The following is a 72089-nucleotide window of genomic DNA, read 5'->3' as shown; positions in this document are numbered from 1 at the left end:
ATCCAGTAACTCCATAATAAGGGTTTTTTCTAGCAACCAAGGGTGCATTGACCAAGCGATTGTTAGGACTAAACCACAGACAAAAATAACAATCACATGCAAAAATAACCAATAATAGAAAAATAATAAATGACATAGAAAAGAACACAAGGCACCAAGATTTAACATGGTTCACCCAATTCCTAGGCTACGTCCACCAAATAGCATGTCTGATATTATTACAATCTAGTGATTACAACCTAATTACAATCTGTAATCCCTTATAGCTCAATATCACTACAAGAACCAATTTCACATCACAACATAACATAAATGAAAAATACCTAACCCTAAGCCCTTTTATACAAGTATTTTATGTTGTTTTAGGGTTACAACATGTCGGCCATATGTCAACCACACGTCGGCCATGGCCCAAACCCCAAAGAATTTATGAAGTATGTACAATACTTTCCTGATCAGTCACCACAAACTAATACAAATTTGCTATAGCTTAACCTTTAATGAATTTTTTGTTGACATATTGGATGTTGAATTTGCTAACAAGAATGACCCATTTGGCTAGGCATCCTATGAGTACTGTATGTGGTAACATATATTTCAAAGGATCAATCTTGTATATAAGTTGCATAGTATGACTCAGCATGTAGTGATGGAACTTCTGAGTGGAAAGACCATAGCTAAGAAAGATTCTTCCATGGGTGTATAATTAAGCTCATACCCAACTAGAGTGTGAATGATTTAGTAAATAACCCTCTCTTTTCCATTGTTGTCAAGTTGTGCTAGAAGTACACCTAGTGCTATTGGGGTAGTTGTAATGTATAATATTAATGGTTGTCTGGCAAGTGGTGGAATTAGGATAGGTGGATTATCCAAGTATTTCTTGATTAGTTCAAAGATGCATTGGAAAATAGGATCCCATGTAAAATTATGATCATTTTGTAGCAAGTGTGTAAATGGTTGACACTTTTCTACTAGCTATGAGATGAATCTTTTGAGTGATTGCAACTTCCCTTGGAGAGAGAAAATTTGTCTAAGTTTCTTGGGAGGAGACATATCCATAATAGCCTTAACATTTTTAGGGTTGATCTCAATACCATGCCTTGATAAAATGAATCCTAGGAGCTTTCTAGATGTGATGCCAAAGACACATTTATTGGGGTTGAGCATGAGACGGTACTTAGATAGCTGATCAAACACTTCCTTGAGGTGAGATAAGTGATCAAGGGCATTAATAGATTTGACTAAAATATTATCCACATAATCCTAAAGAGTTTTGTGGAATGATGGTCATGGAAGATGACCATCATTTCTCATTGATAAGTTGCCCCAATATTTTTCAAACCAATCAACATCATGTTATAACAAAATGTTCCCCAAGGAGTAGTAAATGTTGTCTTATGTTGATCTACTTCTTCTATTTGAATTTGATTGTATCCTAAGAAACCATCCATGAGTGATAAGAGATCATGGCCTACAATGAGATTGATAATCATGTCTATATTTGGTAATGGGAAATCATTGTAACAACCACTTTTTCCTAGGTCTTGACTAGCAACTAAAATATCAAAGAAATATAGTTATTACTTCATTTTCATCGGAAGATAGTTATATTAGTTATGTTCATGGGAATGAGATTAATAGTTATAATCAGTTAAATGAAATTTCATTACTAACAATTGAAAACACCATCAATTAATTTACTATGGAAATTGAAATATACATACCATAGAATTTCAAAACTAAAATCAATCTAGGGATGCTTCTGCAAACACCTAGGTTAGTCCATAAATAACACTATATCAAAATCAAATGATGATTACCATTAAATAACACTTATATCAAATAGGGAATCGATTACCAATGGATCATTTAGGGCATCACATGCTATGATATCAATTAGGGTATCAAATACTATTGGATCATTTAGGGCATCAGATACAACTGTATCATTTAAGGCATTGGATACCATTGTATCACTTAGGGCATCAAACACCACTGTATCATTTTGGACATTAGATACCACTATATCATTTGGGGCATCATATATGTCTATTTCATTCCCTTTCTTCCTATTGCTAACTGTGGTAATGACATAAGATTAGAAGATATTCTCATAATCATTATTCTTATAAATGGAAGACTAAAATAAAAATCTTATAGATATATTCCATATTCAGTTGGAAGGTCAAATAATCTAAATGGTTACCAATTAAATTGACAAGAAAGGTTTCATTTATTAAAGGAAATAATTGAATTCAATGATATAAATTACTCCATCATATCTTCTACTTGTATAAATATCATAAAAGTAAAAAATACCTGTTACCAATAAATTTTTGAATGCTCAACTTATCTTTATGTGATGCATGACCTGACATCTTGCAGTGAGGGGAAACATTTTCAGGGGCTTAACCTCTCAACCATAGACCTCATACTTATCCCCGCACTTTCTCTAACTAGAATGGCCCTTCCTACCTAGAATAGACATGAAACACCTTGTTAGCCACTGAACATCCCAATACTTAATCACACCACTTGACTTGACAACAAAGAATGTATTGGACATACATGAAATATCAAATGAAAAATAATAAATAATTGTTATGTCACATCTAAATTCTATTTTCATGCTAATGTAGATTATTTTATCTCACCTCTTCACCCTTTTACTTGGCCATACAACTAGGTGAGTCCCAGGTGATTGAATCTTAGAGCAACCAACTCTTTCTATTGATCCTCAACTGATATAAGAATATTATATGTTTCCAGCTCATCAGAATCTATGATTCTAAGAAATGTAATCTTTAAGACTTACAAAATAAATATCATTTGATTCTAACTTTCAATGGTATAAATAAAATATGATATCGTGTTATGGGTACTTGGATTTTATTCATCATAAACAACTCTATCCTAAAGAGGGTTTAATCGATGATATTTAAGAAAAGATGATTTGCAACATAATCTGAAACTATATCTTATTGCTATAATACTAAGAATGTAGTAATATCTGATAACAAAACACATTTTAATACTTGCAATATAACCTAGTAAAATTTGGAATAAAATGGAGTCTTGTTGGATGCTATGAATCAACCCACTCTTCATGGAAAAATTCTTTAAGCTTAATCCCAATGTGATTATCAATCACATCTTCAAAAAATTATCAATATAAATGGAAAATTTTGGAAGTAATATGCAATGGTTAACAAGTGGTAAAATGCAGAGATATCATGTGATATCTATTGGAAATATTCAAGAATATGCTAAGTTACTAAGAGGGAAGGGGTGAATCAGTAACTTCTAAAATTTATACACCAATTTCAATCCAAGAAACCATTTAACATTTAATTTTTCACATCTGATCTAATTGCATGCATGTGAAAGAAAAATATAAAAGCATCCACAACACTTGAACACAATGATTTGGTGACCCAAAAACCTTCCAAATAGAAAGAAAACCTGAAACCCACAAAACTTCAATACTATAGCATAAAGTTGGCCTATTAAGGCTTACATGGATCACTTATAATGATTTTCTCTATTAGAAATAATTAGGACTACTAGATCCACCTTGTTAGAGGTTTTACAAACACACAATGAAGTATGCACTTTATTACAAGATTTAAGAAAGACAGTTAAGTCTACCTTGTGAAAGGATTTTGACTGGTTCACCTTTTAGGATGAAACAATAGATCTTTGACTTACAACTAGATCGTTGGTAGAGATTCCTTGATTGTACTGATCACCTTTTTGCAATGAATATGTCTCTACTATTCCTCTTTTGATATGGCCTTCACAATTCACTCTTTATCTATTGGTTACCTTCAATTATTCACATTTGCATTTTTACATGCTCATTATCTTACATACAGATGTGCTACAGTGCATTACATATATATACCAGTCCAAATTACAAAATCATAAAGTCAACCCAAATGAAGACACTCAAGTTCTAAAGACTAACTTGGTGAAGTTTTGATACTTGGTGCCCATTGTCATTACTCATCATTTCCATGCACTCGGTAGATGTAGAGGCTTGGTCCATATTGATCACTTCAAAGTAGTGAACTCGGTCTACACTGGTGACTTGATAGATATTGTGTAACTTGGCATAAACTAAATCACTCGATAAACACATAAGCTTAGTTTACACTAGCTTTGCATTACATAAACTACAAACTCAGTAGAAACTGCAATGCTCGGTAACCACTGAAATGCTCAGGTTGAATTGCTAGACTGTATCTACTCAATTTAAACTATAGGGCTTCACACTAACTAAATACACTTGGTAACCACTAAAAACTATTTAATGAGCTTGGTAGCCATACAAAATCTAAATAAGTATGTGTCACTAATAACAAACTTGACTGATATGTCAACAATCTCCCCCTTTGGCATTAGTGACAAAAACACTCCTCAACCAAAATCTTATATACATCGTCATGTGATACTAGCTTAGTAGAATATACTATTTTGAGATTTTTCAAAATTTATCTTTGTAAGGTATACTATACATTATTTATTATATATAATCTCCTCATAGCATGTTTCTCCCCCATACTATGTGTCTCTATATATAGCATGCCATGTGTCTCAACAATAATCTCCCCCTTTTTGACAATAATGCCAAAGATTTATTCAGAACTTATCTACATGGGGACACCAAAATGAGATTAAAAAATTAGAATGTATCTTAAGAATAAGTGCCAAGGTTTTATCCCAATTTTCTTTCAAAATCTTGCATGTATGTAGAGCAATTTGTACTTTTTCATAGAGTTCTATCATGTGATCTACAATAGAGAAGTTGTTGTCATGGATCAAGGTTTTTGAGTAAACAATATGTTTCTACATTGTATCCATGATAGGAAGGATCATATTCTGAATATCAATCAGTGTTGACCGGATCCTTGCTTCTTCTCTTAACAAATCTGCTTGTATGTCTAACAAAAATCTAATCTTCAAGTGATGTGCAAAGCTTGAACTATGGTCAAGTTGCAAATGTTGAGCACTAGCTTTTAGATCCTCATTGATTTTTGATAATTTTCTCTTTATTTCCTTTGTGAACTTGGAAACATCACCCAACTTACCAAAAAGTGATCTCACATTGGTATAGGAGGTCTCAAGATTGATCAAATTGATGAAAGCTTAACTTGTTGAATAGCAATTTTTTGAGCAATGTGCTCCAACACTTTACTATCAAATTTCTTTTCAGCTTTGTCAATTAGCTTGTCTTGTCCACTAGTGTCCTCATTGAACTTTTGGACTACTTCTACTAATTGAAACAAAATAGGTTGAGAAGTATCAACCTCAATTCCTATAGCTTCAGAAAAATATTTTTAGCATCATCTATAATCTTATGCTCTCTATCTATTTCTTCTCTTAATTTTTGCTGCTTTTCCTTTTTCTGAAGAATCTCACCAATCTCGTGCATTTTATCTGCAAAGAGATTATGAATATCCCATTTAGGGATTTCTATTTCCTCATCTAAGTCTATGTCATCCTCTATGTCCTTTCCTTTACTCAAAAATTTTGTACTCGGTTGAGCCTTAGGTTCAACTATCCTTGTACTTATTGTTTTTGTGTCCGGAATGGAAACAATAGTTAATATACTAGGACTTATAGTGAAAATTGATATAGTACTAACTGATGGAATACTAACAAGAATACTTGTTGAATCCAAAACTGAAGAAGTCATAACTGAAGTATCCAAAACTAAAGTAGACAAAATTGTAGAATCCAAAATTGAAGTACTTACTACTGAAGAACTCAAAATTGTAGAAGAAATTGTATTCATGACTGATGACATCAACTCAATAGCTAAAGAAGAGAGAGTTTTTAGCTCAATAGATGAAGTGGAAGTCAATTCTATTAATGATACATTGAGCTGAGTTGGGGCGAAGTGTGATTGGACATTTGAACTATCTGTGGTTGTCACAATCAAACTTGATGAAGTTATCTTTGAGCTTGATATAGCTATTGGTTTTCTTAGAGAGTGAGGAAGTGAGGTAATTACTATAGCTACTATCTTCATTGGGTCAATCTCCTCATCATCTTCTTTATCTTCTTTGGTAGCTTCCTTCTCTTTATCTTCGTCATCTTCCTCATTTTCAAAATGTGTAGGCTCAGTATAAATTTATTCTTCATCATTATCACTATCATCATCATCATCATCTTTTATTTCTATTTGTTGCTCACTTGGCTTGAGAAGATGATAGACATTTCTCCAAGTTTTTGTGGCATTCTTCACAACATATTCATTGTCTTTCATCAAAACCAAACAAGTATTGAATTTGAGAGTCATTTTTCTTTCATTATCCTTCAATGACTTGTACACCTTAGAATCCATCATGCTCGAGACCAATGGTCTCAATGTTTGTGTATATATATCCTTGATAGTTTTCTTGGTATTTTCCCATCTTATCTCAATTTTATCTAATAAAACACTAGGAATCTGTGATGCCAGCTAATCAGGTGAGTACTTCCATTGGCCCATTTTATCCATTACTAGGTCTTCAATCTATTTCTACTTAGCCTCTAATTTGAGAGCTTTGAAGTTGGTTACACCAGCTTCTTCTCTGAATGCCTTCAATATGTCCTTGAATGTGGGTGGAGGTTGCCTAAATATGATATCACCACCTTCTTTATCTACCTTCTTCCTTGTCCTTCTAGTGAAAACTATAGTGGATGGCTTAGGTGGCTTGGTGATGATCACCTTGCCTTTCTTCTTCATAGGTTCTTCTTCCTTTTCAAATTCCTCTTCATCCTTTGCTTCTTCTAAATCTTCTCCTTTGCCTTCGGTTAACATGAGAGATGTTCTAGATTTCAATTTATCTATCCTCCTCTTTCCTTTGTTAACTACCTGAGGGAGCTTTATTTCTAGTTCTATCCTTTCCTTAGCCTCATCATTGGTTCCAAAGTATGGTGCCTTTGGATCAATAGGTTCATTAACTAGAGATTCAATAATATCCTTTACTTCATCAATATTTAGCTCATAAGGAAGAGGTTTTACCCATACAATTTTGGGCTTCACTGCCTAGATGTAAACTATGTCACTATCTACCATAAAACACACACCATCTTTGTAATCCTCAACTAACTTCCTAGGTATCCTGAACCTATTGTTCATTTTTTCATTGAACAGTTCAAAGTAGTTGTCCATAATGCTAACATAGTTCACTCCCATTTCTGCAATGTATTCATTTATTTGGTATAATATAGGCACATCTTTTCTCCATACTATCATGCCTTTGGAAGGGAAGAACTTTTGAAGATAAAAGAACAAACAAGTCAAAAGTGAACCAAATTTATAAATTTTATTCTTGAAGGTTCTAATGCTCTCAATATTTTTGTTGAATTACCTCAACAACAACTCAAATAGGTCATAATACAAGTTACTTTTCACTACTTTGTAAGCCAAGTCCGCAGCTTCACAAGATACACTATTGAAACAGCTTGAACTATATATCTTATGTGCTATAACATGAATCCCAAATTTTACCTCTACATCTATCACACTACTAATTTTCATGCCTTTTCCATCCCATTCTACTAGGGTTTTCTTTTCCAATTCAGCTCAACCTAGTGTTTTAGTCATTTTGGCTTTGATTAGCATGGGGAGGTCGATGATGTGATGAATCATTTTCTTTGTAATCACAACTAGTTGCTTAAGCCATAGTTAACCATTATGAACTTGACTTAGAATGTATCTAATCCATTTAATTTGAAAACCTTGAGGCACATGGGGAATATGTGTTAAACCTTTGTCTTCCAAATACTTATGCTTAGGTTTAAGAATTCCATTAACACACAATTCACCTAGGACATCATCCATTTCTAGGGTTCCAATTTCTTGAATAGAACATTTGAAATGAGTATGAATATTGTTAATAAGGAGTACCTTGGGAGGAATATGCAATTGAGCTCTATTAGGTTCTAGGGTTTTTTTAATCATAGACACAAGTTTGAAATTTGGCGCTTTCCACTTGACTCCTTGAACCAACATCTCAGACCCTCTCTTCACGTTGTTTTTGCTTGATGCCATTTTACTTGGTAAACTATGAGAACCTTGATAACTTGCCACAAATTTTCTTAAAGTTTCTTGATCACACTATAAATTGCTTCTTCACAATAGCACTTAGATTTCATGGTGAGAAATGAATTTGATTTCATGCCTTTTGTTAAAGCTTCACCATTAATGCTCAGTATGAAGGTAGCTGAGTTGATATCATGCTTGACATCATACTTGACAACCTATCATCCACTATTCTACTAATTACTCGATGAAGGCTTCATGACTCAGTAGCCATGTGTGTCTTGTTACTCTTGACCTTGCACGGTAGAGTTTATGACCCAATCTTACTTAGTAGAGAAGGTAACTCAGTGATAACTGATACCATTCTTCCTTAGTGATCCTTTTGTATCTTGAATACTAATTTGAATCTTTGTCACCTTTCAATTGGAACTATTTGAATGTGATCTTGATAACACAGTTCTAGTTTTCCTTTGGAAACCTAGTTAAAAATGGTGGAGTCACCCACTTCTTGAGGGACATGACCATCATTACTTGAACTAGCATTCTTAGTAGATTTAGGAATTCATTGCTGCCCAATCTACTTTTGGATGTTATCTGCTTTCGCCTTCTTTTCATCTTCAATTTTACCTATGTTCATGCAATTTTTCACTAGATGACCAAGTTCAGTACAAGTGAAACATCTTATGGTGGTATCTCTTCTCCTCATGTGATGTTTAACACAATTCATGCCAATGTGTCCAAATTCTCCACAGTAATGACATCTATACCAAGTGTTGCAGTCCCAACCAAATATTTCTTTTATAATTTTCTTTGCTAGATTGAATGACTTAGTTCTACAATCTGATGCCTTGTGACCTTGTTTCTTGCACTTGTAACACTTGCCCTCAAATTTTGGTTTCTCTTTACATTCATTAGCCTTGTGACCATTCTGATTGCAATTGTAGCATTTTCCATTAAATTTTTCTTTACCATTACTCCAAAATTTGTTTGAATTATGACATAACTTACCATAGTGATTGCAAGTGGGTCTTTGATTCCTTTGAACACCTTGTTCGGAGGATTCACCTTCTTCTTTGTATCCAATTCCTGCTTTTCCTTTTTCTCTATAGAGGTTTTTCTCATTTAGTTGAATCATGTCTGCTTGAGATTTCATCATTCTTTCATTAGTTTCCTTCTCAATGTTTAAGTCATTTTTCAATCTTTCACTAGTTTTATATTCAAATCTCAACTCATTTCTTATTCTTTTATTGATTTGCCTTTCTAAATTTAGATCATTTCTTAATCATTCATTGATCTATCTTTGGCTCATGATTTCTTCATTTGCATTGGAGATTTGATCCATAAGATCTGTATGCTAAAGGGATTGGTTTTGGATCTCATTGTTTCTTCCATCCATTTCTTCTTTTATCTTGTTCCTCTATTCCAAGATTTCACATAGCCTCACGAATTGAATTTCTTGCTCTCTTTTCAACTTTCTTATTTCTTCTTGTAGGGAACCATTCTTCCCTAGGAGTTCTTTGATTGCATCATTTGCTTCATCTGAACTGCTTGAAGGAAAAAAGTCCTCAATGTACTGATGATCATTCATCTAATTTACAAGTTCCTTCCTTCTTTTCATAGATGGGGAAATTTGCTCCTTAGCTTTCTTGAGTTGTGAAATGGACATTTCCAGATCCAACTTTTCATTGTCAATTGTCTTATCAAGTTTTAATATCTCCATATCCTTGATCTTTTCTCAAGTTGTTAAAATTTCTCCTAAGAACCACAAAACTTTGATACCAATTGTTGGAAATATTCAAGAATATGTTAAGTTGCTAAGAGGGAAGGGGTGAATCAGTAACTTCTAAAATTTTTACACCAATTTCAATCCAAGAAACCATTTAACATTTAATTTATCACATCTGATCTAATTGCATGCATGTGAAACTGAAAATATAAAAGCATCCACAACACTTGAACATAATGATTTGGTGACCTAGAAACCTTCCAAATAGAAAGTAAAATTGGGGTGGGGATGAAACCCACAAAACTTCAATACTGCAGCATAAAGTTGTCTATAAAGGCTTACATCGAACACTTCTGATGATATGCCCTATTAGTAGCAATTAGGACTGCTAGGTCCACCTTGCTAGAGGTTTTACAAACACACAATGAAGTATGCACTCTATTAAGAGATTTAAGAAAGATTTTTAAGTCTACCTTGTGAAAGGATTTTGACTAGTTCACTTGTTATGATGAAACAATAGATCTCTGACTTACAACTAGATTGCTGATAGAGATTCCTTGATTGTACTAATCACCTTTTTGTGATGAATATGTCTCTACTACTCCTCCTTTGATATGACCGTCACAATTCACTCTTTTTCTGGTACTTAGCTTCAATTATTTACAATCACATTTTTACATGCTCATTATCTTACATACAGATGTGATACAATACATTACATATATATACCAGTCCAAACTACAAAATTACAATGTCGGCCATCATATAGGTTAACACATATATCACAAAGTTGGCCAAAATGAAGACACTCAAGTTCTGAAGATTGACTTGGTGAAGTTCTAATACTTAGTGCCCACTATCATTACTTGGCATCATCATGCACTAGGTAGATATAGAGGCTCCATCCATACTGATCACTTTAAAGTATTCTTGAACTCAGTCTGCACTGGTGACTTGGTAGATACTATGTAACTTGGCATAAATTGAATCACTTGATAAACATATAAGCTTGGTTTACACTAGCTTTGCATTACATGAACTACGAACTTAGTACTACAATGCTTGGTAACCACTGAAATGCTTGAGTTGAACTACTAGACTGAATTTGCTCAATTTGAACTGTTGGGCTTCACACTAACTGAATACACTTGGTAACCACTAAAAAATGTTCAATGAGCTTGGTAGCCATACAAAACCTAAATAAGTGTGTGTCACTAATAAAAAACTTGACTAATATGTCAACAATATCTACAGAGGTATCCATGATATAGAAAGAAGTTTGGTGCTATAAAGAAGTTGGGTGGTATGAAAAGGAAGTTAGGTGATATATTATGCCCTCCATCTCTCTTGGCTTCATAATATAAGAAGGTAGCAAAATCTCTTTGGCTTCTAAGAAGCTATAAATCATAAAGAAGACACTTGGCTCTTGATCGCCAATTAAATATGCCAAATGTTCATTTCAAGTTTAGCAAGAAAATTGAATAAATATGGAAAAAATATTTGAAGGTTATAAGCCAAGATTAATTATAATATATATCTATCTACTTTCACATAGATGTACTTATGAGGTGGCATCATATTATTTATTAAAATAATATTGCGGTGTCACTTTTATTCCTATATTTATGTGCATATACATAGGTATACAATATAATGATGTGATGGAAAAATCAATCAAAATCCATTTGAGGTATGTATTATTTTTAGTCAAAATAATTAATGTTTTAAATGTTTATTTAATAGATTATGTGTGTCTAATGTGTGTATCCTATTATGCAATCACTAGGTCCTCAACCATGGTGATTCATGACTCATACCCATTTGCCCAGTGATGGTGATGCTGCTATGCCCAATTATTTTCTAACAATTCTTCTACCCCTTTAATGTGCTCCCTACAAGGAAATTCTTTGTTGTTAAATCATATTACCATGATAAGTTATTAATCATAAATAATCATAATGGCTAACCACCTTTTGAGTTCCATGAATTGATGTAAATAATTAACTAGCATGTTATCATCATGTGAAATTATAATGATTAACCATCTTGCCATTTCACAAGATTATAAAAAATTTAACTATTAATTGACTTCATATGAACCTCAATGGCTATATGAACATTTTAAATTGGGTCAAAATTTGGAATGTAAAAATCATCCTTTAGACAAGCCTTTTTGAGGTCTCTAAAGTTTGTGAAAATCTTGATATCACTAGAAGGATTTGTGATAGGTACCATGTTGGAGATCCAATCTAAGTAGTCAATTGAGCGAATGATCTTCACATCTAATAGTTTTTCTAACTCCACTTTGACTAGTAGGATAACTATGGGATGTATCTTATAGAGTTTTTTCTTGACTGGTTTAGCCTTTGGATCTATGACCAAGTGGTGTATTATTAACTTAGGGTCCAACCCCAACATGTCTTGATATGACCATGAAAACTATCCTATATTTTCCTAGAGCACCTCAATGAGAAGATCCACTTGTTTGGGTGGTAAAGATGTTGAAATGTATGTGATTTTTGGTGTCTCTATTAGACTAATATTGACTAGTTTGGTTTTCTCTATTAGGATTGATGACACTATTGGCCTATGATCTTGCAAGGGAAGGATGAAATCCCCATCCTAAGGTACCTCAAAAAGGTTTCCATAGTTGGATTCATCCTTTATTTTTATTTCATTTTTTGATTGATCTAATGGTGCTCTAGAAGATTTTTCATCAGGGATACTTTTTCTTTTCTTTTTTCCTTTATGTTGTCTTTCTTTTGATCATTTTTGCAACTAGATATTTCCTCCTCCCCAAAGTAACCTTTTTAATCCAACTTGTAGACATAAGTTGACTATGGAGGTTTTTTCTTGTGTGATGTTTAGCTCCCATGAATCTTAGGAGTGCATGCTCCATGGAGAATTCATCGACATAGATAACACTTGATTGGTCCAAATCAATGAGTTTTAGATGAGTGAGTGGTATGTTTATGAGATTAATAGAAAGTTCATAGAGCACAGAGGCTCCTAAGATAAGTTTTTCAAGGGAAATATTGTCATAGGATTTCTTTTTTACTTCCTCTGGGATGTCTTTAACATTGACGAGATTTTTCTAAATGATTAAAAAGGAATGACTATCTTTTGTGGTGCCCCTAGTTGCGGGGAATCTATAGCTAAGAAATACCTTTTTCTCTTTCTTGTATGCCTCTATAGGATGTTTAATACCTAACTCTTCATGACCTAGGCCACCTCCTTGATAATCCCACTATTCAGTAGCAAGGCAATGTGAGTGTGGATATTTTTGTTTGAAGTATTCAAGGAGCTATCTATCTTTTGGAGGTGGTTCTTTGTATAGCCATGTACTAATATCAGGAGTTGTTTCCTCTCCATTAATGATCCCATTTGAAAAGTCATGTCTAGCTTTGGCCCTTGATAAGTCAAGCACCCCTGAGTATGCGGATCAAGTGGTAGAGAACCAATAGCAAAGGCATCTAAAATAATATATTCTTCACAACCTTAGTAGTTAATCTTAACAATGGAAAGAGTGGAGGCTATTATGGTATCTGGATTGTGACAAGTACCAGAAGAGCTAGCCATGGTATTGCCAATGTTGATTTTGGGGCAATGGATATTACATGAGGCATCTACTGCATTGCAATAAGCAAAGGGTTTAGGATCAACATGGATGGTTATCTCAGTGCCATTATGTAAACATTCAACACACTAATGATATGTGGAGGGAATGGCCTTCATGGTATGAATCCATGATCAACCAAGGAGGATGTTATATGGTAGGTTAAGATCAAACACATGACAATTTTTTCCTTCAGTGACAGGGCCAACTCTGATAGGTAGCATGATAGTTCCTTCAATGGTCCACTCTATATTGTCATATGCCTTGATAATGATGACTTCATTTAGGATGTCTTCATTAGTGTATCTTACTTATTTCATGAATTTTAATGTATAGAGATTCAAGGTCAATCCATGATCTATCATGACCCTTTTGACAACAAAATCAGAAACTATGATAGCTATGCGAAGTGGAAGTATATGATCTGGCTCAATAATGGGGATGTCTAAAGTTTTAAAGGAACATGTGCATAATGCAGATAGATGACCCACTAGGTTATGATTTTTTTGGTATTGATATCAATAGGAATGCAAGACTCATGAAGAGCATTGTCAAGGATCTCTTGATAAGGTGGGATTGTGTGCAAGGGATTTAAAATGGAGATTTGAGTTGACATATTTCCAAGGTTTTCTGAGATCTGATACTATGGTCTTGATGGGAGTGGTCCTAATGGAGGTGATCTTGATGGGATAGGTACAAATGGTTCGACTATGTTGAGCCGAATTCATCTTGTGGTAACTGCACATTGATTGTTTGGGCCTTTGATATTGATGATATTTACAAAAGGTTCTATCTAAGATATGCAACATATCATTTACATAGTTCAAGTAGGTTGAGATATAGTTTTGTGATGTATTGTGGTTATCACCTTGTTTGGTTTGATCTTTGTTGGGGTTTTTATTGTTGTTAATGGTAGTATCATTCATAGGGGCTTTGCCTGCATTTTATTCATATGGAGGAAATGAATTTTTGATCTATCAATAATCCTGCATTTGGGGAAATTTGTGTCACCACTATGATTTCCTTTTGATCAATTGGATCTAGCACATAATCATTGATCTGCATGCACTTTAGAGTGGGATGCCCTTTAATGCAATAAAATTTGTAGACCTTAGTTTCCTTATACCGAGATGCTCATGATTGATTTTTTTCTAATGGTTGAGTTTGTGGGTGTCAGATAAGATTTTTTTTAGCCAAATTTTCAAATATGGCATCAAGTGGTTCCCCTGAAGGGGTGTATACTCAAGATTTCCTATTCATGCATGGCCTTGAGCTAGTTGTGATAGTAATGACTGTAGACACCTAAATCTAATTACATCACTTAAGTAATCCTATTTAGTCATCTTCTAAGGCATCATTAATTAAGTATTTAATATTTAATTAATCTATTGTAATCCCCTAGTTAATTAGTTAATTTAATTAACGATAGTCCAATTGATAAAGATCACCCAGAATCAATTTATCACACTACTACATTTAACATCATTTTTTGACCAAAAATTTTGACCATCAACTAAATAAATTTAAGGTGGTCGAAATGTAAAGGAAAAAATTTCATTTTTTACATATAAGACCCGTGTTGGTTAAAATTTTGACCAACACAGGGCTTATACATTGGCAAAATTAAAAAACATTTTCTTTATTACATCTTTCGCGCCCAGTTTCATTTGACATTTTTGGAGCATTTTCACATGGTTATCTCTACATTTTTGCATGGTTTTCTCTGAGCCTAGTTTCATTTCAAGTTTTCTCCACCCACTTGATTAATGATGCCTGCTAGCCCTAGGAATAATATGAAAGGGGTCCCTGCATTTGCATCAATATAGGGGGCAGAATAGTAGTTTGAAACTCTTGATATTATCTTTCTTTCAGTCTTACTAATGTGCTCGACTTCAAAAACTCTTCCATTCATGACCTCCAATCACACCTGCATCTCCGATGGTCGAGGAGAGGGATTTCTCTTCAAGCATATTTCCATAGGTACATGTGTATTTTTGTTGTAGGTTTTTATGATAATATTGAAGATGGAAGTGAATACTATTACTATCATTATTATTTTTTATGCCAAAGTTCAGCCATTGTTGTGTAATATAAATGGGAGAGGCTCCACTCAAGTGTTTTTTCTCAGTGATGTTATGATGATAAGTGTTAAAAAGAGTCTAATTGCAAAAAGAATGTAATGTACTTTTTGTTTCATTTTATTGAAAGTGTGTAGATGTAGATTTATCATTTGGAATGTTGGTCTATTGTAACAACTATTATACTTTTTTTTATAGTAATGAAAGAAAAGAAAGGAAATATATATGCAGAAGCTGTAGTTGTAAAAGCTTAGAAGAAATAATAATGAAAAAAAATTTGTTTTATAAATATAGTTGTGTTGGTATCATATTTTTATTGTATTTTTGTTTTAATAATACATAATTATATTGTATCATTTAGACAATAGTTTCATATTCAAAAAAAGAACAAAAAGAAAAAAATTGAGTGTGTTTCTCTCTTCAACTCTAGAACATTCAACTTAAACATCAATACATAAAGATAATAATTTGAAATCTGGTGTGTTTAGTGCTTGGAGTTGTACCCTCAATACCTAGGCCATGTGGGCTATAAAACATGATATTCATGTGATTCTATGGTAGATGATGATGATGATAATGAATAATCACCATCTACTACTAGCTCATGTACTGATAAAAGGTCTTCAATGCACCTCTAACTACAAGTATGCCATGGAAAACTTGTGATGGAGATGACTCCTCAAACTAATAGACTATCATGGAATTTTTTTGATGAAGATGACACCTACAAATACTGGACTATCTTCAAAAACTTATGATGAAGATGGCACCTAAATTTACTAGACTATAATTGAATTGATGTACTTTGGATCCTTCACCGAAAGTCTCTATCATTTTGTTAGAAAATGATTTATCTTCTAGGTCAACCAAAAGAATCTCTCTCCTATATTTCAACATTACATTTAATTGTTGCATTGCAATTAGCTCTTCCCTACAAGGGTTTCCATTTGGATGAATAACAAACTTTTTGGTGTTTTAAAACTACTAACCAACAAAATGCTTAATACCAAGATGACAATACTCACATAGTCTAAAGACTGGCCAATTCTTATTATCAATTGTATGTGCACACCATTTGGGCCCAACTTCTATAAAAACAAGGGTGGTTTTCTACTCTTTTGGCTCTACAAAACCAGGGTGGGTATACCTAGGGATGATACAAGACTGGGAAAACTATATGAGAATTATATTAATTTCATTCTGATTCTCATCTCAAATTCTCCAATACATGTACAATTCTTGATACTTTAATAAACACATCCCATATAACATATATGGCCAAAAATCTTCTATAGGTTTGCAGATGTTCTCAGGAATAATGGCTAACTAAAGCTAAAACATTCCATGCAAAAAAGTAGAGGCCAACTTTGAAGATCTACAGGAAATAAAAGTAAAGTTGATTATAATTCTACATTTTGACAATCATGTGTGACACATTTCTGTTTTAGCTAGATTAAATTTGATCAGTGCCTAATGCATTGGGGTTCAGAGTCTACTACAAATCTCTAGATCTAATTTGTTTCCTTACAACAAATTTTATCAGCAATTCTTATCAGAATGTCATTCAAAATCCTTTCCACTACTATAGCAACCTTATCAAATTCATCAAATCTTTTACTTAATCCATTGAATTAACAACCATGATAAATAGATATACAACCTAATTGAACTACATTAGATTGCACAAGCCTTTACTTATACAACATCAAGATAACCAAGTAATCAAAAGAAGAAAAAGTTTAGAAAGAGCTGATATGGGGACAGTTCATAATTTGTATTCATTTTCCTTGAAAATTGTATACAATTTACAATAGACTCAGAATGACCTTCAGAAAGAAACATAGATCATTCTATATTCATGTATTCTCAAGATCTGACAGAGAAAATACATCATGAATTTTTGCTCAAAAATGGTGGACCAAAAATAGACTAAGCGTATCACTTAGCAAATAGAATTTGGGCCTTTTCTCTTGCCCTAGAATTTCACTTATATAGTGTGAAATGCAACAAGCTTCAGGCTAAGAGAAATTGACAAGTGTCTTTTACAAGGAATATCTACATACACCTATCACAAAATGACAAAACTATGGGTAACAAAAGATATTGAAATCAAATCATTCCTTTCAGTGGGTTAGCTTCTATTACATGTTCTGATGTTGTTGAGTTGGCTATTGATCTGATTTATCTTCATATGTAACTGCTAAATTAGCCAATGATGAAGCTTGTTTTGATGAGGGCACATTAACCTCCACATGTAGGCTTCCACCACCTTCACTCTACATGGTAAGGACAACTTCTACCTTTTCCTTTTCTTTAATTGTATTGGCATCTTGTGGTTTCAGTTCTGCAACTGAAAGTGACAGGTTTTTCTTGTCTTCTTCTTCTAATTGGGTTTGAGTAGTGATGGTATCAATGATTTGGACTTCCTCACCCTACACCTTATCACTGTCAATTTCATCTACATCAAACTATTCACTAGAAGCCATTTTTGCCATCCACCTATCAAATAATGTGTCATCTAGCCAATTGAATTGCAAAATATCCTTCTATTTTTTTATTATATAATCAACCTCATTATCAATATCAACAAATTCCTATTTAAAAGAATCAAAGAATATTTTGGCTTTCACCATTTCTTCTGTTGTGGTGGCCCACCATGCATGCCTTGTTTCATTTATGACTTGATTCATTCTTAAATAGAATAAATCATCAAGTTCTTTTGCCCATTCCTCTTTTCTTTTCAAACTATTTTTCTTATCTAGGGCATGAGGAAATAAATTGAATTTTGGGCTCTTATATTTGTCTAAGTAGCCTATTATTATCTTCTGTAAATGTATCATTTTGTTATCAAAATCAGCAAGATCAGAAACAATGTCAAAGGTTTTTTCAATCTGATCATGAGAATTATTTATAACAGATAGATACAAGAAGGTTATTGCTTTCTCCCTTCTCACCCATTTTTTCACAATAGGCTTTAGAGCCTCATCATCTACTTTTAACTCCTCCTAGATGTTAATAATCTTGGCCAATTGATCATGGATTAGTGGCCATTCAACCTTGTCTCCTAGATATGTAAGATTTGTTCTTAGTTTATCTTCGTATTTAGATTCTAGCTCTACATGTAAGGCCCACAGTTTACTCTTTTCTTATTCAAAATCCTCAACAGTGTAATACTATGGCCTTTGGGCTATGTTTGGTATTTCAATGAGGGGGGTAGATTTGAAAGGTTCAATAGGGGGGTGAGGGTATGTTATTTTAGGCCTGGTGGATTTTTCCAGTAGCTTGTTTTCAAGCTCAACTCTCCTTTTAACCTCTTTATTGTAGGCATCGACAATTGCCTCATATTTACTTTGTAATTCAAACATTTCTTTTTCCTCCCTTTTAGCAGTAGCCAAGGAAAACTGAGAATAATCCACATTCATGTGGGCTGCCTGTATGTGTGAGGTATCAACAACTCTCCTCACAATAATATTCCCTATCAGTCATGAACCATCAGGCTATGCTGATACAATCCTGGATCCTCTTCTTAATGACCACATAACAAGAGCAACTTGATCATCACTAAAAGTAGTCCCTACAAATTCCTTTTTATTTGAGTCTTGTAACTCCATTCTATTAGAAACAGAGTTGAAAATCAATGCATCTGCAATATCCCAATTAGGCAACAATAGTATGTTAGAAGTTTTTACCATTTTCCTTCCCTCCTCAGGGGTAATGTTTTGGAATTCTTGCATCATTTGCTCCTTTATTTGGTTTTGGATGGAGGCTTCATCCATTTCTAGATTCTCTATTTTCATGTTCTTACATCCTTCCTGAAAATTGTGGATGTTTTCCCTCCAAGCAAATTGATGGAAAGCCCTAGACCTTACAAAACTGTCATCTAAAAAAAATTGCTGGCTAGCTTGTTCCAAAATAGGGTCCAATTCCCTTCCCTTAAAATCAGCTACAGTCAGGTCAAGGCTTGGCATAGGAGGTTCCCTTCATCGATCTCTATTTGAGTGACAAAAACTCCCCCTTGTGATCCAATTTGTTCAATTTGCTCAATAGTGAGCTGCTCCTCCCTAGTTCTCAAAGGGGTCTATGAAGGTGAATACTCCTCAACATGAGAATCCTCCTCTCTTATTATTTTCCTCCTCTTAGGGGAGGGATCAGTAGGCCTCTCTTCCAAAACCCTACTAGTGGACTTAATTATTTGTTTTTCTTTGTCCACTGTATTTTTTTTATTTTGAACAATAGTATATCTCAGCTTTTTTTGGACAGTTAATTGGCCTACCCTTATATTGGGAGTAAAACCCAATCTTCCCATTGTTTCCCTAGCCTTAACTGGGTAGAACCTAATAAAGAATTGCTTCTTTTCATTCATTGCCTCTATTATTTCAGGAAGATTATTCATAAGTTTTTTCATCTTATCTACATTTGTAACTACATCATCCAAAGGACTATAATCTAGATCAAAACAATGAATGAAATCCAAAATTTTAGAAAAGACTTTCCACTTTTCTTTCCTAGTCTCTTGCTCCTGCAAGGAGTACTCATTCCTTATTAAGTCTTCAAGAAAATAAAATTCAAGCTCAATTTTACCAAGCTTAATTCTGTGCCTCAAAGCCAAATGATAAAATCCTTCAAGATCACAAAAATGAGGATGGGAAGTGGCCATCTTATAAGGATTCAAAATCTTGTGCAGAGAAAGCCAACCTTCTTTTGTGATTACAAAATGATGAGCCACTGTGCAAGTAGGAAAAATTGACCCCTTTTGTCTTTTCAATAGAAGGGTTTCCTCCACTCCTCCTAGCTGCCACAATATCTCAGCAACTCCTACCTTCAAAGGCACTTGGTAGGGTAGTATGTGAGGGCTTCCTTTAAAACCATATATTCTAACTACAGTAGAAACAAAATATGGAATGACATGTCCCCAATTATGTGAAACTTTCAAACCACTTGGGTTGTCTATAGGCCTAATGAGATTCATTAATGCTTTGGGGATTCTGGGATTGTCCCTTAATAGGAGTCATCTCAGCTTTAAAGTGAAATACCTATCAAACCTGACAAAATTAGCATTCTCTGCATCCCAAGTCATATCTGCACTCCATAATTGAATTGGTAATGCTTCCCCACTCTCTTCTCTGTCTAATTCCATTTTTTTACTAAAATGTGTTACTCCCTTGAATAAAAACATGTGCATTAATAGAGAATAATGGCCAAAAGTTTGTTCCACCTTACCCTTAGCAATTCCAATCAGTCCAATGTGAATCTCCTCAACTAAGTAAGAAGCAAAATCAAAAATTATATCCACACCAAAAGAGGAAATTTGAGTAATCATATACATAAAATCCACATGCATGAACTCTTCTTCATCTCTCCCAAAAACTTTACACAAGGACCTATATATTTCTATAGCCCTAGAATTGAAGTATGCCCTTTTGAAAGGCTCCCTAGAGGATGTTGTTATTATTGGTAGTGTTCCAATTCTACCTATGTGTGCTCTCAATGCTCCTTGCCTAACTGCATCTCTCTTAGACATATACTCATTTTCTTACCCTTTCGAATCAATGGGCACATGATAATCAATGACAGGCCCTAAACTGAAAACTTCCCTAATCTCCTCTGCACTGATTGTAATCAAGATTTCACCATCAGTTCTCCTCACTACCCTAAGTGCTTGGTCATAATTCTTAGCTATAGCTTCCAAAAGATCATAATCCATGAAAACACTAGGAACCACCAATTTCCCTAGACCAAAATTCTAGATGTTGGCATGTGGGGCAAAAAGGTTCCTCTCTGAAAACCATTTTTTGAATAAAATAAGACAAGTCTATGAAGTTGTTGTATCCCTAACCCAGTTTCCTTTTTCATACAACCCATCTTCTATTTTTAGCCTAGGGTTTAATGAAGTTAACCTCTTAACTTCTACAGTTTCAATAGTGGAAGAACGGAGCAGTTCAAGCAAATCATCATGGACATTCCTATCCAAATAGTTCTCTTGACCAAAAAATGCTTTCTATTTTGGAGCCATTTTAATTAACTCTTGAAGGAATTGAAATAGCGCACGTATTATAATGCAAGTACTTACTTTGAATTTCACTCTAGTTCTTCTAAGTGTTACTGCAATCTTTCTGTGAACAAACTGCTTCACAATCTTACCAAATCTAGCACGGTCTTCTCAACAACTGTTTCTACTTAGAAATGCTTTGAATCTTTGTTTGAGTATGGTGGAATTAAGAAAATCTTGTGTTATACTGTATTTTTCTTCACACGTGAAGATTTCATCTCTCATAAATGCACAGGGTACATCACCTTCTATATTTAAATTTACACTGTGGATTTACGAAAAATCCTACGATCCAGGGATGCAAGCAAAGATGACTCATGTTCCTCTTGACAAGCTGGTAGTCAACCCAATGAAAATTTTCCATGTGTACCTTTACTTCATTTTTGGTACCTCTGAACTGGACTCACAAAACTTTGAGGACACGTGTCGCTTAGGCGCTATCTTGCTATACATAAAGAATGAGCACCTTGCGATAGCAAGATAGCGCCTATCATTGATCTTGATTTGATCATGTGGATGGCATTCCATGCATTTATCAAAAGAAATATGGTGGGCCCCTTGTCACCATGTCACTATTCATAACCTTCGTGCAACTCACCATAGCGAGATAGTGACGATCACGGATCTAAGATAGATCTGACGAGCAGAGTCTTTCATTTATTTTATGAATAGGGCATAGGTCCAATCATTGATGACATGATGAAATCCTACCTCGCTGGCATTTGGATTCAAATTTTTGAAGACCTAGCTATATTACTATGTTGCTTGGGGCTCATATTTGTTTATTTCTCAGTCGGGTGCTATGTCGCTAACGGCAAGAAGAACAAGTTCCTAATAGCAACATAGCGAATCCTAGTGTCTTTTCTTTTCTCGACATATACGTGTAGCCCATTAGATGCCAGTGTGTTCCAAAGCTTTATAATTGATATTTGATGGAGTACTTTCTAGGAACCACTTACTCTAAAAAGTTTCCACAGTACTACTTTCCATCTGGGTGCTATGTTGCTAATGGCAACAGACACCAATTCTTTGATAGTGATATAGTGATCTATGGTGACTCATCAAAATTTAGGGTCAAAACGATAAAGGTGAGTGAAGTCATAACTACCCTCGTTAATGCATTTGACACATAATAAAATAGCACGTGCACCGCGCAACCTGAAAAAACTGACCATCATCAAAAAATTTAAAAGTGACTACCAGCCATTATTTTTGGTGAAGGCATCATGCCGCTAATGGCGAAGTGCCCAATTTCTCCAATAGCAACAAAGTGACTAATTGGAAAAACTAAGGTTTCTATTGATGCCTTTTGTACCTCAATGTTGTAATTCCTTTTTAGGTTCTAACATGTCTATTATAAACATAATGAAATATCTCTAAAACAATACAATCTCCAATCACCGTATTTCCACTTGACAGTACCACTTTTCAACTTAGCAGTGGTCGCTATTTTGCTAAGGGTAAAATACTTGTGTCTTTTCATAGTGAGATAGCGATTGCCATAGACCTTTTAGGGATCAGGCGGTCAGAAACACAAAAGAAAAGATGTGACTCAGGGTGCAAAAAGTTTGAAAAGGATGGGAATCTTTGCATATTTTTAGTTTCACGCTCGAAAAATTTAAAATAAATCAAGACCTAGGGTTTTGACAAAAATTTTCTTCAAAGACCTAGAAAATATGACTTGGCTAGAAACCCTATTCACCATAGGTGGATCCCAATCTAAATTCTTCTATACCTTGGACAAAGGAATTCAATTATGCAAAAATTTAGACCAACAAAGCTATAATGGAAAAATTGTGACGAAGATACCACCTACAACTATTAGACTATCATAGAAAATTTTTGATGAAGATGACATTAAAAACTATTAGACTATCATGTGTACAAGTCACAAAATGATTCCAACATATGAAATTAAGTGTACTACATAGGATAGTGATGACTAAATTTCCATGCCCTCCAAATTTGGTGGTTGTAACATTTATACCAATTTCATTTGTGGGATACACACTCTTGATAAGTTAGTTAGCCTTGCAACTAAGGTCGATGGGGAATGTTGACACATGCAACCTGAGCATGAGTTTGAATATGGTATTTCCTTGGAGATATTTACTTATTTGCCAAATAGAAGGTATCATCTCCATTTTGTCTGTCATGATAAGTTGTCATCGGTTTTTTGAATGAATTTATTTTCTTATGTGTATTTCTTCTCATAGAATGAACTTAGCTAAATGAAGCTGAACATGTGAATGCTTGATGACCTGGTTCAAGAATATTGTGTATATAGAGGCCTTGTACATTCTAGTATAATTTCTCCCTCATATAAGGTCACTTATGGATTCAGGAAAGTGCAAGATGCATTTTTAAAGGGTGTCTTTGTTGGAATAATGATACATTTGTCATTAGTTACAACACTTATTTGATTCTGAATGCTTACCGAGTTCATCACTTAGTTTACAGTTCATACCGAGCATTCGTTGGTTACCAAGTATGTTCAATAGTGTTTATCGAGTCAGGAAGGTAAACAAAGGTTTTAGTGTTTACCAAGTCAGAAAGGTAAACAAAGGTTTTAGTGTTTACCGAGTCAAAAAGGTAAACAAAGGTTTTAGTGTTTACCGAGTCAAAAAGGTAAACGAAGGTTTTGGTGTTTATCGAGTCAAGAAGATAAATGAAGGTTTTAATGTTTACCAAGTCAGAAAGGTAAACGAAGGATTTAGTGTTTACTGAGTCAGGAAGGTAAATGAAAGATTTAGTATTTATCGAGTCAGGAAGGTAAATGAAAGTTTCAGTGATTACCAAGACAGAAAGATAAAAGAAGTATTCAGTGCTTACCAAGTGAATCGAAGGAGTTAGTTTCTACCGAGTGACACAATGTTTACCAAATCACCAGTGGTTACCAAGTTCCAAGCTACTCAGAGTGATTAGTATGGACCAAGCCCCTACCTCTACCGAGTGCATGACGATGCCGAGTAATGTAGTGGATGCCGAGTGTCAGAAGGTCACCGAGTGAGTTTGAGGAACCTGAATTTTCTACTATCTGGTCGACTTAGTAATGTTTTGTCCACTTGTGTTTGGCCGACCTTGTTGCTGTAAATATTGGAATGGTATATATGTAATGTATTGTGCCATTTGCAATATAGATATATAGAAATGATGAAGAGAAGTAACAGTGAAGTAAGAGCAAATTGAAAGAGAATCAGCAACAGAGTATTCAACAAGGTTATCAAGGAGCAGCAAAGATATATCCATCACATCAAGTGATCAGTACATAAGATCTAATCAGCAAACTAGTTGCAAGCAGATCCACTGCTTCATCCTAACAGGTGAATCAATTTTGTAAATCCTTTAACAGGGTAGACTTAACAGTCTTTTGTAAATCTCCTAACAGAGTGCATACTTCATTGTATTTTTGTAAATCCTCTAACAAGGTGGATCTAGCAGTCCTACTTGCTCCTAACAGGGCAGATCACCAGAAGTGATCATTGTAAGCCTTAACCGGCCAACTTTATACTGCAGTATTGAAGTTTCGTGGGCATCATCCCCACCCCAGTTTTACTTTCAATTTGAAAGGTTTTTGGGTCACCAAATCATTGTGTTAATCTTTTCATGTGTTCAGTAAAGTAGATGAATGAATGGTGAATTTGTTATTATGTTGAATTGGTTAAATTTTAAAGTTTACTGATTCACCCCTCCCCTCTCAGTAACCTTGTTAGTCCTAAATATTTCCAACAGTCTTTTGTTAGTTTTGAGACACCAATAATTATTGAAATAAATAATTTATCCTCAGCAAGATATTACTTCAAATTATCATAATCTATGACTTTTGTTGATAGGTTTAGACATCTCTCTCACAAGTAGATCATTGAAGCTAATTACAGATGATACCAATCCAGATAATACATGCTCAAAGGAATTTTCTACTATTAACATTAGGAGTGGATAAGAGTAGCTAGTTATTAAAACCATTTCAAATGACATGGTGATGTATGAACTCCCATTAAATTTCTCACATAAGCATGATTAAGATCTTGAATTGAGATCTCCAATTGAACATGCTTATGGTAGTGAAGCTTGCAGCTCCAACAAGACTTGTCATACTAATAAATTAGGAGTACATCTAGAAAATCATCCTAGGTGGAAAGAGAGACATAATGAGAGTGAGTCACAAGGGAATTTAATGGTGGATTCTACCAAACACATAGAGATCATAATCAACTTCTTTTTGGAATCAATAGTAAGACTCTTGATCATGTACATGTGAGCAAAAAAAGATCAATTTTCCCTTAAGGAGATCATGTTTTCTTAGATACTTACCCTTAATTATTTTTGATCTTTTATTTAGGGTATTTTGAATTACAATTATGCTGATAAAAATGAATTTGTATTGGAGATGCAAGAACTGGTAAATAAAGGCATATTTGTTATGGTTGTTAAAAATATCAAGCAGTGGAATTCAAACTTCTTTGAGGAAAATCTTGTCTTTCTATTTCAACTAAAGAAAGTATTGAGATGTTCTCAATGATTATAATTTTTAGTATATTTGATATAAAAGGATGGTCAATTATTTCTATGTTCACAATCATGATATTTTTTAACTACTAGTCATGATATACAAGTTGAGTTTCTTAAACTTGTAAGAGACAAGGATTATACGGGGACTCTTAGAGTTTCATGATTTGGCATGGGTCCTTTTTCTTAAAGATATTGAAAATTTTTGAAACCTTTGAAAGAGATAATACTGACATTGACAAAGCTAGATTATAGTGCATCAATAAATTAGTGCATTTTGTTAATTTTTCTTGCGACTTTGCTCCAAGTATGATCTAGAATTTTAATGACACAACTATTAGTGATGTTATGACACGAAGGACTTGCTATTTTGGTGCATCATTTTCTTATTAATAAACTTGTGCTTTATTAGAAATGCTATCATAGTACAACATGATTATTTTATCTCTAGCTTAACAATTTGTCTTATTTTATCACTGCATATTTCATCTCTAATAGTGGATCCTACTTTTCAATCCATGTCATTTATCATATTACATACCATCTTATATCTATGTTGTATATTTATATTTGATGTCTTCATTGCTGTGTAGAATATTTACTCCTCTTCCACGTGAATGTGGTAAGCATATTCCATTCATCCATATCTAATGCACCACATATTGCCTTCAACGTAAGACTCGTTTCACACATGGAGATATTTCTTTGTCATAATCATCTTTACCATAATCTTCATGTTGCAAATGTACTTTAAACTCCATGACATTAAAGACTTCTTTTACTACAAAATTTTAGTAGAATATAATCATATCTTTCTGACATGCCTCGTGTAGGGCCATGTCCCTACATGGCTTCACCCACATAGCATCTTATATATACTATCAAGATCACTACCAATTGGAAAATGAAAAAAACAATATTGAAAGTGATTTCAAGAAGATACGTACAATTCTAGCAATCAAACTATATATGCAAAACCTACAAGAAAAAATGACTAATCACATCATCAAGAAGATACAAGTTAGTGGATCCATCGCATTAAGGGTATTCATATAATTTAAGAAGGTATTAAATTTGATCCTAATTTCCTTAACACATTCAAGCCAGGGACAACACACATTGGTAATAGAGGAATCTATTCATTAAGCATCTTTCCATGTTGCTATATTTTTTGCTAACATTATGAACACCCACACAATGCATAAAGAAGCAGGCATTCTATTAGATTTACACATATAATATGAGAACTAAACCTAGTCATGAAGATCAGAATTAGCTAATACTTCTATAGTTTCTTTTTCAACAAACATTTCAATGCAATATTGGTTTGATGTTTTAATTTTGAACACCCCTTTTACAAACAACTTTATTTTTTACTCAGTTTTGATCAGTTTAAAAAGTCATTGAAGATAAATTGATGTAACAACTCAAATGTTTATTAGATTTACAGGGAGATTACTCCAAACTTTGGTTTGGTTTGGATCGATGACCTAAAAATTTGGCTTGATCTTCACAAGGAGAGTTACTAACACTGTGTGATTTGTCTGGGATGGTAAGCTTCCAAGAGAAAAGAACAACTTACCAAAGATTGGTTGAATGGTTTTTAGTAGTTTGGTCTTGTTGTGGAAACATGACATCATTAACATTATCTTCATGAGTCTTAAGTCAATATTCTGTTGAAGATCTTGCAATCTCATTGTTTTGATCCTAAATTAGAAATTGATCTCAAACTATATTTGAGATCAACTGAAGCATGAATCTTCATGCATATTGTGCAGTATTTGACATTTTCTTGTTAATAGACATGAGCAGAAAGAGTAAATAGATGTGTCCTATCACCCCTATTCGACATGCCCATATTGTTCTTTCTCCCTTCAAATGGTTCACCAAAGCCATGAGGCTCTGCGATGGGCTTTCTGATGGTTTTATGTATTTTTATTTAATATTTATCTAATTAATAATATTATAATTTGATTGATTAACAAGATAATAAAAGGAGTGCTAAAGAATTACTATGTGGAACCATTATAATGAGGGATATAAATACCAATCATGGAATTCCTTAAAACTAAAAGAATTGATGTTCATTCTTTGAAAGTTTTAGTAATTTTAGCTTTGTTCAAGTGTCCATTATAAGAAACTTTCAATAATAATTTCAATACCATTATCAAATCCTCAGCACAATTTTATGGCAACCTCGAATCTTGAGTCTCTCTTGTCATATATTACTTAGAACAGTACTCCATGCACACACAATATTTGTTTATAAATACAATATGTTCAGCCACTTATGTCAAATCACTGGCAATTCAATCAATTGTAAATGCCTTCCATTAAATACCACACTACCACATTATCATTGGAGACAACAAAAATTCAAGTTCACTTTGAAATACACATATGCATTCTCCTGAACTTGCAATCTACATTGTAAAACAACAAATAGTCAATGGTATGGAGTCTAGAGTTCAATTTATATACATACAATAGATACAAAGTCTGGTTCTTGTTACCTTTATCAACTCTACTAGGCATAGTACAAAACTTATTAATGCTCCACCAAAAGCCATAGAAGGAACAATAATCTAAAGTTTGGGCTTGCCACTACTAGGATCTCCTCCCTTTCCAAAGAACCCCAAATAGAAAAAGTAAACAAACAAATTCAAGGCTATTTAAGCTTTACCCAATAATAATATCCCAGGAGTCTAAGAACAACATTTGACTACAAGGGTGGTGACAAGAAGTGTGGGGTAGCATCCCTTCAGACCATATAAATTCTTCTACAGTTCATGTTTTGAATGCCATAAAAACCTAGAATTAACATTAGAATCCATGGTTTGAATAATATAAAGTCTTAGAATCAATCAATAAAAAATCCATGGTTTGATTGCTATGAAAACTTAGGACTAGTACTAAATTTCATGCTTTGAATGCAATAAAGACTCAGAGTAGTCATATAATGTTTTGTAACTCAACATTGCACTCTTCCCTGGAAAATCCAATATAAAAGTCAAAACTCATAAACAAAAAATAATCAATTTCATTTCTAGGACTTTTATAATTCCTCAATAAAGTTTGACTCATGAGGCTTCACCAATATGTCACTTTAATGACTTATATAACTATTTTTTGTGTTTGAATTAAGTTATGTCATTATTAAAGGCATAATTTTCCATTAAATATAATGGCTTCTCAATAATACTTTATGAAGATAAGTAATAAATTTACAATATAACCATTATAAATACCTTTATTATTTTTACTATAATTTTAATATCTCATTGATTACTCATCATCTCTTTGTCTCATCTGAACCAGTTGGTCAACCATTGCTTCCATCACACAACCAACTGCCTTACTAAAAATATTAATGGTTCTCTCTATTAACTCCTAACCTACTATAACTAGTAATTCCCTGAATATTTGATAAAATTAGTAGTGCCAAGGGTCGTCACTGCATTGAGATTGGTCCAAGTGCCTTGCCAAATGTAGAAATGTTGGATACATAACTTACTATAAATTGTAAGTGTAGCTAACTGAAGCAAACGAGGAGCAATCCTAAACACTTCTGTACTATAGAAGGGAAAGATCCTCTTGTTTTGCCAGATGGGGCCCTCTAGCCATCAACCTTAACCTACGAGGCCAATAATAGGTCAATCCAAACATAAACCATGGTGAGTTAAAATGAGGACATTACACTTTATAACCAATCCTACTTGTCAAAAAACACATAGGACACTTCAACAAACACTTTGACTTAAATACCTTTAGGAATTTTTGGCAACTTGACCACATTATGGAACCACAAGAAAGGTATGATGACACATCTAAGCAACTCTTGGCAAGGGAATGCCCATTTGGTGTTTCTCAAATCAAATATCATGGTTAATCTAATTTGACGTTCAAACACTTTCCTTGTGATGACACTATACATGAATTCGATGTTCAACAGTTGTGCATTTTAGGCATGTAACATGTATCCTTGTGATTTGACCACGTGTTTTCATTATGAAAGTCTCTATGATTTAGCATTCAAGGTCATCCCATTTGACTTGACAGTCATAATATTTTATTAATATTATGAGATTTCAATTATAAGACAAATGTATTAAATACAGTTTGCTACCTACATTGCTTCTGATGTTTTGAAGAGTATAATTTGGAGATTAGTTATCATACAATTGTCAAAGTAGATATGTAAGACCAAAATACCTTAAAATTTGAGAAAATACTTGCATAAAAGCTCTTGAATTCCCAGCTCAAACTTTGTTGCTTCAGAGAAGCAATTATTTGGATTTTGTCCCTATACAATTGCTACAAGAGTCCATGTGGCTACTGTAACTGGAGATTGTACAAGAGGGGTCTATTGAAGAGGGATAACTTGTGATCTTTACAAATACACTAGAATGTATTTCAGGTTAGTTTTGCTCAACATATAGAGAAAAATGTTCAAGCATTCATGTTAGTGGATGAGAATCTCTCTCACTTTTCTTTTCATGTTTACTTTTGAAATGATGATTTTTGCTAGTTACTTTAGACACTTCAAAGAATGTAATCCATGGTTGATCTGATATGATTACCAATTTCTATAGTATTATGGAGCTGGCAAGGGAACAATTGTATAGATTTATATGACTGATTCTAACATGAATTTGATTGAAATTTGTATTTTAATTTATTTTAAATGTGTCCCAGTTGGGCACAACTTACAGTAGTTTGTATGGTCTCTTTCACTTTAAACTTGAGCACAGATGATATGTTATAGGAATTGATACCTCAGATTTTGTGGAGCATAGAACTATTTTCAAAAAAATTCATTTTCTTTTTATAGAGACTACTCTTTGTAGCAAAATAGCATTTAGGGGAGATCATCTCAGCATTTGAATTTATAGATCATTCTTCTCTGGACATGGTAAACACAAACTTCAATTTAAAATTATCTGCATGGTGGCAATTTCTCAATAATGATATTTGTTTATTTAATATTCAGATAAGGAGACTTTTGAAATATTTTTTAGTATTATTTTTCTCCATACTAACCTATTTGACATTTTGTCTATTAGTAGTGTTATTTAGTAGATGTAGTTTACAAGATATTCTTAGATGAGACTTACATTTGGGATGTTGTATGGTGAGCAGAAACACTCTGACCAAGTAGGCCTACATACCTCTCTTTGATTTGGAGAGATCTGTTAAAGACCTTGAAGGGCTATTTGCTAAAGTAGGTATGTTGACCCAGGCCTTTTCAAAGATTCAAAATATTTTATGACATTACAATGCATAGATTGTTAGCTGCACATTTTTATGCTAATTTTGTCAATTTATAGAAATGGAAATCAATATAGGGAATGGATTCAGAATTTCATGCCTTGTGAAGTAGCAGTTCAGTGTTATGGAGGGTAATCATGTAGGGACACTGTGTGAATCATATTTTCTAGTGTTCCATGTACAAACATACCATTTTTATAAGATGTTCCACACACTCATGTATTATATTGCTGCCAAACATTAGTCATCCTTATATTTTTGAACATAGATATTAATACTCATTCTATTAAGCATTTGAGATCTATTTTATATAAGCTACATTGCAAGATTCTCCAAACCTAAATAATATGATAACATTTCACCTACTCACTGCCATGAAACTATCATATGTAGTTTTGATAATTTTGATTTTGTTATTCATAACTTTTAAACTATACATTATTACACCAATCACAGTGGTGGGATTGTGGATATTCAGCCTTCTTAAAACATATTCAAAAATCAGAATCATCCAACAGTTAGATAGAAATTTATGGCCTCTACACTAAGACCGATTATTATTGTCATAGAATTTATGAGTTCTACCCTCTAGAATGTCAAATAACTTCCAAGATACAAAACCAAACAATATCAAAACAAATTTATTTGAAAGATGCATGAATCTTATTTCCCAAAAGGTAAAACTCAGCATTTTTCCATGGTCAAAATGTGTTATTCGATCAAACCCTTATCACTAGGTCTGTAAATAAGAGTTTCAAGACAATTTTTACAAAAACCAAAGGATTTGTCAATATATTTCTCATCCAAAACCTCTAATTTTATTCAAATGAAAGAGGATTAAATATGCTTCACTTCCAAATAGATTGAAATTATTTATCAATCCATTAACATAACAATAAATTCATGAAAACAGGATGTAACATGACTGCAAACAAAAATATAGTTTTGAATTTATACAAATCATATTAAAAATTTTCGTGAATATTCTTACAAAGTTTAGTCAAATGGTTTTATTTATATCTTGACCCTTTCTTTACTTCTTTAAAAGTCTTAATTCATGAAGCTCCTTTAAGTCCCATTGTAGTTGGGTTACTCATTCCTTATCTAGCAAGACTGGTTGATTCTAAGTCTCTATGCTTTTATGCCTATAATTTCATGCTCACCATATAGGTCTGAAATGAGACAAGACCATCTTTAAAAGAAGTAATAGTACCAACATTAGATATTTCTCTTCCTTTGGAGGAATTGGCCTCATTACCATTGCTATCAATATAGAAAAATGGGATCTCATTAGATTATTTTTCTCCCTCTTAACTTCAACGAGCCCTATTCATCTTTAGAGATCCCATTTTTCATCACCAAATCTCCTTTAAATGATCTCTAGCTTCTCATGGAGTTCCTATATTAGAAGCTTCATACATAGTATCACTTCCATCATCTGCAATAGTTGGTGATAATCTAGATGTAATCAATGCATGATTGCCAACTAAAGAAATACTAGAGCCACTGTTGAGATCTAACTCCACAATAATAGCTAATGAGTTTCCATCTTTTTTTATCAATGGGTTAATCTATTGAATTATTAGAAAATTTAGGAGTCAATAAAAAAAACTCATCAAATCAAGCTCGGTGTTATTCTCAATTATAACAACAACCATTTAGGCCAACTGTTCGTAAAATACATATTGATATTTGGTTCAAACTCAATAGTTTGGATGGTGAATCTGATAATGATTTTATGGTTGTAAAAGAACTCATTTTTAGCATATCCTTGCTTAAATAGTTTCCACAAAAATTAAGATCCACCAAATATTCTACACCTCAAAATAGAAAACAATCAAATGACGCTAGTTGTGCACACCATGTTTTCTTTGGTTCTAATTATCTTTCTACCAAATAATAGTATAGGGATTTTCTATAAAACAATGCTACTAGCTGCCACATTTCTAAAATGATCAACTGCATGCCACTATCGACTATACTCTTGCACCTATGCATGGTGCAAGCACTAGTATATAGTACTTAAGATACCACTAAATGTCTAAATCATTGTTTTTCAAAGAAGCTATAAGGCATAATTCGAGTGAATTTAAATACTCAAGGAAATTCTTGAGTGCGGATGTTTCAATTCCTTAGTGTCAAAACTTGAATATATTTCATGCTTATCATATCCTCTAGCAATTCTTATGTAAAGCATCATTAAAAATAATTGTTCCCTTTGATAGTTTCAAAGAGTGTATATATATAGTATTTTTGAAGTTTTTTTGTGCTGAATGAACCTTTTGTGATCAAGTCTTGTAAATATCTTGGTTGGTACAATTGCAGATTTCTTACTAGCTTTGTACTAGTACCCAAGATTAACATTGATGACATTAGTAGAATTCCAAGTTTTGCTCTTGTATTCCTATTAATTGTACTTGATTTTTGAATATGTTAAAGAATAAACAAATGCTAATTAATTTACAGACTGTAACTGACCTAAATTGCTTGATGTATTTTTTAAATGTTGAGATGCATATACTAAGAATTTTTTGTTGCTGCAGGCGAAGCCACAGCTGACAGATAGGTCAAAGCTTCCAACTATTGTGGATCTTGTGATTAAAGAGTTGCTGAACTTGAAATATCTTCAGCAAGTAAGTTGCATGCAAAATATTTCTTTTGAAGGGAACTGACATTATTTTTAAAAATACATTCAGTTTATACAATTTTACTTATATTTTGGTGGATAAAAACTTAACATTCTTTCACATTTCTTGCCCATTTTATTGTATATCTGAAATAAGACATAATCTTGCCATTTTCCAATAGCTAAATGTCTTTAACTACGATTGGAATTTGGCATAAAATGTATTTTTAAGGTTAGATTGTTAGCTAGTTCTGGTTGATTGCCATTTGACAATTAGAGGTGCTAATCCTTTCATTGAAGATAAAATTTATAGTGCACTACATATCATCACACTTTGAAATGTCCCTTTTCTGATTTTATATGATATTTCAAGCCTCAAATTAGATCTTTAAAATCAAGCAACCAATATTTCAAAGATCCACCAATTTTTCAATAAACCCCAAATCGGGTATGCCAGAAATAGTGCCAAAAGCTTCACAGCTTCACCTATTATTAATAAATCTGAAAGTGGAAATTTTTATAGAAATTTTAGCAGAATAAAATCCTATAAAATGATATTTCTAGATCTGTATAACATGCACACAATAGCTCCCAAATGGAGGAAAAAAACAATGCTCATCGGACTCCCGAAAATACCACAAAATAGCCTGGAATCACCACAAAAACTTAATAATATATCACAGAAGTATAATAATATCCAAATACATATTTTTAGATCTATTTTAACATTTAAAAGTCTGATATACAGTAGCAAACCAAACTGGTATGAAATACTCAACTGGAAACACCAAACTCTTACAAAAAAACACACCTGAAAACTCACAAATCTGCACTGTTCAGCACAAAGGCAAACTCTGCATGAGCATGCACATGAAATGGCTTCAAAATCACATCCTTAGCCTTCTTGGAAATCTAAAAACTCCCATTCTTGGGTCTCCTTCTCCACAGGTTTGGCAACCTCTGAAGAATAACAAAGAAATGAGCAAAAATCAAGTTCTGGAATCAGCCCAAAATGCCTCCAAACTCCTTAAAAGAGGGCATAACCCTAACTCACATCAAAGAGGGGTTAATAAAACATATTTTAATAATAATTTTCATTTATTAGTCCATTAGCTTCCAAAGATTATCCCCTTTTTCCGAAACTTCACCTTTTTGAGCCTGCCTACCTTAGAAAAGATTATTCTTTTTAATTATTTGAAAAGGGGACATGACAAGTCCTCCCCTTCCAAATATTGCTTGTCCTCAAGCAATGGCTGAACAATAAACCAATCAATCTACCTAGATCCCAAATGTAGTCATGAACTATACTATTGTCAATTAACATAGGCTTCTGCAATATAACCAAGAGGAATCCATAATCAAACTGACAATTACTGCTCAACCAAACTCCAAAGTCACAACTTCCACAGTAAAAAACCCAGGAGACACAAAATCTTAGAACATCAAAACCCAAGTAAAGTGGACAAATCAAACTACCAACATAGTAAATACCATCAATGCATTCCACTGGCCTATATGGAATGTACAATCCAACTTTGCAACAGTGGTGAATGCTCCCGAATGAAACTATACCAAGTATGGAGAATCCACACACTATACAACTCCTACAATCAACACAACTTTGTAGATCACCGACCACTATCTCATAACCATAACTCCCATGCACCCCTAATGGTGAAAAGCCATCACAAGATAAACAACAAGAATTGGAACCCAAACCAAATTTGCCTGCCATCAACTCCTCAACACAAGGATCAAATGCTAACTGATGTACATACCTTGAAATATAATGTTGATAAAAAAAACCAACCTTAGTCAACAGCTCACCATGAACAAGTGATACAACCCACTGTGACTGATCACCAGCTAAGTCAGGAGATGTCATAGCCAAAGGAGTAGAATCAATAACAACACCCGCTAAAGCATCACTCTGAAACTCCTACTCTAAGTCATGTATTATCAAGCTGTCAACTGCAAAACCTATCGCCATGTCTTGCCCATCACAACTCTCATCCTGAGGCATTAAACTATCCCATAACTGATGATAAGCACTAGGAACCAAAGTACATCTCTATGTCATCATCTCATCAACATGGTCATCAAAGGTAAATTGATGAGAATACCTCACAATGTAATGTTGATAGAATGCACCAATCTCAGTCAGTGGCTCAGACTCCAATTTAGATGTAACTAACTGCAATCGATCACTAACCAAGTTGGAATGATTACTACCTCTAAAGACATGACCAAGGGAGTAGTATTACTAGCAAGAACCATGCCAACTATCATCTCACCAACATCACACATGGTCTTTGATACAACATCTCTAGTCTTCGTGCCATTAGTGCTAGAGGTCACCACCATGTCAGACATACCACAAAAATCTGCTGCAACACCCAACTCAACTGAACCTAACTCTAGTGGGGATGAACCTGATATGCTAATGTTAGTATCAAGGATGGATGCATCCCCATCTCCACTATCTTTGACAATCTCGACCATGGACATCCTCGGATCATCAAACACCACATCTTTTGACTGTACAGAATCTAGTAAAGATTGTAGTTGCTCTAACTCCATGGTCACCTTAGCCAAATGAAATTGTGACTCCTTGAAAGCCAATTGTGTACTCTCAAGATTCTCAGAAGTCACCTCAAGCTTCTCAGTAAGCTTACTCACCTCATCTTCCTTGGCCAACAATGCATCATATGTTGTACTACCCCACTCCATAAGATAATCTCTATTGGCTACCAACTGCATATAATCCTGTCTCAGAATCTAGATAGCCTCCCATAAAGAGTGGAACTCTATCAAGGAAAGATAACTACCTCCTTGCTCATCACTAGTAGGAGAACCCCATCCATAAACTACTAACAATTGATGAGAAGCATCAAAATGTTAGCAAGTGATAGCAATGTCTCACTCACTAACTCTCAACTGATTAGACATATGATGGCACTGGCTTGACTGTCTCCTACAAACCTCCTCTGATGCACTGTCTAAAGGAGTATCATCAAAGTTACTAGTCTCTAGAGTATTACCATCCATATCCTATGAATCAACTCTAAAGCTCATATCAACATACGGAGTATCAAAAACTATAGCACTGCTATCCAATGCCTTTGTACCCAAGGAAACTAAGTCTTCAAAACTGCCCACTACATCCTCCTGGATGTCATCAATGCCAATATGATCCTAGGACTCATCTGTACACACTACCAAATATGAAAGATCATCAACACATTCTAGCAAGTATGGTCGACTGGATATATGAACAAAGCCCAACACCGGTGTATAAAAAATAATACCGACATCGAACAAGTTGCTAGCACAAGAAAAGACAACACCATGCAATTTGCTAATCAAATCCATGATAGAACCCAAACAAACACTACTACCAAAAAGTGTTAAAGATCTCCAGTCAATTGAATCCCAAATGCCAATATAACAATCTCGAGTCCATATTTGTAAACTAGAATTAGTTGGTAACTCAAGAAAAATCCTCACTTGAGTAATATGACCAATACCAACTAACTCCACATACTTGTCATGATGAGATAATGAAGTCACAATACTATCTTTGTTCACTTTCAGCTGGCTTGACAAATCGTGTGAAGTACTACCAGCCTCAACCTCATGTGATGAAGCATCTAACTGTGCCTGGAACTCTTTCTTAGCAAAGTCATGAATGCTCAATGTCTGCTCATCTCTACCAAGTATCTCACCATCATGCACAACAACATCCTCATAATCATCATCTGAACCCACTACACTGTAGTCATTACCTATTGTAACTATACCATCCTGAATGCGTGTGATATCACCCTTTAACAACTTGTATACAATTGTCTCAATTTGAGTATCAAGTTGACCATTACTATCAATCTGCATAATATCCTTTCTCACTACCTCCTATGGCAAAGTAGAATCTGAGACCTCTGCCTAGCTATAAGCTAGTTTCTCAAACTCCTCATGCAAGTTCTTTGTAATTATGTCACCTGCCCTATGAGAAAATCTGCCAAATAGAAATCTAGTCAACTTATCCACCTTAGCTGGGTCAGACAACATGTCATTCATCATACAGTGGTGCTCAACCAACTGTTCAGACATGTCATGGCTTATTTTCCTAAGTTTACCTTGAATGTTTAAATAACCATCCTTTCTACTATTCTGACTCTGGATATCAATTGTCCAAGATCGTGTCCTCTGAGACTCTATACTATACTTGTCCATTCTAGATAAAGTAGAGTGTAACTCAAATAGGTTATAACTTCTTCAAACACCAAGAACTAACATGCAAATGATTAGAAGTAGCATGCAACCATAGATTTTGACATGCAGCTGATTAGAAGCAACATGCAACCACCAAATTCACCAAGAACTAACATGCAAATGATTAGAAGTAGCATGCAACCATAGATTTTGACATGCAGCTGATTAGAAGCAACATGAAACCACCAAATTCACCAAGAACTAACATGAAAATGATTAGAAGTAGCATGCAACCATAAATTTTGACATGCAAGATTTGGGTAGTTGTCAAAACTGACATGCAAACTTCTACAAACCCTCAGGCTAGCAAGATCATAGCTCTGATACCACTGAAATGTCCCTTTTCTAATTTTATATGATATTTCAAGCCTCAAATCAGATCTTTAAAATCAAGCAACCAATATTTTAAAGATCCACCAATTTCTCAATAAACCCCAAATCGGGTATGCCAAAAATAGTACCAAAAGCTTCACAGCTTCACCTATTATTAATAAATCTGAAAGTGGACATTTTTATAGAAATTTGAGCAGCATAAGAGCCTATAAAATGATATTTCAATATCTATATAACATTCACACAATAGCTCCCAAATGGAGGACAAAAACAATGCTCATCAGGCTCCCGAAAATAGCACAAAATAGCCCGAAATCACCACAAAAACTTAATAATCTATCACAGAAGCATAATCATATCCAAATAAATATATTAATCTCTATTTTAAAATTTAAAATTATGATATACAGCAACAAACCAAACTTATATGAAATACTCAACTAGAAACACCAAACTCTTACAAAAAAACACACCCGAAAATTCACAAATCTACACTATTCAGCACAAAGGCAAACTCTGCATGAGCATGCACATGGAATGGCTTCAAACTCTCATCCTTAGACTTCTTATAAACCTAAAAAATCTCATTCTTTGGTCTCCTTCTCTACAGGTTTGGCAGCATCTGAAGAACAACAAAGAAATAAGCAAAAATCAAGTTCTGGAATCAGCCCAAAATGCCTCCAAACTCTTTAAAAGAGGACATAACCCTAACTCATGTCCAAGAGGGGTTAATAAAACATATTTTAATAATAATTTTTATTTATTAGTCCATTAGCTTCCAAATATTATCCCCTTTTTCCGAAACTTCACCTTTTTTGAGCCTGCCTGCCTTAGAAAAGATTATTCTTTTTAATTATTTGAAAAGGGGACATGACACACTTACCCAAAAAAGTTGAGCCAAAAATTTGATTATCTAGATTGAAAGTCATTGTCCACTTCATAATCTTAGCAAGAAGAACACCATAAGCACTTGTGAACCAAGTATTTATGATGAAACAAGAAGGAAAGAAAAATGAAAAAATGTGTTGAATCGAGAGATAGACATTGGAAAGAAAGCCATTGATTATAAAAACTATTAAGATCAAGTTTAAAAATAATGTTTTAATTGAGAAGCACAAAGCAAGATTAGTAGCTAAAGAGAAACAAATTTTCTTTGTACATCTGTGCACTATCTCCATGATTCCATGTTTGGTCCTTAGCCTCTTTGCAATAACCACATGATCGATGATTGCCAAATAGTGCCAACATACTATGTGGAAAGGCCCTTTCTAGATCATATTTCAATGCAACAATTTATCAAATGATGGTGCTTTTAGGGGACAATGATCATCTTCAACCGTGTGACTTTGGCTCATTGCTTCAAATTTCTTAGAGGATATAGAAACTTACTGACTGTAAACAATAGGTATGTTCTTAGAAAAAAAAACCCATACTCATTATAAATAGCAGGTATGGACTTAATGCATATTTCATGAGTTGTGGTTCATAAAAACCCATACTCATCAGCTTGAATTGTTTGTTTAATACCCAATGCATTGAGGTGATGCTTATAATTTGAATTCATAATAACCATTTCTCATCAACTTAAATTGTTTGTTTAGTACCCATTGCATTGACGTGACACTTACAAGGTTGAAGTATTGCAACTTCCTAGAAGGTCTGCCTACTCAATTCCATGATGATCCAACTTTCCTTGATCCTTGGGAGAATGATGCAGGAGCATCAAGGTCAAGGTTGAAGGCATGAGAAGACATTAAGGTCTCAAGATAACCAACATGACCATGTTAGAATAGTTGATGTAATAAGACCCTATCAAGGTCCTTTTTGATATGTTTGTAATCATTTTAGTTACATTTGAAAACATTAATTAACAAAAACCATATGTGCAGATATAAACATTAATCACAACATGTCCAATTTATTTGTAGGTATATTTTCCTATGAAGAAAGACCACGCCTGACAATATGAATTCAGAAGAAAATAATGAGACAATGGCTACATTATGGGCTCAGTTCTAAAGAAAACTTGATAAATGTTATTGTCCTTGCAAAAAGTGTAAGGGTTTAAAGAATCGAAGAATTCTAATCACAACAGCCCAAAGTCATTGTAGGCAATATGGTCATGTTGAAGGGGGCCATGATTTTCATCCATTCCTGAATGTGGATTTCCTATTGGAGAAACATGGAGGTGTGAATATCCATGCTGAGGATAACACTCCCATGGAAGAAGATGATAATGTGCTAGAGGACATGATTGAAGAAGATGGTATTGGGGTAAGTGATGAAGAGGCTCACAATGATGGTACTAGTGAATCTGATAATAATGATGAAGATGGTCTTGATATACCTTTTCTTGAGAAGGCACACGAGCCCTTATACCCAGGCTCCCAAACAACTCTACTTTCGGCTATAGTGTTGTTGGTGAACTTAAAGGTTATGAATAGTATATCCAATGTAGCAATGTCACGTATGCTAAGGTATGTCATTTTTGTCATCTTCAATGTTAGCATAGAATTACTATTCATTATATTAACAATGCATATTTTTTTATTGTAGGTTGATTAGTGTCTTTTTGTTACTACCATCAAACATTTTGCCTCATTTGTATCAAGAATTATCTAACATTATGGATCATATTGGAATGAAGTATCAAACAATGCATGCATGTCCCAATGATCACATTCTATATTATAAAAAACATGAACTTACAATAGAATGTCTTGATTTTCATGTTAGTAGATATCGGTCAAATCAAATAACAAAAAAAGTGCCTCACAAGGTTCTTTAGTACATTCCCATTATTCCATGTCTTGAATGGTTATTCAGGTGTGCTAGCTTGGCACAATTTAAGGATTACCATGCACGCAATAGAAGTCAAGATGACATTATGCGAATGCCTGTCAATGGTTTTGCATTTAAAGAGATAGAAGAAACATGGTCACACTTTAAAGAAGAACCTTGTAATCTGAAACTTTCATTGGCGGTGGATGGTGTCAATCCATATGGAGATATGAGATCTGTTTACTTAGTATGGCCTTTTTTTTTTATTAACAATAGCATTCCTCCTTGGATGTCCATAAAGAGGGAGCACATAATGTTGTCAATGATTGTGCCAAGTATTTTTTTATTTTATAGTTATCTAAATTAATTTATAAATAGTGCATAAAAATGGTTATAATAATTATGTAATGCTTATGTTCATTCAATTGCTAGGTAAATACCAAGTTAAAGATATGAAAGTGTATATTGAGTCTCTAATTGACGAGTTGTTGAAGTTATGGAATGACATCACTATGTATGACATCTCTAAACTGATAGGACATTGACAATTTTAATTCCATGCAATGCTTGTATGGACAATACATGATGCCCCTGGTCTAACTCATTTTTGTAGTATGTTATATTGTTAAGATCACATATCTTTGGTCTGTTATAGTGCTTACACATTACTATCGAATGCTTAAGTTGTGCATGATAATTGTATATGATCCAATTATACATGATCTTTTAGGTCTTCAGACAAAGGAAAAATTTGCATGTCCAGTTTGTGGTCCGAAGATGAAATGTCATCATTCAAGAAGTTTAGGAAAGTAGGTGTTTGATGATTTTAGACACTTTCTCCACAATAATCATAGGTATCAAATTGTCAAAAAACACATTTTCAATGGGAAAGAAGAGACATCATTAATGCCACAAAGAATGACACCTCATTTATGGAAGTTGGAATATGATCAACTAAATCGTCGAGGTAATGTCCAATTTTTTGTCCAAAGTTTACAATTTGTATTTTGATATTGTCTTATATTTACTAATGTTGTAACTAATGCTCATGAAGGTCGTCAAGGCATCAATGATCAACTTCCTAGAGGAATGAAAAGTTATCCTGCTCAATTTAGTGGGTTACCATACTACAAGGATCTCCCAATCATGCATTTGTTTGATGCTATGCATATTGGAAAGAATGTAACAAAGACACTATAGAAAATGTTGGATGGAAGGCATGATAGATAACAAATTGCTAAAATTTGTACTGATATTCATGAATCTAATCGTGCACTAAAAGTTTTCATTGAATCAAATAGGAATGGAGATTGCATAAATACAAGCGCCCTTCCTTGGTTATTAATGGAGCAACAAAGTGATGCATTAAAAGAAGTCATAAAAAAAAAATTCCAACAAGATTTGGTGCAAATATAAGCACCCTTCTATCAAAGAAAGGTGATTTTGGGCCAGGGTTGAAGATACATGATTGGCATACCTTCCTCAAGGTAAGTCATGTTTTCTATTTACAGTATATTTGTAACATTAAATGTAGTACCAGTTGCATTATTTAATAATATATTGAAATGATCATTTTTTAATGATTGCAGTTCGTCCTACCTCTATCCCTTCCACAACAGTTTGACAACAGTATTAAACAAGTTATATATGATCTTGAAAAATACATGAGGTTAGAAGAGTGTTTTTTTTTAGATTTGTAGCTTTTTATCTGAAATCTATTGTATAATTTTATTTGAAATCTCCTCTATGTGTTTTTGCGTGTTGAATCTCATTTAGGTGGTTATCATCTAAAGAAATTGATAAAAAAATATACAAAATATTGGAAGAGAAAAATTTCACAGCTTATTTGTGAAATGCAAAAGTGTTTACCTCCAACATTTTTCAATGCTCAAGAACACTATCTCATACATCAAGTTGAGGAGATTGAATTGTGTGGACTTGTACAAGCTAGATCAATGTGGATGGTTGAGAGGAATTTGAAATTTATGAAGGGCTTGGTTTGACAAAGAGCACATCCTGAGGGTTCTATGATAGAGAGATATATGATATACCAGACCATGGTGTATATCAATGAATATCTTCCAAAGTTTGTAGCAGGTATCCATCTAGATCGCATTTGGGATTCCAATTGTAAAGACAAATTCAAAGGGGAGTACCTGATGAGGAAAGGTAGATTAAGGAGGGTGAGAGGTAGTTATAAGTTTTTTTTTGTAATTTAACAATTCTTATCCATCATCAATATATATAAGTTGTTTCTAACTGGTGTAATTGTCTTCTTTATAGTTGGTCATGAGTGGGATGCACTACACTTGTATATTGCAAACAATCTTGATTGGATGATAGTGTGGATTGAACAGTCTCAAGAAAATGGTCACTCATTAACATGGGATGGTGTTGCATCATTGGTTAAAGAAGCTCATCGTAATGGAGATCCCAATGTTATGCCAATGATACTTGATCTAATATATGGCTTAAGAGATACAAAGGTATGCATAAGATTACTAATCAGGAGACATAAGCTTAATATCAACTCACAAATCAATGAGAAGATTCTTGACATGTTTGAATAATTACAGGTCAAACACCACAAAGCTATGTACTACCATGGTTATAAATTCCACACAAAAAAGTTAGATGAAACGAAGAAAATGTGTGATTTCGGGATAAGTGTTGTCTTCGCAGTCACCAATATTTCATCTAGAACTAACATACATCCTCAACAAGCTAAAAATTGATACTATGGCATTTTGGATGATATACTTGAGTGTGACTTTAATTCATTCAAAATAGTTCAATTTGTCATCAAATGGTTTAGGTTACGATTGAATCAAAATGATCTCGATAGGACTGTTATTGAACATGACAGTGGATTTACTATGATTAATACAAGGTCATTTGAGCCAGTCGGAGATGAGCCCTATGTTCTTCCAAGTCAATGTGAGCAAGTGTTTTACTTTGGTGTTCCAGAAAAACTAGGTTTTTCATTTGTTGTTAGATGTGACCCAAGAGGAAGGCCAGTAAAGTATAATGTGATCAAAGAAGAAGATATTGAAGAAGCACAAGAGGAAGTAAATGATTATCAGGAATGACAATTACCCAGTGATGAAGAAGAAGAAGATGGTGATGATTTTGGTCATGCTAATGATAATGGTGATAATGATGATGATGATGCTGATGATGATAATGATCATGGTGACAAAGATGGCGATGATCATGGCGATGATGGTCATGATGATGATAGTGATCAAGAGGATGATGATGGTGATGATGATGGAGGTGGTGATGATGACGATCAAAGTGACAAGTACGATGATGGTGATGATGATGATGATGATGACATGGATGATGATCATGATGATCAATGAAATCTTTAGGTATGATCAATGTCAACTATGATGGGGTCTTGTATGACCAAATATTTCTTTCCAAACCATATGTGCACATATAAACATTAAGTAGAACATGTCAAATATTTTTTAAGATATAACCATTAGTTATGCTAAATTTTTAACTTAAGACAAATGATTTACATATACAATCTACTTTATTATTAATATTTTTTTTGGAAGTCTGTTACTTTAAATTCGCTACTAGTTTCTAAGACTTACTAATTTTTTTCACAGGTCAATATGGATGCACCATGTCAAACACCTTTAGTAGAGGTAAACATTAATTATTGTAAATTTCAATGTTAATATAGAAATAAATGTTCTATTAGTATGTTCTTTTCTTTATGGCTTTGGAGTTATTTTGATGAAAGTATATGAATATTTGATGTCACAAATGATAGAAAAAAGCTACAATGATCGCTGATCAAATGCAATTTGAAATACGACTGTCATATCTACATGACATTGGCCTTAGTACTGACCCTATATTCATCACCCAACAAATTACACAAAGATACATTGATTAGCTTGTTCAAATTATCATCAAGGGTGATAGAAGTGAGGAGAAAGAGGCACTGAGAATAGAATTGGACCGTAGAATCCAATCTTTGAAAGTAAGCAGTAATTCAACTAAAGCAGTAATAGAAGTTCAATAGATACTAATATTTTATAGTATCTTATGGATCATGATCTCTGATTTTATGTGTTCTTGTCTAGATATATGTGCTAATTGTGACATCACATGCTGAACATGATCAAGGTGTAAGGAAACTTGGCAATAAAGAATATAACCATTTCCACATAACCCATAATAGATCTGAAATAAATACGAAATTAAAATCCACATGCAAGAGAATAGACAACATACCCATAAAATTCTGACACAAGATATACCCTGGGAAACCCTCATTGAGGGAAAAAACCTAGCCTCCAAAAGCATCCATCACCATGTATTATTCAGTTAAAAATACCATTGCCATACAACCATGGAAGCCTTCATGGCCATAGCCACAATCGAGCAAACTATGTGAACAAGCATGAATCCACACATCCCATGCCATGCTTTCAACCTTCACAAATGCTCCCTTGGCTAACCTGTCAAGCCTTGTCCCGCTCGACTCTTGCCTCTTGTCTTCTCCTTGTCACTCTCTCACACTCACAACAACTACCCTTGTGGCTGCTTATATAGTAGCAAGTCCTAGAAAACCACTAAATGGTATTACATCAACCATGTGCTACCTAACCCACTAACCCCCCATTTAATATTGGGCATTTAATTCTTTTCCCCAATATTAAATAATTACATAAAATATTATCACAATGCTACAATACAACTTATCAAGAATATTCCATGAGAATCTTTACATGTTGCACGTCCATCTAGGCACAACATTACATAATAAAAATAAAATAATAAAATAACAATATTATGCAATGTGTGCAACACCCATTATCTCAACAATCTCCCACTTGTTGTATACATTGCATAGGGTCAATCCGTAGCCACATAAATGAACAAGGGAAAAATCCCTTCCAGCACATCCATCATCATGGATCAAAATACACCAAGTGCTCCATCCTGGTACCTGCAACAAAATCAAAGTATCCAGCATCTCGAACATGAATGATCTCACCTCCTATTATGCCACTCCCACTGGACATACATAGAAGTCATCCAAAGAGAAAACCACCCAACCTGTCGCATTAGAAGATCATAAAATCCTGTACCAACTAAAATTCCAAGCACAAATAACCTGATCCAAAGGTAATCACATGTATCCATAGTTGTCAAAATATCCATAGCTGAAATAGCACCCACAGCAAGTGCCAAACCCATCCAACTATCCATACCTCAAAGGTATAACAAGTGAATCTTATATTACCGACATATCCAATCTATAACCTGCAATCACAAGCCTCAAGAGCAATACCTGCCACATATATACCAAGAAGCTCCCACTGCAAAAGATAATGTCAAATCTATAACCAATCCACTCACAACATCTCAAAGAAGTGAATCCATGTAGAATCAAGGACATCCACAATACATAAACTGATATCCTGCAAGAACAACTCTCATAACAAGTCTCCAATGCTCTCCCAAGTTCACCACAACCAACAAAGGAAAGAGAAAGAAATAACCATGTCATCTCTCACATGACATACATGAGCACAAACTAGTGATCACAATCTCTAACCAATCTCAAATCCAATGTAAGAAAAAATAGAACATTCAAGAAGATAACCAAGACCAGAGAAACCATACAAATCATAACCTGTATCATGTCCTTCTACACACACCTCTAGATGTAAACTGTGCAAGTATGATCTCCTCCATAAAACCCCAACAAGAAACCTCAACAACACCCAAACCATACCATATAACTCATCATGGGTGTAAGCCTCTCACAAGAAGATCAAACTCAATAAATCCATTCCTAAACCAAGGAATAACCATTCCTAATCCAAGAAAAATGCCCAATATAAAATCATCTCCCAAACTCAACCAGCATAATAACATATGCACATAGAGATAACCAATGCTAAACCATCTCTCAAATGAACCCTCCAGAACTAACTCATATACCATAGCTCAAGATCCATATCCATGAAATACAAGCATAAATATAATGCAACTGAGAGAAAACAATGGGCTATACCTCTCAAGTAGCAAACTGCCGAGTAGACCAAGAGTGGGGAATGAGAATGCTCATCAAGATACCCAAGTCTCCAACCAAGACTCATCTAAGAACAATCTCCTCTCAAGTCCATATCAAGTGACTGCCCCTCGAACTTCTTGCTGAAACCATCAACTATCCCAACAAATACTTCTCTAATCCAAGAGAAATCAACATCACCACCGTCTCTAAGTATCCATGAGCACCTGTAACCAATCAATCCATGCCAACTCAAAATGCAACATAGCAATATCATGAAGTATCTAGCTTATGATTAGTGTACTCAATACCAAGAAACTAAACCAAGATCAATGTCAAAAATTCCAACCATGGCCTCAAGAACATAAACATGACAACATGATCTTATCATCTCAACCAAAGAGATAACATGCTCCACATGAACATACCATAATATGTCACAACTCTAAATGCGTATCAAGAGTATACCATGACATAATAATGAAACCATCCTCATACCAAGGATAACATGCCAAATAAAAAATATAAACCACACCTTTGCCAAGAACCCTGTGAGTCCTCAAGATGCAACCATCTCCACACACCATGAAGAAAACCATCTCCACATACCAGGAAGAACCATCTCCACACACCATGAAGATAACCAAGAACTCCATGAGTCCTCAAGATCTAACCATATTCAAACACCATGAAGATAAAAAGTGCACCATGCAAATTTCAAAGATGCTTCTGCAGCAACAGGATCTAAGACAAACCTCCAACATCTGCAAACACTCAATAAATATATCAATGCCAACAACTCCCACTCAACCATGGTACCAAGTCACCTATGGCATCATAAAATCCATCATCTCCAAACCAAGAACATATAAACCAAACCATAAACTAATCCTGCACTGTCACCCCATCACTGTCACAAGCTCCCACTAAACCGTGTATCCAAGCTATCCATGACATAATGATGAAAACCCATCCTCTAACCATGAGAATCAACTAAGGCATCAAACCATCAAAGAACTCAAAGTGCACATCATGAGCTCCTCAAAAGAAATCAAAATAACCATGATCCTCAACCAAGAAGATATACCACCATAACTAAATTAGAAAATCCAAGCTAATGAACATCAAGGATGTACCTTTATAACCAATCATGTCATGCCAAAATCCATGACACCATGATCACATCCATGAACTGAGCATCTGGCTCTCAATATGTCCAACCTGTCAGCATAGTCAACCACAATCCTCCACCATGACTGTCCCTGGTAACAACATCTCATCCCTTCTACAGAAAATAGTAAATCATGTGACTTCGGGCATAGACAACCCAAATCCAAGCCACCAATCTGAATATGCATCAATAATGAAAGATCAATGGGCAAAGACAACCCATAACCAAGCTATAAATGCAACCTGTAAGTATAGACCGCTTACAACACTGCACAACTTGTAGATCCAACAAGTCATCATGCATATCCAAACCAAACACTGATAACTATATCATCATGAGACCAATCTGAAATATGAACTGACTATACAATGACATCAAATCTTAAATTTCCAATGCCATAAACTCACAATGTTACCATAGTCAAAATATACCTATAAACTGTTCAGATCAATATATCAACAAATAAATCACGCCAAACCTACACCAAATTTGAACCAATGTGTAGAGCTCTCCAAGAGCTTTCCATTGACTACTCAAAGTCCAAAATCCGACTCCGTATGCCCAAGTTATGCCCTAATCCGTGCTCAAAATAAAGAACATCTGACTTTAGGGCTCTGAAAACCTGACAAAATTTCAAAATCATAGAACCAAACCTACACCATGTTGTAGTGCTCTAAATTAGCTTTCCAACGCCTATAAGAACTCTGAAATTTGATATTTTGAGAGAAAGTTATGGTCGTTTTACTAAGATAGTCTTTTTACCATTTTCAGTACGATTTTTCATTTTTAATTTTTTCAGTGACAAAAATTCCGACGGGATTAAATTTGACGGCCATCATGGGCTGAAACCAAAAAACTCTTTCATTTCCTCTGAACATGGCCAAACTAGGGCATATTATATATCAAAATTTATGGAAATGTCAACCCGGATCCAATGGTGAGGTCTGTTTTTACCCAGGAGGTCATTTATGCAAGCTACCCCCCAAAACCCTCATTTTAAATGAAACATCCGAAAAACTCTTTTGACCAACAATTTCACATGCCCAAATATTTTAACATCCCATCATAACAACAAATCCAAAACCCTCAGATCTGCAATAAATCATTCATATATCTTGCCCTTTCTTTTATCCTCTCATGCATTCCCATGGATTCAATCTAGGGTTACAATAATAAAACCATATCTCTGATACCACTTGTAAGAAAACTTGGCAATAAAGAATATAACCATTTTCACATAACCCATAATAGATCTGAAATAAATACGAAATTAAAATCCACATGCAAGAGAATAGACAACATACCCATAAAATTGTGACACAAGATATACCCTGGGAAACCCTCATTAAGGGAAAAAACCCAACCTCCAAAAGCATCCATCACCATGTATTATTTAGCAAAAAATACCATTGCCATACAACCATGGAAGCCTTCATGGCCATAGCCACAATCGAGCAAACTATGTGAACAAGCATGAATCCACACATCCCATGCCATGCTTTCAACCTTCACAAATGCTCCCTTGGCTAACCTGTCAAGCCTTGTCCCGCTCGACTCTTGCCTTTTGTCTTCTCCTTGTCACTCTCTCACACTCACAACAACTACCCTTGTGGCTGCTTATATAGTAGCAAGTCCCACAAAACCACTAAGTGGTATTACATAAACCATGTGCTAAAACCATGTGCTACCTAACCCACTGACCCCCCATTTAATATTGGGCATTTAATTCTTTTCCCCAATATTAAATAATTACATAAAATATTATCACAATGTTACAATACAACTTATCAAGAATATTCCATGGGAATCTTTACATGTTGCACGTCTATCTAGGCACAACATTAAATAATAAAAAATAAAATAATAAAATAACAATATTATGCAATGTGTGCAACACCCATTATCTCAACACAAGGTTGTTTCATAATACCTTCGTATAAGTAACACTTTGTTTGTTTTGATCAACATTATAACACTTACCTTTTTTTTTTTGTCGATGTTTCTCGCTAGTATCTCATTTGATCTTTGTCCATTGCAAATGTTGCTAACAATATTCTATTCTTTAGCTCATGATGAAGTGCGGACTCCTCCTTCGGTTGGGAGTCCACTATTGTCTGTTGTGTTGTCAGCAACAAGGACCATGCAAACATCATCATTTATGCCCAATAGAACTGGTAAAACCTTGCTTTTCTATATTTTGTAATATGCTATATTTTGTAATGTCTTTCTACAAGTTGATGAACAAAAAAGTAGCATATTAGTGCTTAAATGATGTCTACAGAAGCTTGCATACACACAAACACATGCATACACACACCATACATACATACATACATACATACATACATACATACATACATACATATATAGAGCCACACATATAGAGACATGGACATAGGCAATGAGGTAGACCAATAGAGAGCAGTACTACTGAAGCTGATCCATTTCCTGGAGTAGTTCGTGTGATTAGTATTGGTTCGTATGAAGGGACATTGTTGCTAAATAAGAAAACTATGTTTCCATTAAGAGAAAAAAAGCTTTCAAGTGCTTTAAAATTGATATTATTTAAAGTGTAAATTTAGTTTACTTTTACACTACTCATTTTGGACTGATAAATCCTTTATGTTTTTGTAGGTAATAATGCTTTCTTTGAACATCTTTTTCATATAACATTGAGACTGTTTGGACCCACCATACTTAAAAGGTATGTAGTTTCATATCATTGCTACATAATTTTTCTTTTCTTCTATTTATTGTAATATATTAAAGTTATTGATCTAACAATCTATTTGTTTTTAAAAAGGTAGAATATACAAGCTGGGGAATTAAAAAATCAGCTGATTGCATCCATGAAGGAGAAATTTGGGAAAAACATTTTTGACACTGGACTACTTCTGAAAAAGAGTAGCAAAGCATATAAAGACTATGAGGGATCAATATAGAAGGGTTATTAAGGATAACCCAAAGTATGACCATCCTCCTATGATTCCACCGATGGAGTGGAATGAAATAATAGAGGATGCAAAGGAGAAAAGGCTATGTGAAGATAGAGATAATGAAGTAGCACAGGGCAAAAAGAGGTATGTCATTATAGTATTAAGTACATTGTAATCATGCACTAATTATTTATATTTGTAAATATATAATCTAAGATGTTTGAAATTTTTCATAGATTGCAGGACACATCCGTGGCTAAAAAAGCGACAATAGAAAAGGTTCGCCAACACAAACTTGGCTCTGGTGGCTATATGAATCTGCAGTCTCAACTTGTAAGTAGAGCAATGAATTTTGTTTGTTTTTTTTAATATAATGTTGCAAATATTTTTGTTTAATGAAACCATACATGGAAAACTGACGTTATCAACCAAAAAACATAGGGCACAAATTTCAATGTGGAGGTCACATATGAAGATAGAAAAATTTCCTTGAAGGAAGGCTATAAAGTTGTGGTTGCACACCTACGTGAAGAATCTGTAAGCCTTGCCCAAGAATCTAGTGCACCAAATGATATCTCATAGGTAAATTGGTCAGATGAAAAGTAAATGAAATTAAATAGTTGAGAAGATTCAATTTTGGTATTAGTTTTAAACGTAAATTGACTACATAACAATGTGCATAACATTTTACTGTAGCCTTCATATCCTACCAAGAACCTGCTCTTGGCAAAGGCCATGATTTGCATTATAGTGGTGGAGGTATTAATTTTCTATTGGAAATTAATTATACAATTATGAATACAATTTAACATCTTCAATTGGAATTTGACGTGTATCCTTTTTTTGAATATTTCAGAGCATGTTGAACATCATGTTGAGGGACTAGACCATGTTCCAAGTGTTCAACATGTTGATGCGGTGGCAGATCAAAATGTTAATTTACATGATGTGGCATTGTTAGGTAAGAAAAATGCATTTTATGTTGCACTCATACGTAATTACAAACTTGTAACAGTTAGAAAAAGAAAAAGAGTATGCCAATTTATCGTATTCACTCGTTCTTGCAACAGAGCCCCCTTTAGTGTACCAACCTCCTGCTCCTCCAAAGAGAAGGAGCCATCATAATTTGACATTACATGTGCTAGAAGAGGAGGAGAATGAAGCAGATATGGATGTCCCTATGAGTTCTTTTCTTAAGAGAGCTTAGAAAAACAAAAAAAAAGAAATGATGTTTTCAAATTCTTCTTTGATAAACCTTGTTGGATAATGAAAGAACTTTGTTTTAAGTAATTATGTATGAATGATGTGTATTAATACAAATTTTTATTTTATGTCAATGAATATTGTTATGTGTTAATGAAGTTTTGATTAGTATTGTGTATTAATGAATTTTATATCATATTAATGAATGTTATGTGATTGTATTGATTGCATGTTATAGTTCATAAATGGATGAATGAATGAATGAAGTATGTAATTAGATGATAATGGGTACTTTAGATTGATGTTAGGGGGAGGGGGGTGAGGCCAGATGAGCTTCCACCTTCATGTGGTTGGCCTTGTTAAGTAGAGAATATTACAGTATTCTTGAAACCAAGTGAAGCTCAAATTTGTTAAGTCTTCAAACACACATCCCAATTCTCTTTAACGAGACTGAAGTTTTTTCGCTTGTAATAGTCTCATTGCAGTCATCTTTTGGCTCCTTGAACATATAGTTCTTGCTTAGTTTAAATCCCAATTATTAGATATTTGTCCACATTGGAGTTAGTTTGGCATAGAAACCTGCATATTTTATTATATATATTTAGTCAATTGAAAGCAATGTAGAAAGCATTCACATAGTTGATGTTTAACAAAAGAAGACAAGATGCATATACTATTTAGCATGGAAATCCTTGTAGGTGAATTTTGTGTTTATGTACACACACACACATATATGTATGTATGTATATAACTTCAAACAAATTTGTAGGCTGAATTAACAAGAGACACCAACCTCAAATCCTGCAATGCAGAAGGAATTGACCTTTTAAATGCAAAGTGTTTATAATGTAGGTAGATTTGCCTTAGATCTCCTTCAAGGTCTTCAAAAAATCTTCCTTGTACTTATGAATAATCCACTAAGATTTGAAATAGTATTTTTCAATAAATGCTCTAAACTTGGAATATACCTTCATAAATTTTTTGCCTTAGATCTGCTTGTCATATTCAAAATAAGCCTTCACATGTCTATTCACTTAGGTCTAATTTAGGTCTTCCACAAATTTGACCTATAATTATGCTCTTGAATCTCTTAAAATCTTTTTTGTATTCAAATGATATTTGATGAATTGATTGATACAAATTTCCTCACACTTGAATCCAAATATCATTATCATTGTCAAACATAACACAGACATAAAATCATTTTGGTTATTTGCTTGTTATACAAGTTAGTCTTATCTTTTTGGTTCTCACAAGTCATGAACTTATACATCTTTGGGATATCCACAAGCTATTAGAGATGTTTGGATGGTTCATGTCCTTATTTTTTTGTGTCATTTGTAGGGTTTTTGCCATGAAGTCTAAGGACGGACATGTTGGATGTTTGTGATAGACATGTCCACCTATAAGAAAAGTATCAAACGTAGGAAAAATGCAAAGAAAAAGAAATTTTCATGACTACCACTACACATATCTCGACCCTTAATACCCATATGCTTAGATGGATTAGTTAACATTCCTAATCTTTTATATGTTTAGAACTCCATCTCAGAAGCTCCAAAATTATATGGGCTTTGTTCAATCCTCTGATAATTTAGAGATATAAATGCTTCTTTTTCTATTTTTAAGTACAATCCCTCTTAATACAGTCTTTTTTGTTAATCCCTCTCTATACAATGTCTGTTAAACCCTCACAAGTAGCTTCAGGACCTACTTATTACTGTCTTTAAAAACTGTTATTATGTGTAGGACAGAATTTATGGGAAACATGGAATTAGTGCAGAATTATGTATTATATTAAATCCTCTTTTCACAAACAAAATCCAAATTTACAAGTAATTAAATAGTTATGGTCCATATAAATTTTGATACAAGATATAATATTCATATGTGGAAACTCATAAATGAAGTGGATTTAGTAGGTTTGTGCTTTTTGGCAAATTACGTGTAGCAATCCAGTAGCTCTCTTTGCACTGTCCTATTTGCCCTTATGGGTAAGTATTATATGGTGAAGTATTATAGGCATTATTACATCATCAATTGGAAAAATGTGTAGAAACACATGGTGATATTCATGAAATATTATCTTTGTTCAGAGTCTTCTTACAATATCATGTTCATTGGTGGTAGGTAAGAAGATATCCCACAAAGAATTATTAGTTAAGAAGAGGAGTTGTTTTATCTGAAGCCTTTGAAGTTGACATCACCATTCTCAAGAGCAACACTAGATCTTGGGTATGTTCTCTTCTTCTTTCTCTATAAACACTTTTTTATTAGGGAAGCACTAATTTTTGTCTCTTTTTCTTTCTCATTATGCATGATAATGAATTCGTTACCTCTTTGAGCTTCTTGAAGACCTTTTGGGAAATGTCACTCCCACGAGAATTTTCACTTTGTAATCATATTAGTTATGGGAGTTTTTGGTTGAGAGTAAAATCCTAACAAACCTCCTACATTAACTATTAACTATTGTTACAATGATCATGAATTTTGACAGATGGTTTGAGGGTATACATGATAAATGTGAGGCATTCCTAAATTATTTGATTCCCAAAAATGAAGAGAGGCACATCTATGCTAATCTATTTGTAATCAAGCATATGGAAGGTTTGGTAAGTGAAATGAACTTGAAGGATATATACTTAGTTATACAAGAGAATGTAATCACAAATGCAAATGATACAGTGGAATGTCTTAGAGTGGATCCAAATAAGCTTGATGTGCTTAAATATTATTTGGGTCATGGTGGGGAATCAAATATGTTGAACGAGTTGAAGTTAAGAAATTTTCTGGGAGAACATGGCAACCTTTTAGCTCTTGTTGATTCTTTAGATGGATGCCATAGTGAATTAGTAAATGTAAAGGTGTTGCAGCTTTTCGTCAACTTTTTGACTGACGATCCTAGTTATTTCAACATAAAGAAGGATTCAATGAAATTTGTTATTGATGGATTTGCCTACTTTGGTTGGATGGTTGGAGAAAAGGTTGTTAGGATATACCATTATATCATCATCAGGTATTGCATCAACACATGGAATTACCAATTCAGTAAGGGAATCAACAATTGCTTTCATAAATGTTCTTTTGTTACCATCATCTCTTTTAAAATCTAGAGAGCTTCTTGATCATTTTTTGGATGCAATGCTTATCAATCTAGAGAAAGCATTTCAGTCATTTGATATTTCAAGTGTGAAAGCCTACTTCAATTTCTTAGTTCAACTAGCAAATGGTGAGCCTACCATAAAGCATGTTGTCAAGGGTGCAATTAATATAATGGTCAAGCTATCTACTTGCGAAATTCAACTTGAAGGATTGAAGTTTATTTTTGGCTTCCTGATATCTGTGTTGGTTGCATGTGGTGCTAACAAACATGTTTTGGAAAATTCCACAGAAAAACCATGGTCAAATACTAGTTGTAGTAGTGGATCTGCTATTTGTAAGTTGAAGTCAAATGTTACTAAAAAGAACACAGATGCACTAGTTAATCCAATCAATTAGGGAGCTTAATCTACTGCAATGGAGTGTGATGCCACATCAATAGATGAAGATGAGGATGATGGTACGTCAAATGGTGAACTGGCTAGTATGGACAAAGAAGATGACGATGGTAGTAATAGTGAACACTCACATACTCTACTATTGCACATGTTGTTGCATTACTAAAAAGGCTTCTATTTGCTCCTTATGAGGTAGTTCAGACATCCTACAGGTTTCTACTTTAATATTCAAATATGCTTAGTTTGTATTTTCTTTAGGGAAAACTGACTCTTTTGGGATAATTGCATTCATAAATGCCTAAATTTTTTTTTTTTTTTGTTCTCTTCTAGCTTGTCCATGTCTTCCAAGTTGCTTCAGGTTCCCTTCCCAAAGTAGACAATGTTGGCAATAGATGATGTGACAGAGAATAACAGATCTTTGCCAGTTCCTTCAGACACAAGTGTTGCCACTGGAGGCAATGGCCAGGGGATTATTGAAGAAGATACCAATACTTCATCTATTTAGTATTGTTGTGATGGTTGCTCAACTATTTCCATTCTTAGGCGACGTTGGCATTGTAATGTTTGCCCAAATTTTGATCTATGTGAAGCTTGCTATGAGGTGATGGATTCAGAAAGGCTTCCACAGCCTCACTCAAGAGATCACCCAATGTCAGCTATTCCAATTGAAGTTGATTCAGTTGTAGCAGATGGGAGTGAGATCCAGTTTTCCATGGATGAAATGAGTGAGAAGTTTATTGCAAGTGGCAACTAAAATCAGTTTACACAATTCACCTCCATTGGATCCCCCAATGGAAACAAATGAAAGTAGAGATTTTGTTGTAACTGCAAATGATACAAAATTAGTTTACAAGGCTTGAAATATGGAAAAACTAAAGCTTCAAATGTCTACTTATTCATGCATCATAGTGAAAACTTAAGTAGGTAATCTGCCAAAAATGAACAATGGTAAGTAAATACAGTAGAGATTTTTAGAAGTAAAAATTATCATTTTGAATTGGTAAAAACTCTTTATAATTCTATACTTAAGATTATTTAAATAATTTGAATAGCTAAACTCCGAGCTATAAATTTTAAAAATACAATTAAAATAGTTGCTCAAAAATGTTTTCAAAGAAGTTGAATGAAATCAGTACTATCAAGTTGTCAAAATTGGAGACTTCCCACATGCTAGCTTTTGTGCACAATTCTAAAAACTCAAGCCTATTAACGACCAAACACATTCCAAATTTTCCTTGTATTATCATTAGATGGGTTTATCATAACCATAATCCTATCTTTACCTTACTATCAAATCTAGACAATGACTCTATGCATAAATATTTGTTACAGAACTTTACTTTGCACATTTTGATATGTTAAAATTCAATAGCAACTTTATAAACTTACCTTGGAGATTCCTATACTTCTTCAATTTCATTCCCTATTCATTCTTGGAGGACCTTCACAACAACTTCTATATTGAGGAGAAAATCAACACGTACAAAATTTAAGGCAATTAAAAATAACTCATTCCTCTTGTACTTTGGAAAATAGTTTGTCACCAAGCTCCTGCATCCCATTCAAAGATACATCAATCTGCATGCTCAAAAAAAAATCTTTTTCATCAAACCCTCAAACAATGTCTTTCAGTTCCATGTAAAAAAATCTAACCATTATCCATTTGGTCAATTTGCACAAACTCGACACTAATGATATCTAGCCCCAAAACTTGGATTATCTTTTCCAATATGGAAATCTAAGGCAATTAGTTATCTTGACCCTTGATTGAACTTTGGAGTACAATCTCCTTCAACATGCATTTTTTTTGTAACGACACCATGATTCGACTGCATTTAACTATGTATTTTTTGATCTTGAAATGAGATGAACATGATTGTGTAGATGACTTGATTATTTATAAATTTGCTAGATTTGATACACACTCTTTGTTGGATTGCAGGAGGAGGCAAAACAGTTTTGAGCAATCTAAGATTGGTCCAATGGAAAGTCAATTGAAGGAAGAAAAATAAACTGGAATTCCTTGTGCCATGGTGGGATCTATAGCTCAGACTCTTAGATAATCAATTTTTATTGATTTTCTTGTCAAAAAAATCAGATTTCAAGTAGAGAATCTGTAATCTCAAACATAAATTTGAGTGTTATAAAAAATAGTTGTACTATGTACTATGATAATTATATTTTCTTATCAAGAATGTATTCATGACACTCAATTGCTTCAGCTTGGTGGGGCTGGTTGTATACTAGTTGAAACATTTAGTTGTACTGCATATAAATCTCAGTTTGTAAATTTAAAACAGTAGATATATATTTGAATAAATTAAATTTGCATCAGTACTGTAGAAGGAATTTGCATCAGTACTACATCCAAGTAATTTCAAACAATCCCTATTCTTTCCTGAATTCTCTGGTTTGAAACTAACTGTGGGTAGCATTTATTAGAGATTATCCTTGTGATGTATCATGGTCATGATTGCTAGACTCTTATAAAGCTTTTGAATTCACCTCTATAATATCTTGTACATTGTGATTCCCTTTGATTCATAAATTTTGAATAATGACTTCCCAATTTGATAATGATTCTTCGCCATCTTTTTTTTTAGTCCCTTTTCCTTATAAGTGCTTCAAGTTTATAATAACAATGTTCTACATCTTGAAAACTTCTTATGATCATATCTAAAGAAATAGCTAATAGCTATGTGTTTGCACATCTTGTAGTTGTTTCATAGTAGAGCATATGATGCATTGTGCCAAGTAAATTCATCTACATTTTGCACTTTTGTTGTTTCTCCCTTGTAGCTATTCGTAGCAAACCAAGTCTTCATGGCACCATGATTGACATCATTTGTGTGTATGGAAGACAAGCTATTGATGATATTCAGCATTCTCAATTATCAAAGTCACCACCATAGAATCATCACTACATCAAGATTAGATTCTAATTTTTCCTCTTTATATTTAATTTAAAATATAGATTAAAATAAATTTCTCTTTTTATATTTAATTCTCTTTATATTTAGGTAACCACATGAAACTATAGGGAGAGGACAAATGCCATTGTGAACATTAAAATGAACTTTTCCATTACGTTGGTTGAAAAAAATACCTTTATAATTGCAATTACTTTTTCCTCACTCCAAAACTTGATAGAACAAAACACCAATGATTTTTATAATTTATAATTATCATCCTCTTATCTGAGCAAGAATTATAAGATATCCATCATTACCTTGGTGGTTGTCTTTGTCACAGATAGTACACCCAAGCTTTGGATTCCTTCAATTTTCTGGATTTTTTTACAAGAGAAAGTACCCATCAATGTACTATAGAGCATGAAGCTCAGGGCATATTAAAATAGTTTTCCACAACACACTGACCGTAGTCTTATCAAATACTTCATTACTAATTATTATAGGGGCCATATCATCCTCAAAACTTGTTCATGTCCTCTTCACATTGTCCCCATGAATTGTAACAAACCCCTCACTCACAAGGTTTCCAATTGCATTACAAATTTGAAAATGAACAACATAACTCATAAAGTATTCATTTCCCCCAAGAAAATGAAGCTGGAAATAGCTTGAAATTTACCCACAACAAATAATTACTTACATCATTCAGGCTGAGTTCCTTGGATCCCTATTTGTGCATTTCCTCCATCAACTATGATTGCATTCATTCATATCTGGTTAGGTGCCATACCAAAAATTTTCTCAACACTATTTAGTGTAGTATAAAGAATGTTACCTCAGTAATATAGGTTGATGGTCCCCCTACTTGCATCCTTTCCATGATAAGAATCGTCAGTGATGAAATAAGATTGGCTTGTCTCATTCTTTCACTGGCTGAGACTCCCATGTTTATGAGATCCATGTCAATGGTCCCTATAACCATGACACTCAAATGCATTCAGTGGCTTCCAATTAACATATTTCTTTTAGAGTTGACTAATTTTGTGATGATAATGCATTCAATATACAACTAAATGAACTGATAATCCTCATTGCTAAAGATGCACAATGGTTACCAGTTGAATGATCGGTGGCAAATTGTTGAAGTGCAACTTCAAGAAGCCGAAATGATTCTGCCACATCACACCTTTCAACCTGCAGAATTATAATGTAAGATATCTTTTTATTGCCTCAATTTGGCTTTAAAACATTTAGGAATGTAACTGACTTTTGTCTACATAGGATTTTCTTACCCACTAAGAGAATCTAATGCGGGCGAGGGCTTCGCTTATTCTTATTAAGCTTTCAATTTGGCGTGGAGTCATTGTGATAACCTATACAATTCATTCAAGAGAAAAAGTTAACATAACATGAGAATTTCCCTGCATCTAGATGCATTCTTCAGTAGAAGTATGAGATATACTGTTACTTTTTTCACATGTGTAACTTGTAAGCATACTATATAGAAATTGAATTTGAGAATATATTGAGCTAACCTTCTTGCTACTGCTAGGGAAGTTTCCCTTCCTACGCATTTCAACATAACCATGAATCAAATCTTCTACTGCCTCATCAGATATCTTAGGATGTATATGTTGTCTTGCATAAGTGATATACAAAGTGAGAGTCGGGAGGTTGAATGCATCCAACATTTGGTCCTAGAATCATAATGTAGTTCACATCAAAATATCAGGTCATTGGACCCCCCATTAATTACTACATAGTATTGACCAAATCAGAACTTACCTCTGGCTCGTCACAATGTAATGCAACAAGATGCCTTGCAAGAAGCCTGTCTGTTTGTTCATTAGTTTTATCAAGAACTAGGTAGATCAAATCAAACCTACAGGCATTTTTTGTAATTCTTTTATACTTGAGTGACAACAAATAAATTCTCTAGCTTGAATTCTAAAACCAAACATATTCCACCTGGAAAGCAATGTTAGAGGAAGTTGGATATTGTCAATCACTGACAATCTAGGGTTATAGCATGAACCACTAGGATTGGCACAAGCTAAAATAGATGTTCTTGCATTCAGAGATGCTATGATCCTAGCCTTTGCAATTGACATTGTTTGTTGTTCCATAACCTACTTCAAAGGAATGACCAGACATTAATATACAAGTCAACCAACAACATAGATTATGAAGTCAAGAAACTAGTAAAAGAACATAATTTGAAGAGTTCAAAGAAAAATCATACCACATGTAACATGCTATGAGCATTGTCTAACATCTTGTCAAACTCGTCTATGCAACAAACACCCCTATCACTCATTACCAATGCTCCACTTTCTAGAACCTGTTGAGTTCAAAGAAATAAGCAATTTATATAGAATAAAGTGGTAGGTAGCAGTGGGGGAGCAAGTAGCCCAAAGAGCTCAATGATCAATAAATTGAGTTAATAACTTACTGTTTCACTAGTTTCAGGATCCTTTGATACATAAGCAGTCAACCCAACCACAGAGCTTCCATGACCACTTGTATAAATGACTTGAGGCGCCAACTTATGCACATACTAAATTAGTTGAGACTTACTCGTACCTAGATCCCCAACAAGCAGGATGCTGATATCACCACAAAAAGTAGCACCTAAAGCTAGTTTTATCGTAATTCCCCCGAAAAGCTATTTAAGAAGCATAATGGTTAACATATGGTTCAAAGAACATGCAACAAATTACCAATTAATCAAACATGAATGCAAAGAAAGATACCTAGCACAAGAGCCCTTTCTTTACATCTTCTAGCTCCCAAATACTTAGAGCTAAGGACCTAGTTAGCCTCTCATAGATATTGGACATGTGAGATAGTTCTTTCAACTTCTCAATTTGGAAATTGGTAGTCAAAATTCAATTTTAGAGCTTGCAAAATTCATGTTATATACAAAAGGTAAAAAGTATGAGTTTATACCTTAGCTTCATAATTAGCTAGTGACATATCACCCACTTGAAAAGAGGCAAAACTATCACTATTGGTATCATGTTCCATTGGATCTTTGGCTTGCAATCTTGTCTTGTCTGCCTTTTTTAGATGAAGGCAATCGATGTAGGTCTGCACCAACAAATGATTTACAAATTAGAATTAGAAATCATAGAATACAACATTAAGGTCCTCATTTCCAACTTAAATGGACTAAGATAGGCTTGAGAGCTTTGCTTTAAATAGATATTTCACAATCCTTTGGTTTGGTCCCACTCTAATTGTCATAGCTCTGAAAATCCCAGTAACCTACAAAAAAAAACCAATGTCAACCTTCAAATGCTAACACTTGGAAATAGAAATGAGTGTAGAATTCATATATCATGTAATGTCAGACACACCTCGATTCGATCACCAGGTTTGGCTGCATCAACAAGTTTTTCATGCATCAGCGAGTTAACAATGTGCAGGATTTCTCCCTTTGGAATGGCATCAGGCATTTCTTGTAGCCTTACAATCTGCTTATCAAAAAACCTAACCACAAAGTAAAAGGATATAGTTGTCTTCAGAGTCTTGAAAATGCAGCTTCAAATCATGCATAAACTAAAATCAGCAAGTTCTTACCTGGATCTGTTATGCATCAATGTCAAAGAATTCATAGCAGCACATTCTAGCCTTGCACAATGTTTAGGTCCATTAATCTGACCTAAGCATTTGAAGCATAAAATAGGATGTGAATACAAATCCAACAAAAACACTTTTAGACAGCAAGTACCATTATACATAGTGAAGCAAAGATATGAGATTGTTTTTAAAACATGAAATACATTTGAAAAAATTTGGTACAAGATTCTCATGGAATATGAGGATAAAATTTGGTGTGAAAGTTCTCATACAGGGATTTTTTCACACTAAAAAAATGTGCTCTCTCATATATAGCTTTCATCAAGCAAACATCTCAATGTGAGAAGAACATCATGTATGGTGTCCTATTAGTTCCAATTAAGGTTAGAAAGAGCAGATCAACAGTGGTCGTGTCACAATAAGGAGTAAGATCTTATTTGCAAAATCCTAGAATCTAAAGGCTTCTGAGATCACTTTCACATGCATGAATCTGTTTAAAGCCATAGATTCTTTGCCACAGTTTATGCAAAATAGAATTGAGAAACAAACATAACATACAATGAAGACACAATTAACTGTTATATTAAGAGTTCAATTGCAATCCAATGAATTACCTCTATCAATAGGTACTAGTGCTAGAGCATATCCAAAAACAAGGCACCTAAAGAATGCTTCTTTGATTTTTGGTATAATTGAGCTGCATCGAATTATCATTCCTTTGACTAAAACCATCTTCTCAATATCTAGATTTCAAAGACAACAAAACCCCCTTATTAGATTTTTCAAATAGCATTGAAAAATGAAGATGTAACTTTAAAAAGCATTGCCTACCTAATGGATTCAGATCCTGCCTGTTAACTGTATCTTTAAGATTGAATATTCTTGCCTGAATGCAATGGCAATTATATGTAAGTCTGAGGCATATTTATGTGCATAAATAAACAAAATTTTCTTGCATGTTAATTGTATCTCTAAGATTGAATATTCTTGCCTGAATGTAATGGCAGTTATATGTAAGTTTGAGGCATATTTATGTGCATAAATAAACAAAATTTGAAACAACAAAGTCATTAAATGAAAACATACTAACTATCAAAACATATTTTTCCAAAAATACAATTCAGTCACCTGTATGTGCTTCTCCCACAAAGGCTTGAGGTGAACAACTACATCCATCAATACAATGTCAAAAATGGTGAGAACTTCAGGAGGATATCTGACCATCTTTCCATAAAGGTCTTCATCATATTCAAAGATGTTCATTGCATCAATATTAAGTGAATCACCTCTGAATTCCATTGTCTAAATGAGAAATCAACTAAATAAATTGAATAAAAAAGCAAATGTGCTCAACCAATAATTTTAAATGAGACTAGATGGTAACCATAAGAAGCCAGTAGGGACAAATTTGAACCTGTTCCAAGAGCCTCATGTATTTCCCCTTAAGGTCTGAAGGATCATCCCTAAAATTCCTTAGAAAGTGTTGAACTGCTTGATTGAAATCTTGAACACTTATGTTTGTGCCCCAAAAAAGCATAGGGGGGGGTTACCATCAAGGTCACCCTCAAAAGACTGGGGCATCTAATTATAACAGCCAAAAGAGGTAATTAATGTGTGTTTCAATAGAACATATTATACAAATTGAAAAGAAACAATTGACTCAATTGATAGGCAATTCTCTATCCAAAAGGTTTTTTGGTACAAGGCAATATCTTCAAAATAGGTTTCTTTAATGTAGAAGGCACCAAAAGTTGGTACATAGGCATCTATTATGCCGATTCCCTAAGGAGGCAGTTGCTTGGACAGTCAATGTGGATCACCCATTGAGGTTTGTAGAATAGAAGGGTTGTTTGGTATGACCCATTTGACAGAACCCTAGGAATCTCCATGGTTGAACTGACCCAAAATTTGGGTGTGCAAGCTAACATACCATTAATATAGTTTTTAATGCTTCTCACTAGCAATAAAGCATGTTTTATTAGCCCATTATTTAGCTGGTTCACCTTTATTACTTCAAACAATCTAATCCAATGTTTATAACGGTAGAGTTCTATTTATTAGAATATGATACATTTTCTATTTTGGTATGTCCAGGTTACATACTCCATATTCTTAATATATGGTTCAATTTTTTTTTGTACTAGTCTATTTTTAATTGCTTTAAAAAAATTTAAATGACTATTGTTTGGAATTATCAAGTATAGATTAACCCAGACTCTGCCAAAGGCCATAAAGCATGAGGAATGGCAACTTTACAAATCTAGAATTCATGACGTGAATGACAATCTTCATCCATATAATGCTATTTTAAAATTTAGGACTTTGTCTTGTTATGTGTTGTGATATATAATTAATATTTGTCAAAATTGTAGGAAGAAGCTTGCACAAAGACTTTTGTTTGATAAAAGTGAAAATGATGATCATGAAAGAAGCATATTGACAAAGCTGAAGCAACAATGTGGTGGTCAGTTTACTTCTAAAATGGAGGGAATGGTATGCTGCATCATACATAAATAAAAAACTCACTTTGATTCTTATCAATGAAGTTAATCTAATTGTATATTGTGTAAAAATCTATGTGATTGTATCTAGGTCACAAATTTAACATTAGCAAAGGAGAACCAAGGGAATTTTAATGATTATCTTAATGAAAATTCTCAAGCACATCCTGGCATAGACTTGATTGTGACAGTTTTGACAATTGGGTTTTGGCCGAGTTACAAATCATTTGATCTTAACCTACTAGCCGAAATGGTATGCCCATTTTGTATACAGTATACCTTTTAAATTTGCCAATTTCTGAAGTAGGTTAACATTTTGACCTTTGCTACTTAATGCAAGTAAGATGCGTAGAGGTGTTCAAGCAGTTCTATCAGACAAAGACAAAGCATAGAAAGCTTACATGGATATAATCTTTGGGTAGTTGTAATATTAATGGGAAGTTTTACCCTAAGCCTATGGAACTTATTGTTACTACTTCCCAAGTAATTGCCTTTTTGGTTGATTACTGGCTAACAGTTAGATTCTTTGATTCATATAAAATGGCATTATAGGTCATTTTATAATGATCATTATTGGGAATTTCTTCTTCCAGTTTCTGGTTAAGAATTAGTTGGGTAGGATAAGTTAAAGCAATGGTTAATGTCATTAATTGTTAATGACCATACATTGATAATTTGATTCATTTTCTACTTATGCTATCTATTTAAAGGAAAACTAAAATTGATGCGTTATAGAAACCATAAATATGCAAAGTGAATACATCACATTTATCAATGTCAGTTTCCTTGATATATCTGGAATTCACTTATTTTTCCTTGTGTAACTTACTCTATGGTTATGATACGCAGGCATCAATATTCTTGCTATTCAATGCATCCAAAAGGCTAAGTTACTCAAAAGTGAAGACTCAATTGAATTTGACCGATGAAGATATTGTCAGATTGCTACATTCTCTTTCATGTGTGAAACATAAAATTCTCAATCAAGACCAAATACAAAAACTGTGGCACAAACAGATGTCTTTGAAGTCAATTCAAAATTCACTAATAAGATGAGGAGAATCAAGGTATGAACTCTGATATAACAAATTGTATACTATTTTTCCTATCTATTTTTAACAAAAATTAATGCATGTGGAGATCACATGGGAATTGGTTTCTACCTGATTGCAGATTCCACTCCCACCAGTGGATGAGAAAAAAAAGGTGATTGAGGATGTGGATAAAGATAGACATTATGTAATTCTAATCAATAAATTATGAGTTAGCTGAAGATCGATGCTAATATGTTTTCTCATGAATCTTTTTCCAGGGTGTTGCTACTCTAACTCTTAGATTGATTTAACTTCATTTTAAAGTACTAGCTCTGAATTTGTATTGATTAGATGTTATTTTAGAGTAGTAAAGCTGTAATATGGATAATATGGTAACAAAAGGTGATCAATGCCAATGATAGTCACCTGGTGTTAAAGAAATCAGGAACATCTTAGAGGAGACTTGGAATATTGTATTGGCTATGTCATTTGTGGTTCTTCTGATAAGGGGTTAAATTGTTGATAGAAGCAAAAAAAGTACTTTGTCCTAGAAAAATAAGTGTTGAAGCTCCACTTCTTGTCCTCCAAATGATCGGAGCTTTTAATATAGATAATATAGTAATCAAAGTTGATTGAATGGTATTTACCTTGCATTTAAAAAACTGGCAATATTCAAATAGGAAAATCTGGAGCATCATGAAGGAGGCTTGCTCACATCTTGGATATCATTTTGAAATTTACCATACACCATTGTTTAAGAGCATCACTATGTTTGTTCATCAGTCACACACTGTTCATTTCTCTTTTCACTCTTTACAAGAAATGAATTTGTGAATAGAGGGACATTTTTTGCTATGTGAATACTAACAATGATGATGCTCGAACACATAACGTTGTTCAAAATTTGAAAGTTTCTATTTGTTGTATCAAGACTAAGTAAATTGTGATGAATTTGGGTTTGGAGCCTCAAGAGGAGGGCATTAATCAAGCTCCTCTCTGGCTCCATCCATAGCAAATGTGGAAACTTGACTAAGTGTCAAAAAACTCAACTTGTTCAGACTTGAAAAATGATTATGTTGGTAAGGACAGTGAGGACAGTGCCATGAAGCAACAATTGTTATGAAGGTGTGAAAAGGTCAATTGGTACTGAAGCAAAATTTCAATCAAAGAATAAAAAGTTAAAACTTAGCATGTACTGGATGTGTAATCCAACGCTTTTATTTTGTTGAGGAATGTTGTGTCACTATTCACCCTGTTGCAAGCAGGTGCACACAAGGATGAAATGAAAAGTAAGTTCCACCCTTGAAAAATAATTATGCTAGTAAGGATAGTGAGGACAGTGCCATGGACATTTATATGCAGCCTGAAAATGGTGTTATTGAAGGTTGGTTTTGCAAGTATTTAACTTGAGGAAAACACACAAGGTTTAGAGCTTAATGTGCTTGTTTTATTAGCTCCAATGAAAATGGTTCTAATGATATTTCTGGTATTCATGTTCCCTCTTCATGAGAATGAGCTCACTTTGATGCTTTTTTATGATAACACATTACAAATGATTAAAGGAAATTACTATGCAATGATATGGGTGATGCAAACTGCCTCCTGGATTCACGTTCCATCCCACTGATGAAGAGCTCATAACACATTATCTCATTAGAAAGGTCTTAGACGACAATTTCACAGGAAGGGCCATTTCTAAAGTGGACCTCAATAACTATGAGCCACAATTTTTTTTTGACTAAGCATTGGTCAAAATTTTGACCAATGACATGTAGTTTTCTACCAAGCATTGGTCAAAATTTTGACCAATGCCTTGTAGTTTACTACCAAGAATTGGTGGAAATTTTGACCAATGAACTGGTGATTTCCACCAAGCATTGGTCAAAAGTTCGACCAATGAATGACAGAAAAATGCCCTAACAATGCCAACATTTTCGACCACCATATTGGTCAAAAATTTGACCAACCTACTCGATGGTCAAATTTTTGACCAAAATTTTTTTGACTAGTATCCTGTACTTTTCCACCAAGCATTGGTCGAAAGTTTGACCAATGAATGGCAGAAAATGTGGTCACAATTTCAACTTTTTTTACCAATGTATTGGTCAAAATTTAGATCAAAATTTTTTTGACCAATGTGTTGGTCAAATTTGATCGAATTTTGGTCAAAAATTGGGTCAAAATTTTGACCAATAAAGGTCAAAAAATGAGCTCAAATGTACTAGTGTCAATTAAATCCCTATTCCTCTATTAAATTGAATAAATCCTCAAATCTATTCAATTTAATTCTATATCCCTATTTTATTAAATAAATCATTTAATAAAATATCTAAAATCCTAAGAGCTTCCCTAAACCCTATCCTAACCCCTAATCCAACCCATTCACACATACTAACCTCACTTAGCCACTTAACTAACCCATCCCATCAAATCTAAGCCACTTACCCCCTAATCCCCCCTCTAATCCAAGCCTAATCCTCTTCTAATCATGTGCAGAATCATAAACATGGGTTAAGACTTGCTAACCCAAACTAAAGTCAACAATCTCATTCTCCCCCAACCATCCCCATTTATGGCTTAACCTCCCTCATTACTCCTTTGACCAACCCATATCCTACCCTCTCACATCCAATCACCCTGTGACATGTGTCACCTCCTAATTGGCTTCAAACAAGCACAATCCATCTGCTCCCCTTTGAGTGCATCCTAGCCCTCCCTCACCATCTTGCTATCCTTGCATCTTGACCGTCCATCCCTCTACCCCTTGGCATATAAATAGAAGCCTCTCCCTTCACAAACATCATCCACTTTTGAAGAAAACTTATAATGCTATTTTGAGAGCCTAAAAACTACCAAAATACTATTATAATGCTGAAACCCCTCCATACCTTCATTGTTGAATCATTCATCCATACTCATATTTGATTATCACTCATCCATTTGGAGCTTGAGCACATCATGAGCATACATATGCTATCCATCAGGGACATAGCTTTGTCATCATGAGAATCACTTGAGGAGTTTACCATCTTTGGTCTACTTTCCTCAATTTTGTCTTCTTTGGTCCTATCTAAAATGTTAGCTTTCTTAGTATTGTTAATGCTTTCATTTAATAGTTAGTGTTCATTTTACTCTACTAAACTAGGTGATACAATGGCATTCATCTAATTTAGAGGATTTTGTACTTGTTATTATGTTGAATTTGTTGTGATGGGGGTTGTTGGTATGATTGTTGGTTTGTGTTCTATTGGTAAGAAGACTATTGTTGTTGTGGCAATTGTGGATAAGGGAAATTATGTGCTTCTCCTACAACTTAAACTTTTCATGTATTGGTGGCACCATTAGTGACCATGTTTTTATTTTTGTTCCAATATCATATTTTGTCATTGTATTTTCCTCGGTCTTGGGTGTTTTCTTTGTAAATTTTGATGGCACCATCCTTAATGATTCCTTTCTCTAGGCCCATTCTTTTTCCTTGATGTATTTTTATGTTTGCAATAATTTCATAACCATGTGGTGTGCAAAACTAGCATGTGCATTGTTAATGAACATCTTGACAAGGTGAAATTCAAATATGGTGCATGGGATTTGAGTTATGAGAGTTTTTTATCACTATAAGTAATTTGTGAGGCTTTCCCCTCCTTTTTGTTTGGTATGGACTATGTCCACTACATATAACTTAGTCTTGACTAAATGAGCATACTAGGCTACAAAGGCTTCCGATAGATCAACAAAGATACTAATTGTACTGTGGGGTATGCGACATAAACATTCAAGAGTGTGATCTCCTAGACTCTTTGAGAAAAGCTGCATCAAGAATATGTCATTATAAGCCACCTCTTGGTAGTACATATAAAACTCTTTGACATGGGTTACTGGATCACCTTTCCCCCTAAATTTTTCAAATTTTGGGATTTTAGAGTATTTTAGAAAAGGTGTCATTGTTATAATCTTTTCAATTGGATATGGAAAATCATTTTCAAACTTGAAGATCTTGGAATTTTTTCCATCCTTGAGTTCTTTCAAGGAACTTTTCATCTCTTCCCAACCTAGTAGGAGTTATGACTAGTGCCCATAATCTTGGTGCCTTCAGTGAAGGGTATGTATCTAATTGTGCAAGTGAAGGTAGGTGGCCTTGGTTCATATATTATCATGGATTAAATATTGATTGTGCTACTTTTAGAATAAGAGTGATGGGTTGTTGGAATTGTGGTTGGACATATTGGACATAGCTTTAATAAGGTAGCTATTGTAGTCGAGGATAGGCATGGGACTATTTTTCTAATTGGAGGATGTTGTATGGAAGTTTGAACATGTGGTGATTGCAATGCAATTTATTGCAAGGGTGGAGGTAGTGGAGAGAGTGGTGTTGTAGTTTGGAATTGAGTGCTTAGCTAAGATGGTGATTGGGAGTTGTGTGGATCCAAATAGTTAATGTAAGGAAGTGCACCTAGCACTGGTACTAACTATCGTGGTATGTTTGGTTGCTTCCTAGAGGTGGAATAGAAAAATAATTCATGATGGTAGGTGTAGGGGTGACAAAAAATGTGTTTGATTGTGGTGATTGATCAAGAAATTACTATACATACTTCATAAATTCTTTGGGGCTAAAAATTTTTTGGCCCCTATTTTATCAAGATTTTGGACCAACATGTAATTATTAATTATAACCCTAAAGTAGTAAAAATACTTGTATAAAATAGCTTAGGGTTAGGGATTGTTTCATAGTTGTGATGCAAAATTGGTTCTTGTAGCTGTATTGAGCTATAAGGGATTACAAATTGTAATCAGGTTATTATCACTGGATCGTAATAATATCACACTTACTGTTTGGTGGAGGTAGCCCAGGGATTGGGTGAACCACAATAAATCTTGGTGCCTTGTGTTCTTTTCTATGCGATCTATTATTTTCTATTATTGGTTATATTTGTATGTAATTATTTTCTCTATTTGTGATTTAATCCTAACAAGTAGTATTAGAGTGAGGTTGTTTTTTAGTTATTCTCTACAAGAAAGTCTCATAGTTGAGTGGGAGTCTCACAGTCGAGTTGGAGTGATGGCAGATGAGGGTAAGCTAAGGGTTGACAAGTTTAAAGGGAAAAACTTCAAGTTATGGAAGATGCAAATGGAAGACTATCTTTATTAGAAGGATTTATGGAAGCCGTTAGAAGGCAAAGCCAAGAATCAGTGATCTATGTTAGATGATGAATGGGATCTATTGGATAGAAAGACACTCAAAAGCATTCAATTATGCTTACACCATTAGTGGCATTTAATATTAAAAAAGAAAAGACAATAGAAGAATTGATGCAAACCCTAGAAATATTGTATGAAAAGCCCTCTGCTTCAAACAAGGTATTTCTCATGAAGCATTTATTTAATATGAAAATGGAGGAAGGTGGATCTATTATAGATTATTTAAATGAGTTTAATATTATTACTAGTTAGTTAGCTTCTGTGGGTATCAATTTTGAAGAAGAAATTAGGGCTCTCTTGATTTTGTATTCTTTGCCTAAAAGCTAGAATGGCTTGGTAATGGTTGTGAGTAATTCTGTTCCTAGATCTAGTACCCTAAAATACGATGATGTGATTGGTGTTATTTTGAGTGAGGAAAATCGTAAGAAATCCTCAAGTGGATCTACATCAGGAATTGCTTTGAATGCACAAAGTAGGGGAAGAATGACTGAGAAAGGAATTAATTCTATAAATCATGGGAAATTAAGAGGAAAGTCAAAGGGGAGGAGGTTTCAATCGAGAGGACTAAATGATTGTTGATACTATGGGAAAGCAGGTCATAAAAATAAAGATTGCTAGAATTGAAAGAAAAATGAAGGAGATAAACCAAATGGAGACAAGGAGACAAATGTGCTAAGTAAAAAATCTGAAGAGGATGCATTGCTTTTGTCTTTAGAAA

General features: G+C 34.0%; 1 pseudogene; it reads right to left on the bottom strand.

Annotated features, from left to right (window-relative positions):
• Window positions 1–59586: 59586 nt before the first annotated feature.
• Window positions 59587–64221, bottom strand: LOC149539610 (DNA replication licensing factor MCM4-like; annotated as a pseudogene).
• Window positions 64222–72089: the final 7868 nt, after the last annotated feature.

Source organism: Cupressus sempervirens, chromosome 9 (assembly GCF_028749045.1).
Source record: "Cupressus sempervirens isolate cs-2001-9-10 chromosome 9, ASM2874904v1, whole genome shotgun sequence".
Taxonomy (NCBI): domain Eukaryota; kingdom Viridiplantae; phylum Streptophyta; class Pinopsida; order Cupressales; family Cupressaceae; genus Cupressus; species Cupressus sempervirens.
This window is presented reverse-complemented; position numbering and strand designations above follow the sequence as displayed.